General features: G+C 45.7%; 1 protein-coding gene and 1 long non-coding RNA gene across 4 annotated transcripts; one reads left to right on the top strand and one right to left on the bottom strand.

Moving 5' to 3' along the window:
• Positions 1–29,219: 29,219 nt before the first annotated feature.
• On the top strand, positions 29,220–33,907 carry LOC109766094 (uncharacterized). The gene is made up of 4 exons (XR_012188007.1): positions 29,220–29,562; positions 30,560–30,655; positions 32,439–33,328; positions 33,463–33,907. It is a non-coding gene; the product is annotated as an uncharacterized lncRNA (long non-coding RNA).
• On the bottom strand, positions 31,159–39,272 carry LOC109766093 (MADS-box transcription factor 57). Of its 3 annotated transcripts, none has more exons than XM_040392771.3 (9): positions 39,100–39,272; positions 38,797–39,012; positions 36,521–36,596; positions 32,461–32,522; positions 32,092–32,191; positions 31,966–32,007; positions 31,779–31,862; positions 31,530–31,693; positions 31,159–31,443 (listed from the first exon to the last, which is right to left on the bottom strand). In XM_040392771.3, exons 2-9 carry the CDS (start codon positions 38,976–38,978, stop codon positions 31,425–31,427), a joined length of 729 nt encoding a protein of 242 aa, XP_040248705.1. In that variant the 5' UTR covers positions 38,979–39,012; positions 39,100–39,272; the 3' UTR covers positions 31,159–31,424. The 3 variants fall into 3 exon arrangements, with proteins under 3 accessions (XP_040248705.1, XP_040248704.1, XP_020180450.1); XM_040392770.3 differs by having other exon boundaries at positions 38,797–39,004; XM_020324861.4 differs by having other exon boundaries at positions 31,159–31,440; positions 38,797–39,004.
• Between the last annotated feature and the right edge of the window lie 32,817 nt (positions 39,273–72,089).

The following is a 72,089-nucleotide window of genomic DNA, read 5'->3' as shown; positions in this document are numbered from 1 at the left end:
CCTGATTGGAATTTACCCTTTGAAATCATGTGCGATGCTAGTGATTATGCTGTAGGTGCTATTCTAGGGCAAAGAGTTGATAAGAAATTAAATGTCATTCAATATGCTAGTAAAACTCTAGGCAATGCCCAGAGAAATTATGCCACTACTGAAAAATAATTCTTAGCAGTTGTATTTGCTTGTGATAAGTTCAGACCTTATATTGTTGATTCTAAAGTAACTATTCACACGGATCATGCTGCTATTAAATATCTTACAGGAACAGATCCTACGCAAGTGTCACTCCGAGGCTTATGGAGGACACCACGCTGGGGATAGAACTGTACTGCAATCCGGTTTTTATTGGCCTACTCTCTTCAAGGATGCTCGTAAGTTTGTCTTATCTTGTGATGAATGTCAAAGAATTAGTAATATTAGTAGACGTTAGGAAATGCCTATGAATTATTCACTTGTTATTAAACCATTTGAAGTTTGGGGCTTTGATTATATGGGACCGTTTCCTTCCTCTAATGGTTATACACATATTTTAGTTGCTGTTGATTACGTTACTAAGTGGGTAGAAGCTATTCCAACTAGTAGTGCTGACCATAACACTTCTATTAAGATTCTTAAAGAAGTTATTTTTCTGAGGTTTGGAGTCCCTAGATATTTAATGACTGATGGTGGTTCACATTTATTCATGGTGCATTTCGTAAAATGCTTGCCAAGTATGATGTTAATCATAGAATTGCATCTCCTTATCACCCACAGTCTAGTGGTCAAGTAGAATTGAGTCATAGAGAGCTCAAATTAATTTTGCAAAAGACTGTTAATAGATCTAGAAAGAATTAGTCCAAGAAACTTGATGATGCATTATGGGCCTATAGAACTGCTTATAAAAATCCTATGGGTATGTCTCCATATAAAATGGTTTACGGAAAAGCATGTCATTTACCTCTCGAACTAGAACATAAGGCATATTGGGCTATTAAAGAGCTCAATTATGATTTCAAACTTGCCGGTGAGAAGAGGTTATTTGACATTAGCTCACTTGATGAATGGAGAACCCAAGCCTATGAGAATGCCAAGTTGTTTAAAGAAAAAGTTAAAAGATGGCATGACAAAAGGATACAGAAACGTGAGTTTAATGTAGGTGATTATGTGTTGCTATACAACTCTCATTTAAGATTTTTTGCAGGAAAACTTCTCTCTAAATGGGAAGGTCCTTACGTTATCGAGGAGGTCTATCGTTCCGGTGCCATAAAAATCAACAACTTCGAAGGCACAAATCCGAAGGTGGTGAACGGTCAAAGAATCAAACATTATATCTCAGGTAATCCTATAAATGTTGAAACTAATATTATTGAAACCGTAACCCCGGAGGAATACATAAGAGACACCTTCTAGAATGTTTCAGACTCCGAAAAGAAATAGGTATGTGGTACGGTAAGTAAACCGACTCCAAAACAGTTCTAATGGCAATTTTTCTCTGTTTTGGTATATTTAGAAAATAGGAAAATAAGAAGCAGTCCGGGAAGGACACGAGGCCTCCATGAGGGTGGAGGGCGCGCCCTACCCCCTGGGCGTGCCCCTGCCTCGTGGGCACCTCGTGCGCTTTCCGGACTCCGTTTTCTTGCACGATAAATATATTGGTCGGTAAAAATTCATTATATAATCTCCCGAAGGCTTTGACCACCGTATCACGCAATTATCCTCTGTCCTTGTTTTGAGCTGTTTTTCTGACAGATCTAGATCATCATGGCATCTCCAAGCGCCCCCAAAGACAAGTTCTTCGAGAAGGTCATCAACCCCTACCTCGCGGAGGTGCTGCAACACCCTCAAACCATTGAGATGCATGATGGGTTGCTGCACATCCGCGATGTCGAGGGACCAAGGAGGACCGGAAGCGTGGAGACGAGGCTCGAAGCAATGGAGCAACAAGTTTTCAAGTGCCAGGGGATGGTGGAACATGGACTCGACGCCAACCACATGATGATCATGGAGTTCACCAACAACCACAAGCTAGATGCCAAGAACATTGGGGAGACCATCTTCAAGCTTCACAAAAAAATCGAGCACCTCCAAGCCCAAATCTATGACCTGCAAAACCAAAACTGTGAGTATGAATATAGATTCAAGAGGACGAGTTTGGCTGCAGATTTGACCCGGAGACTCGATCATCATTCTATGATGGTGAGCCTATGCCTTGGAAGATGGACGACAAGCCCACATCATCAACAACTCCACCATCTTGTTCACCGGCAAAGGAGATATAATCACATGGGTATGGGCACTCCCCTTGGCAACTGCCAAACTTGGGGGAGGTGCCCCATTATCGTATCACCACCACACTCCTATCTTTACCGCTTTTGTTAGTTCGATCCTTTTGGTAATATTTTGATCTAGTAGAATAAAGTCTTAGTATGATTTAGTTTTGATTTTTGCTTTATGATTCCTCTATGTAATCGAGTCCGTGAGCTATATAATAAAGATTAGTGTTGAGTCAAGGGCTTGATTATTTTGCTATGATCTTGAGGGAATAAAAGAAAAACAAAGAATAGAAAGAAATAAAGAGATCATATTGATCTTATGGAGAGTAAAGACTTCACATATAAAGAGTATGATGATTAAAAGTTGTTGAGATTTGACAAACGTAGTTTTGGTCATCACTGCAATTAATAGGAAGTAATAAAGAAAGAGAGGTTTCACATATAAATATACTATCTTGGACATCTTTTATGATTGTGAGCACTCATTAAAATATGACATGCTAAAGAGTTGATGTTGGACAAGGAAGACAACGTAATGGGTTATGTTTTCTTACATCTGAAATAAAGTATATTGTCATGGATCATCCAACATGTTGAGCTTGCCTTTCTCCCTCATGCTAGCCAAATTCTTTGCACCAAGTAGAGATACTACTTGTGCTTCCAATATCCTTAAACCCAGTTTTGCCATGAGAATCCACCATATCTACCTATGGATTGAGTAAGATCCTTCAAGTAAGTTGTCATCGGCGCAAGCAATAAAAATTGCTCTCTAAATATGTATGATTGATTAGTGTGGAGGAAATAAGCTTTATACGATCTTGTGATGTGGAAGAAATAAAAGCGACGGACTGCATAATAAAGGTCCATATCACAAATGGCAATATAAAGTGACGTATTTTGCATTAAGATTTCGTGCATCCAACCATGAAAGCGCATGACAACCTCTGCTTCCCTCCGCGAAGGGCCTATCTTTTACTTTTATCTCTTACCCTTATGCAAGAGTCATGGTGATCTTCACCTTTCCTTTTTACATTTTATCCTTTGGCAAGCACATTGTGTTGGAAAGATCCTGATATATATATATATATATATATATATATATATAATTGGATATAAGTTAGCATGAGCTATTATTGTTGACATTACCCTTGAGGTAAAAGCTCGGGAGGCGAAACTATAAGCCCCTATCTTTCTCTGTGTCCGATTAAAACTCCATACCCATAAGTATTGCATGAGTGTTAGCAATTGTGAAAGACTAAACGATAGTTGAGTATGTGAACTTGCTGAAAAGATCTTACATAGACTCTTTCCGATGTTATGATAAATTGCAATTGCTTCAATGACTGAGATTATAGTTTGTTGGTTCTCAATGAAGTTTCTGATTCATACTTGACATTGTGAATAGATTATTACTTGAGCATAAGAAATCATATGACAATATCCATATATGTTGTTGTTATAAGAATGATCATGATGCCCTCATGTCCGTATTTTATTTTATCGACACCTCTATCTCTAAATATGTGGACATATTTATCGTTATCGGCTTCCGCTTGAGGATAAGCGAGGTCTAAGCTTGGGGGAGTTGATACGTCCATTTTGCATCATGCTTTTATATTGATATTTATTGCATTATGGGCTGTTTTTACACATTAAGTCACAATCCTTATGCCTATTATCTCTTATTTTACAAGGTTTACATAAAGAGGGAGAATGCCGGCACCTGGAATTCTGGGCTGGAAAAAGAGCAAATATTAGAGACCTATTCTGCACAACTCCAAAAGTCCTGAAACTCCACAGAAGTTATTTCTGGAAATAATAGAAAATACTGAGTGAAGAAAATACCAGAGGGGGCCCGCACCCTGGCCACGAGGGTGGGGGCGCCCCCTACCCCCTGGGCGTGCCCCCCTACCTCGTGGGCCCCTGGTGGCCCTCCGGTGCCCATCTTCTGCTATATGAAGTCTTTCGTTCGAGAAAAAATCATAAGCAAGCTTTCGGGACGAGACTCCGCCGCCACGAGGCGGAACCTTGGCGGAACCAATCTAGGGCTCTGGCGGAGCTGTTCTGCCGGGGACACTTCCCTTCAAGAGGGGGAAATCATCGCCATCGTCATCACCAATGCTCCTCTCATCGGGAGGGGGCCAATCTCCATCAACATCTGCACCAGCACCATCTCCTCTCAAACCCTAGGTCATCTCTTGTATCCAATTCTTGTCTCTAAGTCAGAGATTGGTACCTGTAGGTTGCTACTAGTGTTGATTACTCCTTGTAGTTGATGCTAGTTGGTTTATTTGGTGGAAGATCATATGTTCAGATCCTATATGCATATTAATACTCCTCTGATTATGAACATGAATATGCTTTGTGAGTAGTTACGTTTGTTCCTGAGGACATTGGAGAAGTCTTGCTATTAGTAGTCATGTGAATTTGGTATTCGTTCGATATTTTGATGAGATGTATGTTGTCTCTCCTCTACTGGTGTCATGTGAACGTCGACTACATGACACTTCACCATTATTTGGGCCTAGAGGAAGGCATTGGGAAGTAATAAGTAGATGATGGGTTGCTAGAGTGACAGAAGCTTAAACCCTAGTTTATGAGTTGCTTCGTAAGGGGCTGATTTGGATCCATATGTTTCATGATATGGTTAGGTTTACCTTAATACTTCTTTTGTAGTTGCAGATGCTTGTAATAGGAGTTAATCATAAGTGGGATGCTTGTCCAAGTAAGGACAGAACCCAAGCACCGGTCCACCCACATATCAAATTATCAAAGTACCGAACGCGAATCATATGAGCGTGATGAAAACTAGCTTGATGATAATTCCCATGTGTCCTCGGGAGTGCTTTTCTCTATATAAGAGTTTGTTCAGGCTTGTCCTTTGCTACAGAAAGGATTGGGCCACCTTGCTGCACTTTATTTACTTTTGTTACTTGTTGCTCGTTACAAATTACCTTATCACAAAACTATCTGTTACCTATAATTTCAGTGCTTGCAGAGAATACCTTGCTGAAAACCGCTTATTATTTCCTTCTGCTCCTCGTTGGGTTCGACACTCTTACTTATCGAAAGGACTACAATAGATCCCCTATACTTGTGGGTCATCATAGGGCCTCTGCCTCGGTGCTGGCGGGGTAGGGCCTCGGCGGAGCCGGCGGTGTCCTCTGCCTCGTTGATGGCGCCGCAGGGCCTTGGCGGAGCAGGGGCTCATTGACGCCAGCGGAGCGGGGACTCGTCGGAGCCGGCGGTGTCCTCTGCCTCGTTGTTGGCGCTGCGGGGCCTCGATGGAGCAGGGCCTCGTCGACGCCAGCGGAGCGGGGACTCGTCGGAGCCGGCATTGTCCTCTGCCTCGTCCTCGGTCTCGCCAAACAGCGCCTCGCCCGCTTCATCGCCATCTTTGTAGGTGGCCGCAGCCTCCGCCACCCGCATGTGGTACCGCCAGCGCTCGAGGCGGCCCTCACGGGCGGAGCGGTACGAGTCGAGCAGCTACTCCTGCTCCGCGTCGATCTGCTCCTCCGCCTGCAGGTGCTCCTGGAGGAGATGGTGGTTGTAGGCGGCGTCGGCCTGCGCCTCCCGGAACTGCTCCTCACACTTCTGCCTCACCGTGTCCATGTATTAGGCACGGGCCTCGCCGATGGTCATGGTGCAATGCACCGGCGAGGATGGCGCGGAGGAGGGGGTTGGCGCCGGACCGTCGACTACCATGTTCTTCATTGGGACGTCGTCGTCCTCCGGCTGCCTGCCGGCCAGCCAGCCAGTCGGCAGCAATGGCTGCCATCTCCTTGTGGTGCATTGTTCGCCCATCCCAAAGAGCGCTGGAGCGCGAGGAAGCCATGGTGGGAGTAGTGGTGTGGACAGGAGAAAGGGAACGGAGGCGGATGACTGCGGCTATGGCCGGCGCAGCAGTTTATATAGCAATGATGGGCGGCGAAGGGACGGACGTGTGGCGCCGGAGTAGCCGCCTCGGCAACCACGTATCATTAATGTGGGCGACAGATGGACGGACGGCACTTGTGTCGTTTGAAGGTGGCGCAATCGCCCGCACCAGGAAGCGGGGCTGGCGATGCTGACCGTTTCGGGCGGAAAGCGCGCGCGGGCGAGGGAGGCGGTCTGGGTGGGCCAGGGCAGTCAAACTCGTGCTTGGCAGCGGGTCGGTCCAGCAGCTGGACATGCTGGCTCGCCAGCGAGCTCGCCGAGCTGAGCGACGACAATCAGACGATGGACGTAGCTTCCGACCAGGAGACGGCGCCACTGTCCAAGCCGGTTCATGCCGTGTTCACCATAGAGTAGGTGCGGCCCACTTCGACGCCCTAATGGTGGAAGAGCTACTAGCACAGGAGGACCTGTGTTGCAACCTCCGTCTCCTCAACGAGCACTGGTGAACAAGCGAACGACAATGCCGTCGCAGACATGTGGCCCTATGATCTTGGCTTCCCGAATGAGCAGCGGGCGCTGTATCAGACCATCCGTAGGGCCCGCGAGGCCCTCTCTGTCATCCTTCGAGTTGTTGCGCTCGCCGTGGCGCCGCCGTCTTGCATTGTCAACATGGTCGACGGCATGAGGAATGAGGAGATGACCTTACTTGTAGGGATGACACTGGGGACCCACGAGGGCCATAGCCGCACGTACGCAAGTGCCTCCTTATTATATACAACTGTAATATTTTTTGCTTCCTCCTGGTTTCCTGACATCACGGTCCCACACCATTGTCAACCTATGTAGTCAATAAACGAGAGAATTGCACAAGGAGCGGCCGACAGCTGGGACCAATCAGCTCGAGCAGTATTTGTCTTTTTGAGGTGTGATTACTGCAGAGTTTTTCTTGAGCGATGTTTTCGTTGTTGTTCAGAGGAGAGCAGGGTATTAACTGGGCGGGCTGTGGCCCGTCTAGCCCAGGCCAGATATCCAGCCTAGATATTAATTTTTTTTCAAGCTGAAAATGGCTAGCCCAGCTATACTTTTATTGAGGAATACCCAGGCAAGGTCAACTTGTTATTCTCCGCCCCGCTGGGCTGCAAATCTTTCCTATGAGGGATGCATTAGGCTTAACAAGAAAATGGGCTTTAAGAAATAATAAATGGGATGTAATTATAAAAACTGGGCAGTAACTATAAAAAAATGCACCAAACACGTAATTTCTTTATAAAATATTATTTCTGGATTTTGAAATTTTTAATTTCATTAATTGTTGCACGCGCAATGTTTCGTTGGATTTTTACGTAATACAAATTTATATTGAAATTGTATTTAATCTGACTAGAAATTTCTGGATAAAAATATTTCGGATCCCATCAAAATGTGGGAAATTTTATTGAATTCTATTTTGAACGGTTGGTTGAAATTATTAATCGTTGTCCTAGCTAGAAAATGGGCTGTACTTTTAACAAACTATAAATGGGTTGTAGTAAATTCCATTAGAATTCAAAAATGTGTTGTACATTCTTACAAATCTCAAATGGGCTATAAGTTCTCTGCCGCACACTTGTGGGCCTACTAAGTTGACGCGTCCCCTCAAAAAAAAATAGTTGACGCATATGCAAGGTTTTGTCAACTTATAGTCAACACACGGTTCTAGCGGAAGTGGCCGTTGGATGTCCATCCAACGGATGTCGTGCTTCTTCTTCAATCTCGGATATTCTAGCTTCACCCGCCTGAAAAATGATTCCTCCCCCTGACATCTGGGGCGCACCATTTCGGAAGCTGACCTGTGGGCCTACTAAGTTGACGCGTACCATGGGATTTGTCAACTTAGTCAATATAAACGATTCTAGCTGCAGTTACCGTACGATGTCCATCCAACGACCGTCATGCTTCTTCAACCTCTGGTCTTCTTGCTCCAGCCGCCCAAAGCAGCGCCGGTCATGCCGCCTGCTCCTGCCTCCCATGGCCGGCTGTGCTACCGCGGAGGCCTCACCGCCACCTACTACTCCCACCGCTGGCCAGGCCATCTGCCTCTACTCACCCACACCCCCTGTTATTCTGCGGCGACGACAACCTCACATTGCAGCCGAACTAGTAAACCCTCGTACTCCTCTCTGCGTGGGCTTCCACTGCCGCATCTTCCCCGGCTCCGCGTCGTCCCCTTCCTAGGCCTCGCCGTCGTCCACCGCCGTGGTGCTTTCGGCGCGGCATGGTCAACATGGTCAAGGAATGACTTCCATCGGAAGAGTACTGTACGCGGAGAGGCTGACAGCTGGGTCCACGGCCGCAGCAAGGAAGTGCCTCCTTATTACGCGCAAAATAATTATTCCTCCACCTGACAGCAGGGACCCACCAGACGGGCCACCGTATTTTGCAAAAAAACATTTCCCCCTGACTGCTGGGACCCACCAGCTACATCTTCGCACGCAAGGAAGTGCCTGACAGTCAGGACCCACCCGGTCGAAGCGTACATAGCGTTGTCATTCTGGTCGCGAACGTGTATGTACATACTGGTCGATCGGTCTGTCTGCAGGCTGCAGTGATGAACCGTGGCCGTGTAAGGAAGGGCACGTGTGGTAGTAGAGGCGCGCACGTGTGGTAGTAGAGGCGTGCACGTAGCATGTACATGTACGTACAGCGGCCAGGGTGCAAGAAACAAAATATGGCCACGTACGTACATATGGGCGGGGTCTCGAACGCCTACTCGCGCATACGTATGGCCAGGGCTCGTGTACATGGCTGGGTCAGAACGGAGAAACTGCATCGTCGTCCTGTTCATGGGGAGGCAACGGAATGCGTCGTGTTCATCGGGAGGCAACGGAACGCGTGCTGTTCATCAGGAGCCAACCGGCTTGGATGGAACAGGTGATGGAAACAAGGCCTGGCGTACCGCAGAACGGAGGAAATGGCCTTGTGTTCGACCGGCCATGGTGGAAACGGAATCCTCTTCATAGGGAGGGGTGTGGCGTACCGTAAAACGGAGGAAATGGACCTCCTACGGTCGAAACGGGGTCCTGTTGATCGGGAGGGGTGTGGCGTATCGCAAAACGGAGGAAACGGACTTGTGTTGGAGCGCTACAGTCGAAATGGGGGTCCTGTTCATCGGGAGGGGTGTGGCGTAACGCAAAACGGGATTCCACGGGATACTGTTCATCTCCACCGTCGACCTCCTCCAGCCTCCACGGGCTACTATTCATCCACGGTCGACCTCCTCCAGCCTCCACCTGCGACTGTTCATCCACGGGCTCCTGTTCATCCAGCCTCCACCGCGCGCTCATCCACCGGCTACTGTTCAACCAGCCCTCTCCACGGGGGTCCTGTTCAACCACCCCTCCACGGGCTACTATTCATCCAGCCCTCCACCGGCTACTGTTCAACCAGCCCTCCACCGGCTACTGTTCAACCAGCCCTCCACGGGGTCCTGTTCATCCACCGGCTCGATCGATCGGGGTACTGTTCATCCAGCGGCAACGGCCTCTACTACCACGGGTTCCTGTTCATCCAACCCCCGCCGGGAACTGTTCATCCAAAACCCCCCAACAACGCTCATTGTTCATCCAGAGGCAGCATCGATCGCCTTCAGTTAGAAGCAGTAGCGAAGGAATCGCTCGATCAGGTTCAGTTAACAGCAAGGGACCGATTGATCGCTCGGGTTCAGTAACGCGTAGCCTGCAGTGCATTCGCTCGGGTTCAGTTAGAGCCCAACGCCTCGCTCGGGTTCAGTTAGAGCGCAACGCCTCGCACACACGCGCGTACATACGAGAGAAACGCGCATCGCTCAGCCCCCGACCAGCCACCGTAACCGGGAACTCCCCGATATTTTCCTCGCCCTCGCTTCTACCACGGTTTTTTCCGTCATGGACGGCCCAAAGAATGTCATGCAGCTGCGTCTCCGGCCCGCCCAGGACGAAAAGCCCATTTTCTATCATGATTTTTTGTCATAGAAGTAGGACCCCACCACATCTATGATGATACCGGGTTTTGTCACAATTATTGTCATAGAAGTGTCATAAGTATGACAAATTTTTTTTCGTTCGGCCCAAAATGTCACGGATGTGTCTTTTTTTGTAGTGCTCTAACTTGGCAGCGTGATATGTGGTTGCATGTTGCATATGGTGTCTAGACTGTAATTCTTCCAATCTGTTTAAATTGCATGTGCTATTCTGCTTAGTTTATACATTATACCTGTTAATGTGACATGCCTTTGTGTTTTTAGTACATAGTACGTCTGTCTATTAAGCATGACCTTACATAAAACTATTGTTTTTTTTTGTATCCCGCATGAATCAATATGACGAGACACCTTTAGTATATGCAGTGTGATATTAGTTGCATCTTTCATATGATTTATAGCATGCGCATCTTCTAATTTGTTGAAACACCATTTATGATGGGACGCTTTTAACTTGGCAGAGTCATATTGGTTGCATCTTTCATGTGGTGTCTAGCTTGCATTGCTTCTTATTTGTTGAAATGGCTTCTGCTTAGTTTACACAAACAGTTGTGAATATGCCATGCCATCCTGTTTTTCGTACATATTCCATCCTGGTATCATGTGTTTGCCTTACATCAAAGTAGTGATTGTCAGTACCATGCATGAATGAGTTCTGAAGAGTGAATTTTATTGCTTTTTCTTGTCGGTTTTACTTGACAATTCAAAATCAATAAAGTGGAAGGAAGGTACCAAGGCAGCGGATATAGATGCTCCTTCCACATGGAGGGCCTCTAGAGATTCTACTCCGCCACCCCCAAGAAGATTTGCAAGACAACACATGCATAGACACTCAACGTAGCTGTGTTGATGTGGTTGCATGTTATGTATGATGTCTAGCTTGTATTGCTTCTAATTTTGTTGAATTCCATCTGCTTACTTTACACATTATACCTGTGAATAAGACACGTGTTCCTGTTTCTAGAACATACAATATCTGTCTATCACACCATGTTCTTACATCAAAGTACTATTGTTGTGTAACCTGCAACAATCACTTATCATAAGACACGTTTGACTTGGGAGTGTGATATAGGTTACATCTCGCATTCTTTTCTAGCTTGTACTACTTCTACTTTGTTGAAATGGCACTTATGACGAGATAGTTTTAACTCGGTAGAGTGATATTTGTTGCATCTTTCATATGGTGTCTAGCACTTATGCCTACTCCTTAGTTTACACATCATAAGCTATGACTATGCAATGCTGTGAATATGCAATGGCACTAATGACGAGAGACCTTTAACTTGGTAGTGTGATGTTGTTTGCATCTTGCATATGATTTATTTCTTGTATTGCTTCACATTTGTTTAAACGCCAATTATGATGAGGCACTGTTAACTTGGCAGAGCGATATTTGTAGCATCTTTCATATGGTGTCTACCTTCCATTGCACTGCTTCTAGTTTAGTGAAATGTCTTCTGCTTAGTTTACACATCATAGTTCTGGTTATCTCATGCCGTCCTATTTTTCGTACATATTACATCCTCCTATCATGTGGTTTTCTAACATCAAAGTTCAATTCATCTGTATCATGCATCAATTTGTTCTGAAGAACTAAATTGTTATTCATTTTTCTTGTCGACTTGACTTAACATGGCACAGAGAAAGAGGAAGGAACACAGAATGACAGGGAAAGGGAAGCGGAAGAATCCTGTAGATTCTGCTGGTACTGATGGTGCAATAGAAGGTCAAAGTCCAGCGAAAAATTGTACAAACATGGTATCCCATGCTACACGAGCTGCAGAACAAGCCAAACAGAAACCAATAGCTGCCACCAAACAAGTAGAGACAACCCTAGTTGTTGCAACACCTTCCATAGTACCACCAGCTGCACGAGTTACTCGTTGGTCAACTCAGCTAGCAGCACGTTCCCAAGCTCCCTTGCCACCTGACACTACATCCGAAGCACTCTTGACACAAGATGAGTTGGCAAGATTAGATGAACTTTGTGAGCTTCAACATCAAGAAGGTAGTTGCTGGAGTCAAGTTACTGTTGCATGCTTCTTTATATGTAGTCTCACAGTTTGATGTACACTAACACTTCCTATGTTCGTTGTTGGACTAGCACCTAGGCGCAAGAGAAAACAAACATCAGGGATAATGCTTGATAGGTTAACTAAATCTAGAGGAGGAAGAACGGATATCCATTTTGAGGCAGGTTTAAAAAGGCCACGTGATGCTATAGAGTCAGCCAAGTTAGTATCAGAGGCAGCGGTTGCCGTTAGGTGTCATGTACGTATCCTCCCAACATGGATTCAGTACAGGAATGACAAAGACAAAACCCAGTTCAACACCTTCCTCGACCATTCAACGAACATAGGAAGTGTTAGCAGTATGGTTATGTATGGAAACTAGTAATCTCATCTTGCTTTGTCCCATACTTTCTAGGTTGCTGATAATGAGACTCCCATAATTTTCAACAGATGAGGTTCAAGTTGTATAGCCAAGATGATGCAACCAGACAAGCTTGCACCCATGTTTTCAAGTCTGCTTTGTGACAGTATTGGTATAACTTGGGGAAAACTCACTTTGAAGGCAAGGCTAACAGTGAACTTGCCCAATGATACGTCTCCAATGTATCTATAATTTTTGATCATTCCATGCTATTATATTATCTGTTTTGGATGTTTAATGGGCTTTAATATGCTATTTTATATTATTTTGGGACTAACCTATTAACCGGAGGCCCACTGCCAGTTGCTGTTTTTTTGCCTATTTCAGTGTTTCGCAGAAAAGGAATATCAAACGGAATCCAAACGGAATGAAACCTTCGCGAGGATCTTTCTTGGAACAAACGCAATCCAGGAGACTTGGAGTGGAAGTCAGAGACGCAACGAGGCGGCCACGAGGTAGGAGGGCGCGCCCAAGGGGGTAGGCGCGCCCCCCACCCTCGTGGGCCCCTCGTAGCTCCACCGACGTACTTCTTTCGCCTATATATACCCTTGTACCCTAAAAACATCCAGGGGAGCCACGAAACCACTATTCCACCGCCGCAACCTTCTGTACCCGTGAGATCCCATTTGGAGGGGGATTCGATCACGGAGGGCTTCTACATCAACACCATAGCATCTCCGATGATGTGTAAGTAGTTTACCACAGACCTTCGGGTCCATAGTTATTAGCTAGATGGCTTCTTCTCTCTCTTTGGTCTTCAATACAAAGTTCTCCTCGATGTTCTTGGAGATCCATTCGATGTAATATTCTTTTGCGGTGTGTTTGCTGAGATCCGATGAATTGTGGGTTTATGATCAAGATTATCTATGAACAATATTTGGTTCTTCTCTGAATTCTTATATGCATGATTTGTTATCGTTTCAAGTCTCTTCGAATTATTGGTTTAGTTTGGCCTACTAGATTGATCTTTATTGCAATGGGAGAAGTGCTTAGCTTTGGGTTCAATCTTGCAGTGTCCTTTCCCAGTGACAGTAGGGGTAGCAAGGCACGTATTGTATTGTTTCCATCGAGGATAAAAGGATGGGGTTTATATCATATTGCTTTAGTTTATCCCTCTACATCATGTCATCTTGCCTAATGTGTTACTCTGTTCTTATGAACTTAATACTCTAGATGCATGCTGGATAGCGGTCGATGTGTGGAGTAATAGTAGTAGATGCAGAATCGTTTCGGTCTACTTGACACGGACGTGATGCCTATATTCATGATCATGCCTAGATATTCTCATAACTATGCACTTCTCTATCAATTGCTCGGCAGTAATTTGTTCACCCACCGTAATATATGCTATCATGAGAGAAGCCACTAGTGAAACCTATGGCCCCCGGGTCTACTCTACATCATATAAGTTTCCTATCTATAATTCTAGTTTACTATTTATTTATTTTGCAATCTTTATTTTCCAATCTATACAACAAAAATACCAAAAATATTTATCTTACTATCTTTATTAGATCTCACTTTTGCAAGTGGCCGTGAAGGGATTGACAACCCCTTTATCGCGTTGGTTGCAAGGTTCTTGATTGTTTGTGCAGGTACTAGGTGACTTGCGTGTAGTCTCCTAATGGATTGGTACCTTGGTTCTCAAAAACTGAGGGAAATACTTACGCTACTTTGCTGCATCACCCTTTCCTCTTCAAGGGAAAACCAACGCATGCTCAAGAGGTAGCAAGAAGGATTTCTGGCGCCGTTGCCGGGGAGATCTACGCTCAAGTTAAGACATACCAAGTACCCATCACAAACTCTTATCCCTCGCATTACATTACTTGCCATTTGCCTCTCGTTTTCCTCTCCCCCACTTCACCTTTGCCGTTTTATTCGCCCTTTTTCGTTCACCTCTTTTCGCTTGCTTCTTGCGTGCTTGTGTGTTGGATTGATTGTTTGTCACAATGGCTCCAGATAATACTAAATTATGTGAATTTTCCAATACCAACAACAATGATTTTATTAGCACTCCAATTGCTCCCATTACCGATGCTGAATCTTGTGAAATTAATGCTGCTTTGCTGAATCTTGTCATGAAATTTCAATTTTCTGGCCTTCCTAGTGAAGGTGCCGCTACCCATCTAAACAACTTTCTTGATTTGTGCGATATGCAAAAGAAGAAAGATGTGGATAATGATATTGTTAAATTGAAGCTATTTCCATTTTCGCTTAGAGATCGTGCTAAAACTTGGTTCTCTTCTTTGCCTAAAAATAGTATTAATTCATGGAATAAGTGCAAAGATGCTTTTATCTCTAAGTATTTTCCTCCCACTAAGATTATCTCTCTTAGAAACGATATTATGAATTTTAAGCAACTTGATCATGAGCATGTTGCACAAGCTTGGGAGAGGATGAAATTAATGATACGTAATTGCCCTACACATGGTTTGAATCTATGGATGATTATACAAAAAATTTATGCCAGATTGAATTTTTCTTCTAGAAATCTTTTAGATTCGGCCGCGGGAGGCACTTTTATGGAAATCACTTTAGGAGAAGCTACTAAACTCCTAGATAATATTATGGTTAATTATTCTCAATGGCATACCGAAAGATCCACTAGTAAAAAGGTTCATGCGATAGAAGAGATTAATGTTTTGAGTGAAAAGATGGATGAACTTATGAAATTGTTTGCTAATAAGAGTGTTTCTTCTGATCCTAATGATATGCCTTTGTCTACTTTAATTGAGAATAATAATGAATCTATGGATGTGAATTTTGTTGGTAGGAACAACTTTGGTAATAACGCGTATAGAGGAAACTTTAATTCTAGGACATTCCCTAGTAATTCCTCTAATAATTATGGTAATTCCTACAACAACTCTTATGGAAATTTTAATAAGATGCCCTCTGATTTTGAGACTAGTGTTAAAGAATTTATGAATTCGCAAAAGAATTTCAACGCTTTGCTTGAATAAAAATTGCCTAAGATTGACGAGTTGGCTAGGAACGTGGATAGAATTTATCTTGATGTTGATTCTTTGAAACTTAGATCTATTCCACCTAAGCATGATATCAATGAGTCTCTCAAAGCCATGAGAATTTCCATTGATGAGTGCAAAGAAAGAACCGCTAGGATGCGTGCTAAAAAAAGATTGCTTTGTGAAAGCGTGTTCTTCTAGTTTTCATGATAATAATGATGAAGATCTAAAAGTGAATGATGTGTCTCCTATTAAATCTTTGTTCTCCAATATGAATCTTTATAAATATGGGACTGGAGATGAGTCAACTTTAGTTAAAAGGCGTCCCAATTCAGAGTTTTTGGATCTTGATGCAATACAAGTGGGATTGAAGAGGTCAAAACTTTACATAGCAATGAACCCACTATTTTGGATTTCAAGTAATTTAATTATGATAATTGATCTTTGATAGATTGTATTTCCTTGTTGCAATCCATGTTAAATTCTCCTCATGCTTATGATCAAAATAAGGCCTTTACTAAACATATCGTTGATGCTTTAATGCAATCTTATGAAGAAAAGCTTGAATTAGAAGTTTCTATCCCTAGAAAACTTTATGATGAGTGGGAACTTACTATTAAAATTAAGATTAAAGATCATGAATGCTATGCTTTATGTGATTTGGGTGCTAGTGTTTCCACGATTCCCAAAACTTTGTGTGATGTGTTAGGTTTCCGTGAATTTGATGATTGTTCTTTAAATTTGCACCTTGCGGATTCCACCATTAAGAAACCTATGGGGAGGATTAATGATGTTCTTAATTTTGCAAATAGCAATTATGTACCTGTAGATTTCATTGTTCTTGATATAAATTGCAATCCTACATGTCCTATTATTCTTGGTAGACCTTTCCTTAGAACGATTGGTGCAATAATTGATATGAAAGAAGGAAATATTAGATTCCAATTTCCGTTAAGGAAAGGCATGGAACACTTTCCTAGAAAGAAAATTAAATTACCTTATGAATCTATTATGAGAGCCACTTATGGATTGCACACCAAAGATGGCAATACCTAGATCTATTCTTGTTTTTATGCCTAGCTAGGGGCGTTAAACGATAGCGCTTGTTGGGAGGCAACCCAATTTTATTTTTGTTCCTTGCTTTTTGTTCCTGTTTAGTAAAATAATTCATTTAGCCTCTGTTTAGATGTGGTTCTATGTTTTAATTAGTGTTTGTGCCAAGTAGAACCTTTGGGAAGACATGGGTGAAGTCTTTGCAATCTTGCTGTAAAAAACCGAAACTTTTGCGCTCACGAGATTAGATGCCATTTTTTACTGGAGAGTGCGTTTAGGTTCATTCTTTTTGAAGATGATTAATAGACAAATGACTCACGTCCACCAATTTATTTTAGAATTTTTGGAGTTCCACAAGTATTTATTTGATACAGATTACTACAGACTGTTCTGTTTTAACAGATTCTGTTTCTCGTGTGTTGTTTGCTTGTTTTGATGAATCTATGGCTAGTATCGGGGGGTATGAACCATAGAGAAGTTGGAATACAGTAGGTTTAACACCAATATAAATAAAGAATGAGTTCATTACAGTACCTTAAAGTGGTGGTTTGTTTTCTTATACTAACGGAGCCCATGAGATTTTTTGTTTAAGTTTTGTGTTGTGAAGTTTTCAAGTTTTTGGGTAAAGATTTGATGGATTTTGGAATAAGGAGTGGCAAGAGACTAAGCTTGGGGATGCCCAAGGCACCCCAAGGTAAAATTCAAGGACAACCAAAAGCCTAAGCTTGGGGATTCCCCGGAAGGCACCCCCTCTTTCGTCTTCGTCTATCGGTAACTTTACTTGAGGCTATATTTTTATTCACCACATGATATGTGTTTTGCTTGGAGCGTCTTGTATGATTTGGGTATTTGTTTTTTAGTTTACCTAAATCATCCTTGCTGTACACACCTTTTGGTAGAGACACACATAAATCAGAATTTATTAGAATACTCTATGTGCTTCACTTATATCTTTTGAGCTAGATAATTTTGCTCTAGTGCTTCACTTATATCTTTTTAGAGCACGGTGGTGATTTTATTTTATAGAAATTATTGATCTCTCATGCTTCACTTATATTATTTTGAGAGTCTTTTAGAACAGCATGGTAATTTGCTTTGGCTATAAAATTAGTCCTAATATGATAGGCATCCAAGATGGGTATAATAAAAACTTTCATATATAGTGCATTAAATACTATGAGAAGTTTGATACTTGATAATTGTTTTGAGATATAAATATGGTGATATTAGAGTCGTGCTAGTTGAGTAATTGTGAAATTGAGAAATACTTGTGTTGAGGTTTGCAAGTCTCGTAGCATGCACGTATGGTAACCGTTGTGTGACAAATTTGAAGCATGAGGTGTTCTTTGATTGCCTTCCTTATGAGTGGCGGTCGGGGACGAGCGATGGTCTTTTCCTACCAATCTACCCCCCTAGGAGCATGCACGTAGTGCTTAGTTTTGATGACTTGTAGATTTTTGCAATAAGTATGTGAGTTCTTTATGACTAATGTTGAGTCCATGGATTATATGCACTCTCACCCTTCCATCATTGCTAGCCTCTTCGGTACCGTGCATTGTCCTTTCTCACCTCGAGAGTTGGTGCAAACTTCGCCGGTGCATCCAAACCCCGTGATATGATACACTCTATCACACATAAGCCTCCTTATATCTTCCTCAAAACAGCCACCATACCTACCTATTATGGCATTTCCATAGCCATTCTGAGATATATTGCCATGCAACTTTCCACTGCTCCGTTTATTATGACACGCTTCATCATTGTCATATTGCCTTGCATGATCATGTAGTTGACATCGTATTTGTGGCAAAGCCACCTTTCATATTTCTTTATATACATGTCACTCTTGATTCATTGCACATCCCGGTACACCGCCGGAGGCATCTACATAGAGTCATATTTTGTTCTAAGTATTGAGTTGTAATTCTTGAGTTGTAAGTAAATAAAAGTGTGATGATCTTCATTATTAGAGCATTATCCCATGTGAGGAAAGAATGATGGAGACCATGATTCTCCCACAAGTCGGGATGAGACTCCGGACGGAAAAAAAAGAGGCCATAAAAAAGAGAGAAGGCCCAAACAAAAAAAATGAGAGAAAAAGAGAGAAGGGGCAATGCTACTATCCTTTTTCCACACTTGTGCTTCAAAGTAGCACCATGATCTTCATGATAGAGAGTCTCTTATTTTGTCACTTTCATATACTAGTGGGAATTTTTTATTATAGAACTTGGCTTATATATTCCAATGATGGGCTTCCTGAAAATGCCCCAGGTCTTCATGAGCAAGCAAGTTGGATGCACACCCACTTAGTTTCTTTTGTTGAGCTTTCATACATTTATAGCTCTAGTGCATCCGTTGCATGGCAATCCCTATTCCTCGCATTGACATCAATTGATGGGCATCTCCATAGCCCGTTGATTACTCGCGTCAATGTGAGACTTTCTCCCTTTTTGTCTTCTCTACACAACCTCCATCATCATATTCTGTTCCACCTATAGTGTTGTGTCCATGGCTCGCGCTCATATATTGCATGAAAGTTGAAAGAGTTTGAGAATGCTAAAGTATGAAACAATTGCTGGTTTGTCATCGTGGTTGTGCATGATGAGAGCATTTTGTGTGACGAAAATGAAGCATGGCCAAACTATATGATTTTGTAGGGATGAGCTTTCTTTGGCTATGTTATTTTGAGAAGACATAATTGCTTGGTTAGTATGCTTGAAGTATTATTATTTTTATGTCAATATTAAACTTTTGTCTTGAATCTTTCGGATCTAAACATTCATGCCACAATAAAGAAAATTACATTGAAATTATGTTAGGTAGCATTCCACATCAAAAATTCTGTTTTTATCATTTACCTACTCGAGGACAAGCAGGAATTAAGCTTGGGGATGCTGATACGTCTCCAACGTATCTATAATTTTCGATCATTCCATGCTATTATATTATCTGTTTTGGATGTTTAATGGGCTTTAATATGCTCTTTTATATTATTTTTGGGACTAACCTATTAACCGGAGGCCCAGTGCCAGTTGCTGTTTTTTTTGCCTATTTCAGTGTTTCGTAGAAAAGGAATATCAAACAGAATCCAAACGGAACGAATCCTTCGCGAGGATCTTTCTTGGAACAAACGCAATCCAGGAGACTTGGAGTGGAAGTCAGAGACGCAACGAGGCGGTCACGAGGTAGGATAGCGGTCGATGTGTGGAGTAATAGTAGTAGATGCAAAATCGTTTCCGTCTACTTGACACGGACGTGATGCCTATATTCATGATCATGCCTAGATATTCTCATAACTATGCACTTTTCTATCAATTGCTCGGCAGTAATTTATTCACCCACCGTAATATATGCTATCATGAGAGAAGCCACTAGTGAAACCTATGGCCCCCGGGTCTACTCTACATCATATAAGTTTCCTATCTATAATTCTAGTTTACTATTTATTTATTTATTTTGCAATCTTTATTTTCCAATATATACAACAAAAATACCAAAAATATTTATCTTATTATCTTTATTAGATCTCACTTTTGCAAGTGGCCGTGAAGGGATTGACAACCCCTTTATCGCGTTGGTTGCAAGGTTCTTGATTGTTTGTGCAGGTACTAGGTGACTAGCGTGTAGTCTCCTACTGGATTGATACCTTGGTTCTCAAAAACTGAGGGAAATACTTACGCTACTTTGCTGCATCACCCTTTCCTCTTCAAGGGAAAACCAACGCATGCTCAAGAGGTAGCACCCAAACATCTCCAGTGGAAAATATATCGGATGAAGACTGGAGAGGCCTCGTTAAACACTGCTCTGATCCAAAGTATCAGGTACATTATATATATGTGATCAGATCACATGTTGAAGTCCTATTTACGCATGTGCCTCACAAATCTATCTTCTTGTAGGTGAACTGTTCAAAGAACAAGGCCAACCGTACGAAAGTGAAATTCCAACAGATGACAGGATCTCGTAGCTATACTGCACACTGCGAGGCTCTTGTAATTAGCTGCTATTTCACTCTTTTCGCTATACCATATTATCAGATCTATATTGACTTGTTCCAAATGCAGAGGAAGCCCGCAAGGACCAAAAAGTACCTGAAACAAATGATGTGGAAATCTTCAAGGACTGTCACACCAGCAAGACGAAGGGCATGACTACACCAGTCAAAGTCGCTGTTGTAAGTCCTTAATCCTCATGCCTTTTAACTACTACTTACTCTGACTTGTGCCTTGAACTGCATGGTTTGCAGCCAATGTCTATTACTCTTTTCAATTTTATATACAATTTTCTTAGCGTATCATTGCACCTTACAAGGTTTAAAAGAGAGGAGTGATGTTCCTTTGATCTTGATCTGTAATCTAGTTCCATGCTGGACTTGCCCACACAACGTTACAATTGCATGTTTGTCTGTTATCAGTTGTTTTGTGATATGAATGATGTCATACTATGCTTACTGTATTATAAACTTTGTCTCTTTATCCTTAGCCGTCAATACAATGTGAAGAAATAGACAATACATTAGCCATGGTACATGGTCATATGTTTGGAACCTGGTTTTATTATGTACTTTGCAGTAAAATACAACTAATAGTTTACATGGGTTCACCAGAATAAGTTCTGTATATAGACCAAAGCTATTTTGTTTGGTTTTTCTGCCTCCTTAATATCTTCTGTTCTGGTACTACTAATGTAAAAACTCAACTTTTCAACAAGCTATGAAAAAAATGGTGGAACCGCCACCTTCTGAAGGTGGCGAGGTAACTATAACCGCAATGTTAGCTCTTGCTGCAGTGGGTTAGTACCTGTCCACTAACAGTGCCAAAAGCACATTCCTGCGTAATACTGGGTTGGTTGTTAAGGCAATCTCGTCCAACCTGCCTCATGATCAAGATATGCAAGCTCAAAACAATGTTATATCTGCGCTCCAGACACAAGTCCATTCCCTAACAGAGACCCTTTGTGAAACAAGGACAGACATTGTTCGATGTCGTCAAGATATGCATGGTTTTGAAACCAAACTATCAGACATTTGCTATGTTGTTCAGGAGCCTAGGAGAAATGAAGGCAAAGGTTATGGTGCTCCATCGGACAATACAACATGAAAATGTAACCGTCAGGTCAAATGAACTAAGCTTCTGAACTTCTGGTGGTGCATTTATCTGCCAGACTGTTAACTTTTATGCCAACCTTCCTTTTGTTTTATAGTTGCGATTTGTTTTGTTGTGATACAAAATTTGTTCTTAACATGCAGACACCGGCTGAAGAAAACAGCAAGCCATTTTTTTATAGTGTAGGGTGTTCCCTATATTTGCACTGGTGGCGATCTTTGATGCCCAGTGGATGTAATCTGTGCAATCGCCTTAATAGCCTAGCGTTAGTTTCGGGCTTATTTATTTCCTAGTCTTCTTTTTCCCTAGTTTGCTAGTGGCCGCAACAACCATGGGCCATATACAGACCGTGGTAACCTTGACCCTGCTACAGGTCGTAGGATCCATGGGCCTCCTACGGGCCGTCGATAAATGGGCCTCCAACAGGGCCGTAGAATCGGTGGGCCTCGGGCCGTCGGATAAATGGGCCTACATGGGCCGTAAACGGGCGTAATTTGTATCGGCCCAGCAGGGTAACGGGCCGTTAACAGGCCGGAGGACAGCAAAGGCTTAATTCTGTCACAGGCATAACGGGTCGTTAATGGGCCAGAATATGGGATGGGCTGGAAATGGTGCAATGGGTTAACAGGCCACAAACGGGTCGACTCTTGCCACGGGCCGAATTTGACCCATTAGGGGAACAGGCCAGTAATGGGTCGGAAGTAATCGAGGGCCGAAAAGGAGCCCAAGAACGCATGGGCCGTCAGTAGGCCGAAAGCTAACATGGGCTGGAAACGGCCCATGTGAATCATGGGTCGTTAATGGGTACAAAGAAATTTACTGTTCATTATGGGCTAGAGTCACCGTGGGCCTCTAAAGGGCCTAAAGATACGAAAGGCCTCATATGGGCCGAAAGACGTCATGGGCCATACACGGGCCAAAAGTGAAACGGGGCTGGTGTTATATTCGACGGCCCACATGACGTTGTTGGGCCGATTTCGGGTATGCCCTAGCGGGCCGTGAGTTATCGGGCCGTTAAATGGGCTATTTGCGAAGAGACCGTTAACAGGCTTTTCATGGGCCAGCCCACTAACTTTTGACCAAGTTAAAACGGACGGCCTTTGTAAGCTAAATGGGCCAATGGTGGGCCGTCGCACGTGTCGACATATCATAGGCGCCTATCTGACCCACTGATGAGCTAAGACGTTTTTCCTCCGGCCAATCAGAATTTTACACGTGGAAAATTCCCATTGGTCCGGGCTGTTAACGGGTTATCATATCCAAAACCGGACCCGATAGCTTCACGGCGACCCGTTACGGTGGATGCCATGTGTCGGTCACCCTTGACGAAAGCACTTCTGTGACGGGCGATTTATCGTCATGGAAGTGGACACTTCCGTGATGATAATTTTGGTAATGTCATGGAACACTTCTACGACAGCACAGGTATGACTATCTTGATTCTGTCATAAAATCGTCATGGATGCACATGCATGACAAAAAATGTGACCTACTGTGACAAACACGTATCATCACAGAAGTGTTTTTCTTTGTAGTGCTCTCACAGATTTGGATATGGTGGAAAGATGATTTGAGTGGAAAGCAACTTGGGAAGGCTAGAGATCAAGATTCTTGTGGTTGGATTGAAATATCTTGGTCTCAACACATGAGTAGGTGGTTCTCTCTCAGAAAATGAATGCTCGAAGTGTAGGCACGTTCTGAGGGCTCTCTCCACAAATGGAGGATGGGTGGAGGGATATATATAGCATCCACACAAAATCTAACCGTTACACACAATTTACCAAACTCGGTGGGACCAAATATTGAAACTCGGTCAGACTGATTCAGTTCAAAATGTGAACGTTAGGCTTTTCGGTGGGACCGACATGTTAACTCGGTGGGACCAATTGTGTTAGGGTTAGGGTAAAACCTCAACTCGGTTTGACCAATTACACAAACTCGGTGAAACCGATTTTGGTAATAAGCAAAACAGAGAGTTGGTCAAGCAAACTCGATGGGACCGATTGCATACCTCGGTGAGACCGAAATAATTGCAACAGGCAACAGAGAGTTTGCAAGCCCATCTCGGTGAGACCGAGATCGCATTGGTGAGACCGAACTGATTAGGGTTTCTGGCAGTGGCTATGTCAAATGAACTCAGTGGCACCGGATAGATCAAATCGGTGGGCCAAGTTTGACTTTAGGTTTAGGACATATGTGGAAATGAGAAAATGGTTGAGGGCTTTGGAGCATATCACTAAGCACTTTGAGCAAGCAAGCCATTAAGCAACACCTCATCCCCTTTTAATAGTATTGGCTTTCCTATGGACTCAATGTGATCTTGGATCACTAAAATGAAAATGTAGAGTCTTGAGCTTTTGCCAATGTTTGTCCTTAGCATCTTGAAGGGGTTTCACATCCTCTTGTCCATGCCACTCTACTGTTGAACTCATCTGAAATATACTAGATGAAAATATTAGTCCAACAACAGATATGTTGACATTAATTACCAAAATCACCCAGGGAGCACTTGTGCTTTCACCTTTGCATTCGTGTTGTCATCACCGTTCATATCCAGTCTCGCCTTGTGGTCCAATCATATTTTGCCTTCGCCACATAGGCTGTCTTGCCATGCATTTCGTCATAGGCTCATGGCTAGAGTCAAAAATGGGAGAGAAAAATATGATGTCCTACAAGAGAAAATATTGCTAAATTGGAAATCAATCAACAATAAATCAATAATTTCTTTAATCAATTAAGGGCTAAAACATGCACTCAGTTACATGTACAATATAATCTAAGCATCCTTGTTCCAAATTATGAGAACACCATGAATAGAGCGACGAATTGTTTCCTCCTCTCTTCCTACACATCCAAAAGTGAGGCGGAGTGGTTCCCTACTTCAACACCGGCTCTTTACTCCGTTCATCGCTACGATGGTGGCGACAGGCTTGGGGATCCTCGTCTCTTCAGGTCTTTTATTATCTAGATTCAAGAATAATTATTTGAAGTTCGGTTAGTGTCGACGTCGCCCCTGCAAATAATGATTTTCGGTCCACCGCCTCTACAATGTTCTATAATGTCGTCAATGATATGCATATCTGTGTCCCTGCAAGGTCATCAAGGCGCCGATGGAGATCTTGATGTTGGTCATGTTTCTCTGGCTCCGCCCACGTCACGCAGGAGGTTCCTCTAGCGTCGTCAGGAAGCGGAAGTCCTTGTGTTGGAGGTGTAGCCATCGACGCCAATATCATTCAAGACCGTGGAAATGGGTTGCCAGCTCCATGGACATGAAGGTCGCAAATACAAGAGAGGTGTAGAGTTTCACTGACCGATGACCTATAGCGACAAGCTTGCTGTCCTTCGCGGTGTCGCGTGTTTAGAGGCTTAAAAATTCAAAATGCAACTTTGCTACTATGGCTCTCTCTTGGATCTTAGTATGATGGAGCCTTTTTTCTCCCCCTACGCCCGACGCTATGGGATGACAGTGGCTGAAGTTTTCGCCGATCCATTGGTGGTTGCAGGGACAAAGATTTGCAGCAATTTTCCTTTGTTAGGTGTGTTTCCGGTAGATGTTGCATGCATATGGGAGCCGGTGTACGACAGTTCTTCACCGCGGAGATCAGTTGCACGGTCGTGTTCGGTGATTGTGTATGTCCTGCCCGACGACGCGCATATGGCGTCTAGCATGCGACAGCCCGTATTTGCCACGCCCTGAAGTGGGCCTGCTCCTAGCAGCTCAATTGATAGACATGGCATCAGACTCTCAGCGTATGGATTGTCATGGCGGGTGTGGTGGTGCACGAGCAGTCTATTCTGGCTTGTTTGATACCGTTGCGGCCGCGCATGATATGGCGGCACAGATCAAGACTGATCTGATGCCTAATGGCAGATCTTTGAAGTTTCAGCGGTTGTCGATGCGGTGGTGGTTGGTAGAGTGCAGCTCTCATCCGCTCCAAGCCTTTGGAAGGCATGCCACAATTGGTGGGCGTTTGGGCGGCTACGGATATGACTTGCCGCATAGGGTGTGGTTGTGCAGCGGCGTGGTGCGAGTTCTAGCCGAGCCCATGTAGTTGATGGGATCATGGAAATTGGTGGCAGTAACACATGATTAACCTCGATTTGGTGGTGCTTCTTGAGTATCTTGTCTCGAACTTCGGGATGAAAACTCTAGGTCTAACCCAAGTTGGTTATCCCTCGCAGTGATGGAGTTTTTGTATCGTTACCTTGTTGAAGACATTGGTCGCACCTATCTTGTTGAAGACATTGCTTGGACCCATCTTCAGGTTGAAAACCTAAAATCTGACCATTGGTGATTGGATCCGGTGACAGCGACGCTTGATCATTGTTCCCTTAATGAAAGGGTTGTCATTGAAGAACTTTTTCGTTGTCCTTGTGGTCTCAAGAGATGATTGGTGTTGATATGGTTGTTGCTTTAGTTTGTCAATCCTTGTTTTGATTGTAGTTTTTTTTCCTGGCTTGGGTGTAGGTTTGGTCTTATATGACCTTTTGCCAGCGTGTTATTTGTGTGTGTCCATTGATATTGAATGTGTGCATCCTCGCTATACAGATCGGATGTATGCTCATTGTGTTTGTATCTCCTTGATGCTTCATTTTTTTTGAAACAAGGCAAAAGATTTGCCGATCCAAAGTCCAAATCCTATTTTGAAGGACAAGCCAGGCAAAGAACTTGCACCTTGGGGGTGCCCAAACCTTCCAAACTGAGTGAACAAGATCTGACTTAGTGAGTCCCTCAAACTGAGCCCTGTAAGCTGAGGAAGTAGAGTACACCCCATCCTTGGTGAACTTTCAAATGATGGAATCTTCTGTGTCATCAGTTAAAGAGGCCATGGAAACCTTCTCCCAAAGGTTAGCAAATTGCTGGACGTGTGCGAGCGACATGCCATTGGAGGTGTCAATGAGAGAGATCCAGTTGTTGTTGGTGAGGGTTTGCTGGATGGACGAATTCTTGTTGCGTGAAATGGCAAAGATGCCCGGTGCTAAGTCACGGGGACACAAGTCGTTTAACCATGGTGAGTTCCAGAATCTGGCTGTGCGCCCGTTGCCCCCATTAACCATTGTAGCAGCAGCAAAAAAGATACAATAGTCTCCGGTGCATGGAGATCCCATGCCTATCCAAGGCTTGCTTTTGTCCACCCACTCAAACCATAGCCATCGAAGACGGAGGGCCTTAGCAATTTGTCCAGATTGAGCATGCCTAGTCCGCCAAACTGTTTAGGCTTGCAGACGAGATCCCAATTAATCTTGCATTTCCCTCCCGAAACTTTGTCGGTTCCAGCCCAAAGGTATGCACGCCGAAGGCTGTCAATTGCGTTTAGCACCTCCACGGGGATGTCGAGAGGCGTGAGGTGATAAATCGTGGCCGTGAGGACCGCTTTAACGAGAACCACACGCCCAACACTGGCAACACGTCTTCCCTGCCAAGGAGGGAGCTTGTTGGCGACCTTGTCAATGAGAGGTTGAAAGTGAATATTTTTTAGGGACTTGACTGACAGCGGAAGACCAAGGTATCTCATCGGAAAAGCGGAGCGCACCGCCGGGAAGGCTTGCAGAATGTCATCCAGATTTATGTTTTCACACCGAATGGGAGCCACCATACTTTTAGCATAGTTAGTAACCAGACCGGTCACTTCTCCGAAAGCGGTTAAGGAGGAAGCAAGAAATTGGACGTCCTCTCTCGTGGGTCTGACAAAGATGGCAGCATCGTCTGCGTATAAAGACGTCCTGATGGTCGGTGCTCTTCCAACTATAGGGTGGAGATGCCCTTGTGAGGTGGCCTTGTTGAGAAGGTGGTGCAGGGGGTCGATAGCCAGAACGAAGAGGAGCGGGGATAGCGAGTCTCCCTGCTGGAGTCCACAACCGTGCTTCATTGGGTCGCCCACCACCCCATTGATCAAAACCCTCGAGGTGGCCGTGAAGAGGAGTGCAGAAATCCAATCTTGAAATCTGGTCGAGAACCCGAGGTGTCTCAATAGGTCCATAAGGAAGTCCCATCGCACTGAGTCGAAAGCCTTCTTGATGTCAAGTTTGAACAGCAGGGTTGGTGTACGGGATGCTTCATTTTTAGTCAATAAAACCCATCCTTGAGTAGGTTGTCTCTCTGGATTTTGAGTGAGAAGCCACGTTCGCCGTATTTTGCTGATTTTACGAATATAAACGTGCCTGTTCTCTCAAAAACTCAAAAAGGTAGACATATCAAACGTCACGAGTAACAGCATATAAACAGTCGCCGGTGATCCCTGCACCTGAAGCACAATACTCGCCGCACCCATTCGAAGCTTGCACCACCACCTCCGTACTCGAATCTGATTCAACGTATACGCTGCGCATTACCAAAAGGGAAAACATATGGGCTGCGCGGGGCCACTCCTCGAAAAATCTGGAGTCACTGCACGCTGATGCAACGTAGGGCCTACAAGGCCAGACTTCTTCATGTTCATCTTGCTTCACATCGTTTTCAGTGGCCAACAAGAAGCCGTGAGATTGTAAGCATGATCTTGACAGACGCCCTAGATGAGATCTTTTGATTGCAACGCGTTCGGCAAGGAGAAGTATCTGCCAAAGGATATCAGGCGCCGCCGGTTACCATCATTTGTTGCAGTAAGACGTGTTGTCGTTATCACGGGCCACCAGCTACAGAAAAGAACTTTATCAAAAAAAAAAGCTACAGAAAAGAAGAAAGTAGACATTTTCCTCCTTCAGTTTTGTTCCTACCATCTCGACTCTGTCAAACAAACAGAAAAACTCTGTCTTGACAAGAGCTAAAGCGAAGGCGAGCGTGATAATTCTGTCGGCAGGTCTGCATTTTGGCTGATGCAGTGGCGATGAGCACTGTGTACAATGCGGCGGCCGGAAGCGGTATTGCTGATTTCAAAGGCCGCCGACGCAGCGAGCGACTGCACGTAGTTTGCCGGCTTGCAGGGTTGGTGGTTTTGGCTTACTGCCGACTAAAACCGCTTGTTTTACGGCCGACTAAAACCGCTTGTTTGCCTCATTTCATGGTCGAAGTGGTATTCTGGAGTTTGCGGCAACCGGGGATTATCCCATTTGATTAACTTCATGGCTTATGTAAGATGAAGCTGGTCACACCAAATCCGTGGTCATGCATGCAAAAAGACAAGCGGTTTTTGTGTGCCTTTTACCCCGGTCATTATATCTAATCGAGGATCTTAATCCACGATTTCGATTCGTAATCCACTTACATGTTTCTCGAAGCTTCCAAGTTCCCGGGGCCGGCCATAAAGCTTCCGGGTCACCTCGGCCAGTTCGTTCGATCATCCACCTCCCATTATCGTGGTCCTGCGTAATCTAATCCTAGTTTACTCCTCCTAAAGACACCCTAATGGATGATTCTAGATCGTAATCGTAGTACAAGTTTCTCGAAGTTTCGAAGCTCCGGGGCCCACCCTGGCGCGTCCCCAATATTCAAACCGAGCCAGCAGAGCATATAGAAAGGCGGAGCCCCATTGGGCGAGGCGAGGGCGCGGCTTTCCCGTTGGCCAACCCGCGCTCCGGCCCCCGACACCTGTTCCATTTAAAATGCGCGCGCCGACGTGGCCTCGTGCGCGGCCACTGACCCCCGTCGCCTCGCCGAGGCCCGCAATTAACTAATCCCCAAATCCAAATCTCTCTTCTCCCGGCTCCCCTCTCGCCGTCGCCGAAAGGCCAATTCTCTCTCCACCGCGTCGTCATTCCCCTCCCCGCCTTTTTTCTATCCCCCACTTGGGCTTCTGGATCGGCCCCGATCCTTCCAGACACTTCCGCTCCCCCGCTATAAAAGGCCGTCGAGCGCCACCAGACCCACCATCGGCGCTCGCACGCACGCACCCAACAACCCCCGTTCTGGCCGGATGGTGGCTGGGGCTCGCGGAGGACTCGAGGTACAGCTTCTGCTTTTGTTCTCTTACTACGTTTTGTGTTTGAGCTGCTTGTGCTGCGGTGGCGTGGGGATGCTAGATCTGGCGGTTCGAGTAGGTTTCATTCATCGGTAGGGTTTGAGCTTGGAGCTTGGAATCCACGAATTTGGCTGCAGGCTGTTTAATTTAAATGGCATTTGTAGCTTAGATTTAGATTCATGTATTGCAGGGGATTAGATGAAAGCCTGCAATGCGGATTGTTTTTTCACTGGAATTTGAGCGGTATGGTTCAATTTTTGTACTCTCGGAAAGCTAAATTTCCGGTGCGCTAGCACTTTCAGGTGTACTAGTGCACTAGACCACCCAACTTTCTGAAAAAAACATAATAAATAAATAGCAGCATTCACACAACGTGCATGAATTTCTTTTGTTTTTATTCATTTATAAAAAAATGCAGCATTAGAAAAACATGTATGCGCCGTGCTACATATTTTCATATGTCTGAGTTCGAAACAGAATTCCAAAAGGAGAAGGACAAACGCATCTCTGAATACTAACAGCAGGATAATATTCAATCCTTATAAATTTGTGAAAAGAATTTGGATCTGAACTTTCAATCCTCATTGTTTGTTTGTGAAGTTGTGAAAAAGAATTTGGACCTGAATTTTTGTGACACAGTAAATGCCTATTATCTCCATGCCATAAGTTAATTTCAGATATATTTTTGTTCATATTTTTTAGCCGTGTTTTTCATGAGTAGTACACATCAGGGCGCTATCTATATCCTTTGCTGCCATTTAACAATAAGTAGCTAATATCCCCAACTCTGACGATGCACTAGTTTTAGCACTATGCTGGCTTCATTTACACTTTGTATGAAGTAGCAATCTCCCCGTTTCCGTTGTCAGTTGTTTAAAGTCGCAGTGCACGTTTAATTCACTTTGCTGCTGTATATCAAATTATCAATTAGTTGACATCGGCTACGAAATATTCTAATGCTTATGGTCTGTCGCTTGACCAGATACGCATGTGGCGGCACCGAGCATGAGGCAGCAACTGCATTACTTGCGGGGAAGGTGCAAGTAGGACACCTGCATTACTTGCAAACAAGGCGCAAGTAAGACACTGAAATGTAGTATAATTCTTCATCTCAATATGTATAACCTTAATGGGTCTGATCGTGACACCAAGCTATTGTTCCACGACTGACCATTTTCGGCATGTATTACTGAGTGTTAACGAGAATCTCGTTGGACTAATTTTTGTTTGGGGGTGTATGTGGTGCTAGAGTTCACCTTGGTGGAGCCTCTCCTTCACCCTTGCATGTAACCAATGGTTTTTATACGTTTCCATCATAGATCCATGCTTTCTGAATTTTGGACATTGTTGTACTTGTGAAGCACTCCCTCTTTAGTGATCTAAACGGTCTTATATTAGTTTACAGAGGGAGTACTTCCACAAGTAATGAAGATTGAAGAACGTTGTAATTTTCCGTGACCGCACTATAGGATCCAGGTGGAATGTGGGAACTGAAATCTGCTAGCATCGACTTGAAGTATCAACCAGCCTAATTATTACTTCATAGAAGAACTAGAAAAATTAATGCTGATTGTACACAGCTATCGATACACAATTACTTTAATGTCATGTGGGCATAAGCATAAAAATTATGATGTTACAACTAGTATCATTACAACAACCATTATGTCACAACTTCAATATAATATAGCCCCTGGCAGCATAATCTGTCCTGTCTGTAGTCTGTGCACTTTTCTTTATGGGCTAGTATAGCGCACAACCTGCTACATTATCCAACTCCAAGTGCTCTGAATCATGATTTGATATTTTTGATTACCACGACGTTGCCCAGATTGTATTAGATCGTCTTAGGACAGTTGAAGTCTGCTACATTCAAAAGCATATGTCCTTGATTAGGTGTATGTATACTTCTTGGGATAATCCAATTTTGGATGCTAGAAGAGAATATTTACCCCAGTGCTGGAGCGCCTGTTTCGGAGTGCTCCTGTTCGTTTTGTTGTGCCTGGCTCAGTTCAAGATTAGCAGGGATATTTGCGTCTTGTACAATACGAAAGCTGAAGGGAGTGCTAGAGCTTTTATTTGCATCAGTGGCACCTCCCGATTCACAGCTCTGAAGCTGAAATTAAGTCATTAGTTTAGCTTATTTCTGATAACGTGCCATCATTTGACTAAAGTTTTTGACAAAGGATTGTGCACCAAACCTTTCTGCTCAGTTCCATTTTTTGTTGTGACATGATGTTTAATCTACGACACAGTTCCGTGTTTTCCTGGTGGATTAGACTTCCCTGTTGCAGAGTTTGTTTAGAAGTTAAAATGTTAGTAGAAACCTTCTATGCATGCAGAGTTCTTTGAAATAATATAAATAGGACATTAATTGTAAGGCCAAACCTTCCTGTGTAACTCTTCAATTTCACTTCTCAGAAGGTTGTCCTGTTTAATAGATTTTTGCTGCATTATTAGATTGAAGCAAACAGTAACACAAAATTACAGATGATGGATAACACATGTAATAACCTTCCTTGTTTTGATACTGCGTAAACTCATTTCGAGCCGATTCTCTAAACCCTGGAGATCTCTTACACCTAGGCTGGAAAGCTCCTCTCCCATCAGTTGCCTATAATCATGCAAAATAGTTTCTCATGGCATTTCATTAATACAGTTGAAATACTTCTAAGTATTGCTAGTAAAACCCTGTTGTGTGTAAATGGGAGTCACTTTCAATTTCCGTTTCATCATAGTGGTTACTGTAAATGTGTTCCCCCCCCCCCCCCCCCCCCCCCACCCCAATCTTGCCGTTTGATAATTACAGTATGTAGCAGTTACTTCCGCTTATATTAATTGGTGATTTATTTTCTTTGCAGAATTAATAGAAGATCACCATACTTGTGGCTTTCTTGCAAGTCGTGCAGTTGCTGCCTCAAGCTTGCTGCCTCCCTTTGCCAAAGCTATCAGAAAAAACATAAAGTTCTGTTAGTTTCCCTAAACTTTGAAAACATAAAGTTCTGTTAGTTTCCCTAAACTTTAAAACATGTTCTACAAAATTGATCTAGAAATGATTGGCTTACTGTGCTAATTTAAAGCAATATAATTACTCGACAACTGCATATGCACATGTTAGAAGCAAGGCAGTAGAATACTTATGTTTTCATCTACTGGCAGGTAGCAACACGTATAGATATATCACTCTGAATTGAGTTATGGACCAAACATTAAGAACTGCTCACTTTGTTGGCACATCCCATCTGTGAAATTACATATAAATTTATGTACAGCCAGTGCTCTCAGGGTATGGATTCAAATATTTTGGTGAAAGCAGAATTGCTGCTGTAACAGTTTTAGAAATATTATGCACATGGAGGATTTTTAATGTGATGGTGCGGCTGCACACCTATAAGCCTCCACCTTGCCCTTACCCTCTCTTCTAACCATTTAATTTAAGTAATCCCAACTAGTTCAAGCCTTACTGTACATCAACATGGCCTCATCCTGTATTTGCATGATTCCTCTGGAAGAAAGACAACATAATTTTCATTTTAAGTCATATCCTCTCAGTCTTAGGCAGCTACTATTTATGAACTTGGAAGCCGGCGCAGCAGGTATGGGAGGTAAGATACTTTGACAGATTCTGAGGTTCAGTATGTGTTGTTCGCTAATTTTGGTTGTCCACCTGTGCTACAGGATCTTCACAGAGTAGCAGGGTGTAGCAGAATCAGTGGAGCTCTTAAACGGGAGCAGCTGCGTCAAATGCTGTGTATGTCCCAGGCTTGCAGATCTACTTAACAGTCAACATATCTCATGTTTGGGCTCTGCTTCAGTGCTCAACTTTTGCAGATCTACTCTTTTACTCGTGTAAATCAGCTATTGTGTTGTGATATCACTTCCCAGGGTCCCAACTTTGACTTTATTTTCGAACAAGAGGTGGGGTGGTGGCTGTTCTTTGATGCCGAGCCGCTGAAGTGTGCTTCAGGAGGAAGGGCGCAACGGCGCAACGGAGTGTCAGTCTTCTAGTTATTGCAGTTACATGCACATGCCCAAGTACCAACTACCGACAGACATGTCTTGAGTAACAAGCATGTTATTCTGAAGCTGCCTGGCACTTTTGTACTAATATAAATTTGTATATATTTCTGTCCATGACTTCATCAGCAAGGTGCAATTTAGAAGGAAAAAATTGAGAGCTTGCCAAACTTAGGTATGTCCGATAGTCTTATCTCAGCCGTCTGTAAGAATTTCTAGTTAGGAAAGAAGAAAAGAGAGCAATAGTCTTTCTGTAGTTGTATGTACACTCTCTACGATTTTATAGACAAATTGCTGATGGTGTTTTTGCCCTTGTCTTGATGTTGTCTGTAACTTCTACCTGCAAACGGTATGTCCAAAACTAGAACCATTGTAGCACAAGTTATCTACTCCTTCTGTCCCATAATGTAAGACGCTTTTTGACACTAGTGTAGTGTCAAAAAAATGTCTTACATTATGGGACGAAGGGAGTATTTCATTGTCTGTAAATGATCAGAAGTATGTGATAGTGTTGTATTATGTCTTTAAAGACTACAAACCAAAATCTCCCTAACGAAAACCAAACTAACTAAGCAGAAAACAGAGAAAATGAAAGGTAAAAAAAAGGCAAAAGAAGGTTCTAAAGGGAGAAAGAGGCAAAAGAAGGTTCTAAAGGGAAAAAAGAGAGGCAAAAGAAGGTTCTAATAGTTCTAATGGTTCTAAACTAGATTTTGTTGCGTGATTCCCAATTTATCTGCACTTCATGATTTATGATAGGTCTAAGGAGTTCTCAGAACTCATCTGTCGGTATTGACCCCACTAAATTTAGGATCCTCAACCCAACACATAAACGTGGACACAAAGCTAGAGTCGAGTAGTCTATTTTGACTTGTGAGGGTCTTTGCAGCCTTCTCATTCCTTTAATCAAGATAACATTTTGAATGATCATGCCTGCACGCCTGAAAGACGTCGCAGTATCGGCAATAGGTAGCCAAACAACATCTTAGTTTTTTTCCGATAAAGGGCACTTTTATTAACTCAAAATGTAGCATCAAGATGATACAAAGTATAATGAGCATACACCTAGCTTCTACAGGACTATCTTAGTTAGAAATTAAGCAACCTTGACCCTAGAAGTTGCCCTCAGTTAAACCAACGTCACACGCATATCTGTCAGGAATCCTCTGATCATAGCCGAAATATTTGATAATTTGCCCCACTACCATGCAAGCGTACCTTAATTTCTGAAGTTCCTAGACAATGAATTACTACAAGACAAAGGTAATATTAGGAGGTAATGTAGTTTTTTTTTAAGATCACGCAAATTTGAGAAGAAAGAAAAGAAAAAGATTAACTCAGCCAACTGACTGCCACATAGAAAAATAAAAATACAAGACCATGGATGGTGGTTTTGCTGTTGTAGGGATTTGTTTGTATTATTATACCCACAAAGGGCAATCGCTAAAACTGAGTATACCCAGACAAATAATTGTACATTCTATCTACATTTTTGTCTATAAGTGATCTGGTATAACTATTGTCTGTACTATTGTATATGCCCTTACAAGGTGAACCAAAACATCTCTAACAAAAACTGAAGGAACTAAACTAACTAAGGAAAAAAGAAAATGAAAAAAGAAAAGAATTGGAACAAGATGGTTAGCAAGATAGGACTTCTTCTAAAGGATACGTAGATTTTGTCATGTGATTCCTAACTGATCTGCACTTTATGGTAGGTATTTAGGTTCTCAAAATCTTATCTGCCAAGACTCGGAGATCGAACCAGTAAATTTCAGCTCAAACCAAACACACAAACATGAGCAAAGCTAGCATCAGAGTAGTCAGTTCTAATTTGTGAGGGGTCTTTCCGGCCTCCTCACTGCTTCAAACAAGACACATGGTGAATGGTGATGCATGCACGCCTGAAAGACACCACAGTCAGTGGCAGAGGTAGGAATCAAAGATAACCAGGGCCAAATGACTTAAATTTTTGGTAAGAGAGGCCAAACATGTATTTTCTTGAAATCTAAGCGACTAAAGACACAAAACAAGCATATATATGCACAAACTTAGAATAATGGGGAGAGCCCTGGCTCTTGCCAAACCCCCTGTCTCCGCCACTGACCACGGTACCGGCGAGACAACACCATCTTAGTTAGAGAAGAAATTAAACCAGTTTGTGGGATGCTGAAAACGTAGAAGTAGGAAGTAACACAGGAATATGATAGAAATGAATGTGCAAAACAGAGGACTGGAATAATATAAAATTTATGTAAAGTTGCACGCTTGGTTCATAAGAATAAGAAAAACACATGAGTCCACACAGGCAAATCACATGAAAAGTTTAATTATAATGTTATTACGCCACTTCTCATACTTTATGCGTAAAAATTCTAAGAGGAGGTCCAAGCGGATTGTAAAGTTCACGCACTTTTCCTTTGAAAGTGCGATGAAAGGACATTTTCCTCTACCTTTCCTTTTGTTTCATATCTTTTGAACCGAACGGATGAATAGTGCTGCTAAAGGAGAACTTTCTATTTCTATATCATTTATACTTTAATTTTCTATGAACCCGAGAAGCCCTAGAAGGTGCCCTCAGCCAAGCCAATGGCACATGCACATGTGTTAGCAACTCTCTGATCGTAGTCATCTTCTTTTAACTACTCCCTCCGTTCCTAAATATAAGTCTTCGTAGAGATTCCACTATGGACCACATAGGCACATATGCAGCAAAATAAGTGAATCTACACTCTAAATGCATCTATATACATCCTTATGTGGTCCATAGTGGAATCTCCACACAGACTTATACTCCCTCCGTTCGGAATTACTTGTCTCGCAATAGATGTATCTAGAACTAAAATACGTCTAGATACATCCATTTTCGCGACAAGTAATTCCGAACGGAGGAAGTATTTAGAACGGAGAGAGTACTATGCATGGATACCTTAATCTCTGAAGTTGCATTCACGCCAGGCTGCTCCTCTTTTGCCTTGGTATACCGGTCTATCACAGCTTTCATGCTGACATAGTAACATGCAAACAGGCAAAATAAAATACATCCGTCAGTCTTTCATTTTCTGTACTTGCAGCTTCGAGGGGACAATAATAAGACATTTAAACTGTTAGATAAAACTTTATTTTCTAAATATGCACTATCTCTACAATGTTACAAACTATCGCCCACATGTTTACAAATGCACGGTATACTAAGATTTATTCCCTCCCTCCAAAATGAGAGTTGTGCTTTTAGTTCAAACAGAGGGAGTACTTCCTAAGTTGAAGAATGGTAACTTGGGGCTTGGTCTCTGTGTATGCGTAGAACAAGCAAGAATCATATGTCAGTTAACATGTTGACTGTTCACAATTTTAACCATTGAACTTTTCTTACATTGAACTGCCGTACTGGAGTTATTCATGATTTTCTCTTTCACTTCATGAGATGGGAGTATTGATCTCCCATAGATTAGTCTATATACCAACATAAAAGGGACGAGCTGTGTCGTATGATCCAATTAACCCATGCCATCTATAAATAATATATGGAACATTGCAGAATATAATTACTCATGCCCAAATTGATCATATAATTCTCTTTTACGTCTTGGCATTTCAATTCCATCACATTCTTTAAGTTCCCCTTAGACTGTACTATTGCACGTGGTGCTCCGCTAGGCCCTTTCTGTTGGTTACACATGTCAGTACATATTTAGTAAGATATATAATTCTCCTCTCATTTGTATATGTAAAAATATGGAATATTTTTTTCATAAAATGTGCATTGCACGTACATGCATGACTGCTACTCCCTCCGTTCCTAAATATAAGTCTTTTTAGAGATTTCAATATGGATTACATACGGATGTAATCCATATTGAAATCTCTAAAAAGACTTAAATATTTAGGAACGAAGTGATAGTTCATAATCATTAATGTTCCTTTATACCAAGAGTATATCATGACCAATATGTCTCTAATTTCCAAGGATCATGAACAAGTCCAGGTTTAGAAGAAATATCAATTTTTTACATATATTAAGATAGTTGTAAATCAACAATGATAAGTCCGATGGTGAACTAAAAAAACTTGTGCACCCTCAGAAAATCTTGCGAATAAGTTCTTGTTACCTACCATTGGATCTCTTTTTCGTAAAAGGAATGCAGTAGGGGAAGCCCCTAGAGTGATTTTTGTTTTCGAAAGAATAAGAATCCAAATTCACATCCACTCCACTAACCAAAAATGAGTTAGTTCCCTAAAAAAACAAAGTGAGTTAGACTCACTTCTTATATTGGTCATTCAATGACCTTTGTACCCCTTACTCTCTCTCTCTCTCTCTCTCTCTCCCTCTCTCCCTAGAGATGTGCGCGTGAGTTAGTAGTTAGTTTCTACCCTAAAAACCCACGCTCCGATCTTGGTAGCGTCGCGACCATCCCACATGTCCACTACTTGTCACCTTCAGATCCACCGCCGCATTCCTTCTCGTTGACCCACAATCCTATATCGGCCCACTAGTCATACCCCCTTGTTGCGCCATCTCACAAGTCCCAAACAAATCCCATGGTACCAAATCCCTTCACTTTAAGCCTAGGGTGCATGAGTGCATCTCCGGCGTCGGTGACCCCATCATGAATCCCTAACCCACGATCTCTCTAGCAAGGTCGTGGATCTCGACTTCGTTGACCATGACCTCTCTCGCCAGGCCGTGGATCTCGGCTTTGCCTCTGTCTTAGCTCACGTCGCTGGGGGATCCACCTCGTAGATCTGAAGGATCTCCGGCGACCGTGCCCCCTATCAAACCTGATGAAGAAGGGGATCAAGAAGCAATAGTTTTTTCTTTCAAAAAGGGGATAACCCCGGCCTCTGCATCATACGATGCACACATCCATAGAAGCAATAGCTGGAACACACCGACTAGATTTTAAGAAAATTCTTTGCAACTGCAACTCAAGCAAATCCGTTGAAAAAAATAACTGTAGTGGTAAAGAGAGAGATATCCCTCAACTGATCTATATACACATCTTAGTAATATGACATAATAACTAGCTAATGAGAAGAGCAAGGGATTTCTTCTGTTATTTTTCGAAAAAAAGAAAGAGAGACAAGAATATGGGAAGCAGGCGGTGCTAGTACAGAAAACGGTCAGAAGATAACCTAATTAACCAAAAGCGATCAGAGGATCCGCATAGCACATGAGACATATATTATGTGAAACGAATTAATTACTTGGTGCTGGAGAACTCATGGAGCCTGCCGGTGCTGGAGAAGACGACGAGGCCGACCTCCGCATCGCAGAGGATGGAGAGCTCCTTGGCCTTCTTCAGCAGCCCGCCCCGCCGCTTCGAGAAGGTCACCTGCCTGTTCGTCGAGTTGTCGATCCTCCTGATCACTATCTTCCCCCTCCCCATCCCTCTCAGATCTAAGAGCTAGCAGGCTGAAAACCTAGATCAAGTTAGAGAACACCATGAAGAAGGCAAGTAGATATATAAACACCGACCAGAACCAGTGATAGATACACAAGGGAAGTACCGGACTGAGAAGAAGAAGAAGAAGAAGAAGAAGAAGTGTATGGGGGCTGATCTGATGTGGGGAAGGTAGAGCTTCTAATATTCGTCTAACTAGTTGTACCTAGTACCTAAGAGAAGGAGAAAGCAAAGCGCTGCTTAGGTTTTATATATGCAGGAATGGAGGCAAGAGTGGCTGAAATAGCACTCATTCTCTACACCAAGCTACTCACTGGGGCCGGCCGGTTACCTTAAGTAGGTTGTGCGTAAGGGCACCTGGCTACAGCTAGCGTGTTAGGGCATCTACAGCCGGACTGGGCAAATTTGGCCCCTCAAACATCTATGAACACGCTCGATCAATGTTTAAACATTTTTCGTTTTGAGTCCTTATTTATCCGTACGCGCAACCATGTTCTTATTTTTTTCTCCTATACTTTTGATTACGTGCGTGTGATTGCTGCGATGGAGAGAGAGAAAGAAAAGAAAGAAAAAAGATGGTCCATGATGGGCCAAACCCCATGTGGTAGACGCAGGATCACTGACCGGACACCCGGGCACTCCCCATATTGCTCTTGTATCCTAGATACATCCTCTCTTTTTTTTTGTGTGCAAAACTCTTTCTCATTTCTAATGTATAAGTTGTATACAAGTCAAATGTTTTAGGTCTATCTGACCATCAGTAGACATTGCCAGCATAGATGCATCAAATTAATTTATTAAATATACATTGATATCCTGAAATTAATGTGTATATATATATATATATATATGTATCCCATATTTATAGAAATTTTTTCTTTCTAAGAGTGCTTTTATTGACTCATAACTTCAGATCAATTATGCGAGTTTATACCCCAGCTCTGCATAACTGAGATGCATATAACCGAAATGACAGACAACTGTAAAATGACAAAAAATGAACTAATTGCCTAAGGAGAGGTGGAGGGCTGATCCGCAGATTAATGCCATCCATGTTTGAAGAAAACTCTATTAATCACCTTGAGCATAACCCGGTCGATGTAGAATAGACCACGAATGAACCCAATGTGTATGCTAATAAATAAACCTACAATTTTTTTATTTTTTGCGGAAAACTATCGATCTATTCATCTTCAATCATGGCAGTACAACGAACACCAGAAATAATAAAAATTACATCCAGATTCATAGACCACCTAGCGACAACTACAAGCACTAAAGCGAGCCGAAGGCGCGCCGCCGTCATCGCCCCTCCCTCGCCGGAGCCAGACACAACTTGTTATAGTGGACAGTCGGGAAGTCGTCGTGCTAAGGTCCCATAGGACCAAAGCCCCAGAACAACAACCGCCGCCGATGAAGATAATTTTAGATCGAAAGGATCCAACCTGAAGACACACGAACAAAGACGAACAAAGACCGGATCCGAGCAGATCCACCAAAGACAACCATCGACCAAATCTCGCGAGATCCGCCGGAGGCACACCTCCACACGCCCTCCGACGATGCTAGACACACCATTGGAACGAGGGCTAGGCGGGGAGAACCTTATTCTATCTTCAAGAAGCCGTCGTCGTCTCGTCTTCTTGAGCAGGTCACAAACCCTAACAAAACTTGAAGAAGCACATGAAAACGGAGCCCTCCCGCCGGCAAGGGTCGGGATCCACCGTGCACCCATGGCCCTAAGGCCACAGGAGACGTGGGAGATCCACAGCGCCGCCGACGGGAGGCAGAAACCCTAGCCGCCTTTTCTTGGAGGAGGGACAAAGGGAGGAGACGCAATTGTCTGAATTGATTCTGAACTCCAATATGTTAAATAAACCTACAATTGAGGGAAGTAATTCTTCTTATTAAACACCATATCATTTTTTTTGCAGAAAACACTATCATTTTTACATAGCTAGAGCAACCAAATCAAAACTAAAAGCCCCGCCTGAATAAGGACTCGAAGATTATGACCAAGGCCATGTAGTCAAATACCAAACGAATGTGAAACACTACTCGTGGGTACAAATTAGAGGCCACTTCTTTTCTATCAAAAGTGCCCCTTGGACACTTGGAAGGTTTTATTCTAATTAACATGGGAGATGTCGACATTCCAACCAGCTTACCTCGTATTGTAATCTTGGCATGCGCTTACCTTTCCCTTCAAAGGCCGTGCGTACCAGATCGTGTGCCCGATGCAACTTAACTATAATATCAGTACGCTAATTTCTATACACATCAACGGCGCCATTCAGTGTTTCTTTCCATTTTAGTAGCACCTGTCAGCTGGACATAATTTCATAAGGGTAAAAGCTATGACGAGGTTTTTTTATTTCTTAATAGGTTGGGAGTATGTGCTAATGCAACCATCTTATATTAGTGTGAGACGTCACTGTTCAAATCCAGGATGATCAAAGTACAAAATTGCACAAAGATCCTCGAGTCCTCCCTCCCCTCTCTCCCTCTGGAAATCTTAAGATTCTAAAATCATGGAATTACAATGTCATGCCCATTCCATCCCACATGACTCAATGGGAAAAAAAGAGAGAAGATTCTTTCAAAAAGAATAGAGTGGATGCAAGTATTTCAGTGAAACATAATACAAAGGAACCCTCAACAAAAAAAATTATATGTTCGACCCTAAAAATCACACAACCCACATATGAAAAGTTCCTAGGAATTTCAATTGTCCAAAAATCCTATAAAAACATTTGAATTAAAGTGATCAAACGTAAGAAAAAGAATCAGTAGCAATTCCTTGAAGTGATGTTTTGAAGACTGACTCGGTCTTATGGATGTAACTTTCATCACCGGTTGATCAGCATGTGCATAATATCCAAGAAAATAAATTATATTGGAAATACATATCAGAACAAATCTATACATATGATTTCATGTTTTTTTGGTCCACATAATTTAAAATGACATTAGCAAATAGTCCTTATTTCTAAAGTTTTAAAAGTTTGACTGAAAGTTACTGAACTTCGCACCAAAAACATTTACGAGTGTCGACACAGAAAATCGAATAGATTATGTAGCAGCGTCATTGCATAGCATAATCACTAACTTCCCCGCCGATTCTAACTTTGACCCAAAATATAATTATTAATATATGTACTATATGTAACAAAAATATATGATTGTAAACTTCGTCGCCCCCGCATGGGCGGCCAAGGGGCCCTAACCTTAGCCGTCGGCCACTCCCCCTTCCATCCCTCCCCTCCGCCGCCACTGGACGAAGCCACCAGGCTAAGCCCGGGCGGCTGGCAGCGGTGGCGGAGGAGCCTCTCCTTCTCGCGCGGGAAGGTGGCACGGGGCACCCGGGCGAGCGGAAGCGCGTCCCCGGATCCGAGCATCCGCGGCGTTGCGGCACCTCGGATCGGCGGCGACGTGGAGGGCTTTGGTGGATTGGTCGGCTGCGGGCGTGGTTGGCCCTCTGGTCAGATCTGATCTAGCCAGAGTGGCTTGCTCGGTCCGCAGCAGCGGAGATCGGTGGTTTTTCGTGCGCATGATGCGAGATGGAGGTTTGTCGAGCGGATCCGGGTAAAAACCTCGTTCTCGGCTTGTTGCCAAGACCGGCGATGGCAGCACTCTTTTGTGTCGTTACCTTTTTGAAGGCATCGCCGTGGAGAAGCTCCAGACCTTTGTCCGCTACCTCCAGGGAAAACCCTATATCAATAGATCTGATGACGGCGGCGCTCTGGTGTCATTTTCCCCTTGGGGGCGTCATTCTTGGAGGCGTACACGGGCTCAAGGGACCAGTGGACGGCTTCTTTGATGGAGCGGTGCTTCATCTTACTCATTGATGGCGACGGATCTCAGCGGCGTGGCGCAGTGAAGACTCGGTGTCCGATGCACGAAGATGGACTCGCGCAGGAGGAGGACACTGTGTGGCGTCGATGGCAGAGAGGCCTCGCAAGGTCGGTGTGTTAGTTTCTGCTCTGAAGATGGATTGGTGGAAGACGGCGGCGACGACACATGCGAGTGCGTCGGACCGGTTTGTACCCCCAAACCAGTATGTGGCTCGGCTGGGGCCTCCGGCTTTAGATGTTAGGCTTTGATGCGATGTCTGTTTGGTATTAGGCTCGGACTATCGGCGCCCATCATCAAGTGGATAGGAGTAGCGATAGTTGTTGCTAAGATGGTGGCTTCAGACTACCTAATGCATTATTTTGTAAGGTCTTTGTGAATAATTAATAAAATGGCTGCATGCATCGCCCAGATGCATAGGCCGGGGATAATCCTCCTTAAAAAAAACAAATTCAATGATTATTCGACATATAACTCGTATTTTGTTAGTCGAAATGCTAGCCTAACTTAGGCTAAAAGTTTGATAGAGAAAAACCAGAACGGAAGTGAACGCCTCAGTTATATTTCTTACAATCCTATATATACTTATTCCCGACACTGAGGTACATGCATTTGCATTGCCATCGCCGCCATCATGCATGCACGTTGCACACACGGTGCCCATGATCACCACGCCGCGCAGGAGGGTGGAGGCACATCATATCCTCGTCCTTGTGCTCCGGAGCTGCCTGACATTGGTCAGCGAGCCCACATGATACCAAGGTAAGATGCACCAATGGCAGCTATGGATTGCTGGCATCGATGCTCAGAAGACTTTGTGGGTTCCCAGGTTTTGCTTTGAGGAAAGGGAAGGATGCTCGTGGTCTCTTTGAGGTTGGGGAAAGTGGCCTCCAAAAAATTTCTGCACGGAGGTGTCCGGACAAGTGTCAATCATTGCCGTATAATGAGCAACACCTGTCGAGAAAGGCTTGGGGATGCACGCGTGGGAGCCGCAGCGAACGTGCCGCCCACTCACCTGCCTCCACCGAGGACTGCGAGCCCACGTGGACCAACTGGGCGAGTGTCCGAAGAGAGATTCTCCGTTTGCCATCGCGAATGCTGAACGGAGATTTGTTGACTAAAAAGCTTGTAGAATCGATGGTTACTGTGGTAGCAACATATGTGTGGTAACATGCAACACTACATTTATTAAGCTATAGACTCATTTTATTTTGATATGTGTGATGTTACTCATACTACTAGTAACTAGCTATGTTAGGCTGGTCATAATGGGGAGTAACATATACTAGTATCATGCATATGATACTAGTGTATGCTACTACATTCATAGTGCATAGTATCATAAGATAGTATCATAGGTGGTCTCATTTATTGCCATGCATGACACATAGTAGCATAACATTTATTATGTTATTGTATCTACCTATGTTACTATGACTCTCTCACACTTCTTTAATTTTCTGCCACGTAAGCATGTTTGCGAGTCCCAAGTATATGATACTAGTTATGTTAGGCTGGTCACAATGGGCACGAACTTAGGAGTAACATCACACACTCCAATGCAACTTTGCTTATGTGGCACATATTAATGAAGAGAGAGCTGCTTGTGGTAACTAGCTAAGTTATCGGAACATCACACACTCCAAGAAACAATGAGTCTATGACGTAATAAATACATCGTTGCATGACACTACATACATGTTCCTACCCATTATGGAGGTAGTAACATAGTCTAGGGAAGTGTGTAGGTTACTAGCTTATGTTCCAGCCCATTGTGACCAGCCTTACCACTTTCCTCTATTTCTTTATTTATTGCTTGTCACATCATCTATTTTATCTAGATATGTGTGATGTTACTACATACGTTACTTCTACTGTGGGTAGTCTTAGAAGATGTCAAGCGGAGCTGCTGGGATGCGTCCTGTAGCAGTTCGACACATGTAGATTGATTGAGTGAAGACCCGAAAGGGAACGGAACAGTACGTCACATGTATGGGATTCATAAACTGAAGCAGAAGCAAAGCTCTCTTGGTCTTTTGATTGAATGATGGCCGGTGTGAGGGTGTTTATAGCCGGATATAGCTAATCCGAACTCACAAACGTCTACATACACATCTAGACATATCTATAGACAGTGTCTGATTACCCCTCAAATGTCCGCCTTCATAAATGGGTACCTCATTAACAGGGTGTGGCTCATAGGTGTGCAGACTGTGTAGTCCGCATAAGGCCCATAAATTTTGAGCCCCCCAAATTTTTAGATAGGCTATGTATATTTCTTCCTGGGCGCTAGTCCACGCATGGCTCTGGGCCGCTGGCGCGTCTGCGACTCCGAGCCTCCAGGCAGCTTGCTCGATGCAATGTCTCGATAGGAAATCAAACAAGATCGATCGCATCGAAAGGAAATTGGCAGGCGAGACAACGCATCGAGACCAGATCAAAATAGATCGCATCCAGAGCCAGCAAAAGGAGACATGGCGACAGGCGGGGCAACGAGCCTACTGCTTCCGAGTTCCGATTAACTTCGTCTTATCAACATGTTCCTCTTGCCAAAATAGGCAGATCAACATGTTCCTCTTGCCAAAACTTGCAGGGATCTAGTTTAACTACTCATGCCGGTTGCCGCTTGCTTGTCCTCCTGGTTAACTTCGGCTCCTACAGTCCTACTCCTTATTCCTAAATCCTAATTAATTTTTGGCAGGGATCGTTACTTGGTTAAAGAATGGTTGTTGCCTCCTTGGTTAAAGATCACATTATAGCAGTTCAACCAGACATGACACGAGACTAGGTGAGTTAGACGGTTCGTCTAATTGCCAAACATTGACGCATAATCTCCAATTGATATCTCATGTGTATCACTTCAATTTTATTTTATTCATCTTTGTATCTTAATACAGATTTGACTCGTCATGGAGAAACATCAGTCCGGTGCCCAGAAGCGTAAGAGAAAACAAAAAGAACAAAATTCAATTATTAAATCTTATAAAGGTGGTATGGACAAGTTTATTAGAAAAGAAGCATCACAAGCGTCATCCGGAAATCAGTCTCAGTCTGTTGATCCTTCTACCCTTGCACTTGGAATTGTTCCTTACAATGATTCTAGAGATGGTCAGACAGAGACAGATAATATTGAGGTAGAGGACGATCATATTGATGTTAACTTGAATAGTTCACCTCGTGCGTATGTTGATAATTCTTTTTAGTCTGATATATTTGATCCAAGAATACGGGATTCTCTTGATTCTAAACATATTGATATCTTAGCACAAAGGGTCCAAGAAGAGACTCATTAGTTACGAAAGGTCCTAAAGATAGATATTGTAAAAGGTTTATTGTAGTATTCTATACTAGATTTCTATCAAATGGGGAGAATTGTGATAGAGATTGACTTGTCTATTCTAAGGAACTCGATAGAGTCTTTTGCTTTGGATGTAAATTATTTAAAAAAGGTCATCGGAAAGGTCAGCTGGAAAATGAGGGTTGTAATGATTGGTCACATATGAGTATGGCCAATAGACTAAAAGATCACGAGACAAGTGTGGATCATGTTTTGAGTATGGCTAATTGGTATGAGTTGCGTAGTAGATTGAAAAACATCGAACTATTGATAAGGCTTCTCAACGACAACTTAAGAAAGAGAAGGCCCATTGGAGAAAGGTATATTCTGAATTGTTTGCATTGTAACATTTCTAGCCAAGCATAATCTGGCTTTCCCTGGTATTAATGGCAAGTTATATGAAGATAGCAATGGTAATTTCTTGGGTTTGGTAGAAATGTTGGCTGAATTTGACCTTGTTATTCAGGAGCATGTTCGACGTATTACAAATGACGAAAATCATGCTCAATATGTTAATCGTAAGATTCAGAATGAATTTCCACAGTTGCTTGCTTCTTCTATTAAGTCTGACATTATCAAGAAAATAAGGAGTTCAAAGTATTTCTGTCATACTTGATTGTACCCCTGATGCAAGTCGCCAAGAGCAAATGTCTTTAATTCAAAGATATCTGGATTCATCTTCAAATCAGGTTTGCATATAAGAATCCTTTCTATGATATCTAGATGTAAATGATACAACTAGACAAAGACTTTCTGATGTCCTAGAGAATGAGCTAAACTTCTTGATCTTGATATAGATATGTGAGAGGACAAGGTTATGATAATGGGTAAAATATGAAATGAAGGCATCAAGGGGTACAAAAGAAACTTTTGGGTGTAAATCCTAGAGCCTTTTATTCTGATTGTGGTTTTCATAGCCTTAATTTGACACTTTGTGATGTGGACAAGACTTGTGGTAGAGCAAAAGACCTTTTTGGAATCATCAAACACATCTATATTTTTGTGAATTCTACGAAGAAATGACATGTTTTGAAAGAAAACATATCAGGATTGACTCTCAAGTCTGTGTCAACTATGCGTTGGGAGAGTCGTGTTGAAAGTGTTAAAGCTATTAGATTTCAGTGTTCAGACATTCGGGAGGCTCTACTTTAGGTAACCAATATGTTCATACTGATAATGATGTAATTCCTTTAGGCTTTGACTACATCCAACTATAACATTTGTCAACTTTCTTTTAATTTCAAGTATCTAAAACTAATAGTGATCCAGGGACAAGAAGTGAGGCTCTAGTGTCGGTGTTCTGGGAACGGGGGTCCCCAGACTTGCGTGCCTGCGGCCCACGGCGTGGCTCTACGAGCGGGCCCGTACGACCCATCTTCACCAACAAGCTTTCAAGACCCTCGCGAGGGGCCAAGCCTCGCGAGGCGGACGACACAAGGCCTCCTCGGGAGCAGCCTTACTAGGCTGGCTCGCGAGGGGCGGAGAATTCAAGGCAAGGCAAACCTCGCGAGGTTCTCGTGACGTAAGCCATGACGATCGAGACCAGGAAGGCGTCAGGCGGGCGCCAGCACGTGCAGTGTCCTTGTTTCCTCTTTGGTGCTAAGGAGGCAAGCGCAGGCGAGGAGTACCGAGGCGTCAAGCAAAGGTTTCCCTATCGGTGCAACGAGACCAAGACCAGCAGGACGGCAGGACGGAGGTCACCGTGGAGCCCAAGGCGGCGTCACCACCAGAGCCTTTGGCAGGCGAAGACTACTTTTGTCAGGATAAGTTGTACTAGTTGTCCCCTTTCAAATTGGCCGTTGTGGGATCCCTTCCCGCTCAATATTTGGGAAGAGGACCGGGGCCTCTATAAATAGGACTAGCCACCACAGTAGGAGGGGGACGAAAGAGAGCAATCCCCTCACACCCTCAAGTTCACCAAGCACAAGAGCACCTCTTCTCAGGAGGTTGTTCTTCCCATTGTACTGTTCATCCTCAGCCCAAGAGGCAATCCCCCACCACCACACTGGAGTAGTGTATTACACCACAATGGTGGCCTGAACCAGTATAAATCTTGTGTCCCTTGTAGCGTGTGAGGCCGTAACTTGTGAGGGAGAGATCTTCGCGCGCACCCCAGAATTCGAACCTTAAGGGTTTTGCCGGAACCCGAGATCCGACATTTGGTGCGCTAGGTAGGGGTGCGCTGGAGTTTTCCTTCAGTGATCCGCGTCCCACCGCTTCGTCGCATCGATGGCGGACGCCCGCCGAGCCGGCGCTGAGCGCAGGGCCGCCCTCGCCACCCGCGTCGCCCAGACGGCTCCCGTCGGTGTGCCACCTCGTTGTTCTCCGTCGCCTGCTGTCAACGCCGCCACCGGCACGGCGGGGAACGAGCAGCAAGCCTCCTCGCTGCACCCCTCGGTGCGGCGGGACGGCCGCACCGCCACTCCATCGCTGACCCCAGCCGGCTCGTCGTCTCATGCCCGTCGCGCTCCCGTGGACGCGCAGGCCGTGCTGTGCATGGCGCTTGAACTCCTGCGCTACCGCCCCATCGACGACCTCTATGAGGACTGGCTGGACCACATCGCCGAGCTTGTCAACGCCGCATGGGGCTCCCCCGCACCGTCCCTCTCGCTGCCTCGTCCGCCGCCAGCTACGGGCGACGTAGCTCACGGAGCACCTCCACCACCTCTGCACCAAGACGACGCCCTGGCGCCAAGGCGGGTGGCTCCGCGGTGCGACCCACCGCGTCCGGCGCCCGTGCGCGAACCAGGAAGCTGCCAAGAAGTCCCTCGCCCGCGAGAGAACGCTCCACCGCTCCCCGCACCGCCACGTCAGGATCGCTTGCTGCGACAGGGCCCTGCGCGGCTTGCCGTGGCGGCGCGCGGGCGCCAAGACCAAGCTCCACCTCCAGGACGGGCCCCGGTGACCACAGCCGGTTGCCGCGCCTTCACCCCCGAGCTGTGTAGCGTCGCCTGGCCGAGCAAGTTCAAGCCAGACCTGCCTCCGCGCTACGACGGCACCCCCTACCCCGCGGAGTTCCTGCAGCTCTATGAGCTGAGCATCGAGGCGGCCAACGACGATGAGAAAGTCATGGCGAACTGGTTCCCCATGGCGCTCAAAGACGACGCTCGTTCGTGGCTCCTGAACCCGCCTCCAGGCTCGATCTCCTCCTGGGACGAGATGCGCGACCGCTTCGTCGCCAACTTCCAGGGCACTCGCGACCGCGGGTGATCAGCGTCGCGTCAAGCAACAACCAGGAGAGACCCTCCAAAAGTACATCCAGCGCTTCAACAACGTTCGTCTCAAGATCCCCAAGGTGACGGACGAGGCCATCATCTCGGCGTTCTCCGACAGCGTCCGCAACGTCAAGATGAAGGATGAGCTCGCCATCCACGAGGAGCTATGCACATCCGTGGAGCTGTTCAACCTGGCGACCAAGTGCGCAAGGGCTGAGGAAGGGTGCCTTTCCCTTCTTGAGCTCCCAGCTGCCGACCTGGAGGAGAAGAAAGCCAAGGCCAAGGACGTGAAGCGCAAGGGAGCAGCCGTGCTCGCGGCAGAGCCGGACTCGAAGCGCGGCAGGGACCAGCACGAGTCATCCAAGAGCAGCCTACCGTTCTACGCCTTCCACAACGTGCACACCCACAACACCAACGATTGTCAGGAGCTTAGGGCCATTCGCGATGGACGCTTCGGTCGACGCCCCGAGCGCAACGACCAGGGCTACGGTCGAGGAGGAGGACGTGGCGGAGGACGCTGGGACGACCGTGGCCCACGCCAGGAGTGGCGCGACCGGCCTTGTGAGGACCACTGGCAGGATCAGCCTTGCGAGAGCACCTGGAGGGATCAGCCTCGCGAGGACCGTCCTCAGGGCAATGCTGGGCTTCCTCCGCTGCCGCCACCACCGAGAAGGAACGACGACCACCATCAAGACGAGGGGGCTGGGGGCTTCCAGGAGCCGCGTGCTATCGCCTGCATCTTGGGCGGGGCTCAAGCCCCAGCCTCACAGCGAATCTTCAAGCAGTTTGCCCGCGAGGTGAACGCAGTCCTCCCCAAGCTCGAGGCCACACGCCCGCTCAGGTGGTCCAAGTGTGCCATCACTTTTAGTTTGGCAGATCAGCTTAAGTGTGCAGCCACTGCTGGCGTTCTCCTGATGCTTTGTTCGCCCGTCATCAGCAACGTACAAGTCACCAAGACCCTCATTGACGGCGACGCAGGACTCAACGTCTTGTCCGTTGACACGTTCGACAACCTGCAAGTGCCCTACGACCATCTTCAGCCTACCAAGCCTTTCTCAGGAGTGACCGACGGTTCCACCACACCGATAGGGCAGGTACGCCTCCCCGTCACCTTCGGAGAATGCAACAGCTAACGGACCGAGTTCATTGACTTCGACGTCGTGCACATCCGTCTGCCATACAATGCCATCCTCGGGTATCCAGCCCTGGCAAAGTTCATGGCGGTGACGCACCACGGCTACAACGTCCTCAAGATGCCAGGGAGCGGCGGGATCATCACAGTCCCCTGCGAAGAAAGAGATGCGGTGTGCTCCCTCGAGCGCGCCTTCCAAGCAGCGTCAATCGAAGACCCCGACAACAGCGCAGCTCGATACCCTCCTGAGGCTGTCCCCAAGAAGAAGCAACTACTCCGTGCGGGACCTCAGGAGGATGGCGTCGCAAAAGGTACCTCGTCAGGATCAGCACCCGCGCCTGGGGCGCCTCCCTCCCTTGCATAGGAAGGCGCGCCCGGTGCCCTCCTTGGGCAGGGCTCGGGGGCTCTCTTCTGGAGGGCCTCAGACCTTGCCAACGTCACGAGGGAGGCGCTCGGGCACCACTTGGAGGCGTGCTTCACGGCACGTCTCCCTCAGGAGGACACCATGCGAGGAGCATCCACCGCTCAGGAGTTCATCGTCAAGACCACTCAGGAACTGCAGGACGCAAGAGCCATACGCGGCGACTGCCGCTCACCGGGCGCTACTCCCCATCCAGGCGAGGATGCCGGGCTGCGCGTCTGCATCGACGTCCCAGGGCTCAACCGGGCCGCGTCTCAGGAGCTCTTCTGGCCTTCGCGCGTGGGACGCTGCGAGGGCCCACTGCACAGCTACGTTCGCATGCCTTTCGGCCTGCCGAGCGTGGCATCCGCCTATCAGCGCAACATGCGGCGTGTCCTGGCGTCTCAGGAGGCCAGGCACCATGCCGTCCTGACGGAGATGGAGACGGTCCTCAAGGAACCGCCTGGACCCCCAGAGCCTCCCGAGGCTCAGGGCCCCGGCGGCTCGTGAGGAGCAACCCCTTCTCCGCGTACCTTCAGCTGCCTCAACATCCCTTCATCAACAGAACCAGGTGACATTTTCCAAGCTTATTTAGCTGGGAGCGCCCCTCGGGCTGCATCATTCCCAGGCCACGTGGGTCCGTCCCTGTGGCATGTATCCCTTTTTACGTCTTTAGCTTACCTTGTTGGGGGCGCCCCTCGGGCTGCATCATCCCCAAGCCGCTCGGGCCTGGCCCAGTGGCATGTATCTTCCCTGCATTTACTTGAGCCAGTTTGTTTCCATGCTTAATCTATCTATGGCTATCACCTGCTTGATTGTCACCCACCACGGGAGCTGCTCACGCTGGCACGACGCTTGTGCTCGGGTCCGTCCCTGCAACGTCGACAAACCTGAGGGGTCGAGCTCTAGCTCGAGGCGCGCCCTGCGCACGTCACCTCACCAGGCCCTCAGTGCCTTCGTCTCCTCGCGGAGCAACCGGTAGCAGACCGGCAACCATAATGGCGAGCTGTGTTTCTCCTTGTGCTGGCTTGCAGGAATTTCCTGAGGATGACGGCAGGCGGCACCGCGAGCTCCCTCTTCTCCCATGCAATCCGCTTGCGCGTTAAAAGGGGGGCTCCTAAGCATCGCGACTCAGGAGCTCTTACTGGCTCTCCAGCCCTCACCCCTGGCCTTGACCACGGCATCGCAACCTGGCATACCAGCGGCGGTTGAGCTCGCTCGAGGGCCGGGACCTGAGGACGTAGAGCACAGAGGAGAACATGGAGAAGAGGAGGCTCGTATGGGCCCAGGCTAGCTGTGCTACGGACACCTACGCACGAATCTGGCGCATCGCGAGGAATCGACCCCAGATCGTCAAGATAAGTCTCGCGCCCGGGTTGGCTAAAACTGCTAAGGCCTAGGAACCACACTAGCCGCAGCCCTCCCGCGGCAACGTCACCCCCCTTTCTTACCTCCCGACGGCTGCTTGAGCGCTAAAGGGGACCTCCTGAGCATCGCGCCTCAGGAACTCTTACTGGACCTCGGGCCGCTCACCTTCTGGCCTTGACCACGGCACGCGACCTGGCATACCAGCGACGGCTGCAGCCTGCCTGGGGACCGGGACCTGTCAGCGTAGAGCACCAAGTCATCGCGAGGATAGAAAGGGGAGACCAAGCCGAAGCAGGACTCGCGCCCGCGCAAGTTCATAATAAGGTTGGTATCGACAAAAGACATTACAGACCCTTTACATGCCCCCACGGGGTACCTCTCGGTTCTTCGCAGGAAACAAAAGGGAAAAGCTTCAAGGAGTCCTATCTACATGCGCCCCTGCAGCTGACGCCATCATCAACAGTGGGCCACCAGAGGCCGGCGCCAACCTGATCCAAATCAGCGGCGGCGGCCGGCTGCTGCAGCCCTGCTCCGGGCTCGGCGAGAGCTTGGAGGCACGTAGCTGTCGTCGCTCGTCTCCGGAGTCTCGTAGAGCTCGGGAGAATCGCTGGACTCCCAAGTGTCGCTGCGGCCTCTGGAGGAGCCGCGGGAGACGCGGACAGCAGGCCCTGCCCCTGCTGCGGCGTCAACCTGCCGACCCCTCCCGGAGCAGCACTCCAGACGGTGGCCTTCTGCGTCGAAGACCTTGAAGAGCAGCGTGGAAGCGCCATCATACTCGAAGTGGATCGCGAGGGCGCCCTTCGCACGGCACACTCGGGCGACCTCGCCCCAGCCTCGGGTCATGAAGATCTTGCCCGAGGAGACGGCTTCAACCTCCGCTCCAGTCGCCGGTGCGTCGCAGTCGGTGTGTAGCAGCCAAAGCGCGAGGGGCCCCCTCGGCGGCATCCCGGCAGAGAAGAAGGAAGGGAAGCGGATCCAGGTGCTCGGGGGCATCGCTGCCCACAGCACCAGCTCGCGCGAAGAGTCCGCGACATGGACTCCCGGGGCAGCAACCGTGCCACCGCGGTACGACGACCATGGCCGCGGGGCGCGCACCGCCGCTCGCCGCTTCTTCCTCCTGAGCCTTCGGCTTGGGCGTACAAGGGAAACGGATACCCAGGAGAAGGCCGCTCGCACCAAGGCCTCGTCAACACCTGCATCGCCGCTGCGTCGCTACGGCGGACTTGCCTCTTCTTTGGCGGGAGCGGCCCCGGCCCGTCGAGGGGGGCCTTTCCTTTCTCCACAGCAGAAAACCTTAGGATGGGCGCCATTGGTGTTGCTGCTGGCAATGGAGCAAAGGGAGAGAAGCGAGCGGAATGTGAAGAGATGGGCGATGGGGGCTCTGCCCCCTCCCCATTTATAGCAGGAGAAGGCCAACCAGCACCCCACGATCACAGGTAATGATGGTTTTTCCTTGCATGTTGCAGGGACTTGTCAAGTCGGGCAGTTGCCGAGGCAGCGTGGGGAAGCAGAGACGCCCACGTCCAATCAACCGCCACGCGTCGACCAAGGCCGCTGGCTATTGGGGCCCGCGACGCTCCGCACTTGCCTATTGGCTTCGCCTCGAAGCCAAGCCCGAGTGTGCCTTGGGCCCGGGGGCTACTGTCGGCGTTCTGGGAACGGGGGTCCCCAGACTTGCCTGCCTGCGGCCCACGGCGTGGCTCTGCGAGCGGGCCCGTACGGCCCATCTTCACCAACAAGCTTTCAAGACCCACGCGAGGGGCCAAGCCTCGCGAGGCGGACGACACAAGACCTCCTCGGGAGCAGCCTCACAAGGCTGGCTCATGAGGGGCGGAGAGATCAAGGCAAGGCAAATCTCGCGAGGTTCTCGTGACGTAAGCCATGACGATCGAGACCAGGCGGGCGCCAGCACGCACAGTGTCCTTGTTTCTTCTTTGGTGCTAAGGAGGCAAGCGCAGGCGAGGAGTACCGAGGCGTCAAGCAAAGGTTTCCCTATCGGTGCAACGAGACCAAGACCAGCAGGACGGCAGGACGGAGGTCACCGTGGAGCCCAAGGCAGCGTCACCACCAGAGCCTTTGGCAGGCGAAGACAACTTTTGTCAGGATAAGTTGTACTAGCCGTCCCCTTTCAAATTGGCCATTGTGGGATCCCTTCCCGCTCAATATTTGGGAAGAGGACCGAGGCCTCTATAAATAGGACTAGCCACCACAGTAGGAGGGGGAGAAAGAGAGCAATCCCCTCACACCCTCAAGTTCACCAAGCACAAGCGCACCTCTCCTCAGGAGGCTGTTCTTCCCATTGTACTATTCATCCTCAGCCCAAGAGGCAACCCCCCACCACCACACTGGAGTAGGGTATTACACCACAACGGTGGCCCGAACCAGTATAAATCTTGTGTCCCTTGTGTTGCAAGTTCGTCGAGCTAGCCTAGAGATCGCGAAGCGTGTGAAGGCGTAACTTGTGAGGGAGAGATCTTCGCGCGCACCCCAGAGTTTGAACCTTGAGGGTTTTGCCGGAACCTGAGATCCGACATCTAGGTTTGGCAAAAAAATGATTTTGGAGAGTACGAATTTTTCGTGGCAATAATCAGTTGGTATGAGGTATTGTTTGTTGTTAATTTAGTAAGCAAAAACTTGCAAGCAAATGATATGCTTAGTAATGTTGCTATTGAGAAAGTGAAAGGGCTTATTTCTTTCTTCCAGGGTAGAGTGAAGCTGGTTTCTTAGAAGCATTGGAGATATCCAAAGAAATTGCACTTGAGATGGATAACTGTGCAAAATTTCATGAAAGCAGAGAAATTAACAAGGAAGAAAGATTTTGATGTGAAACCAAACGACACAAATATTGCCACACAGTTTGTAGAGGAATAATTTAGAATCAACTATTTTATACCTCTTGTTAATCAAGCAATTTCCTCACTCACAAGGACATTCGAGCAATATCAGGGTTACCAAAAAATTGGTTTCTTATTAACCTCTGAAACATTGTGCTCATTGGATAAGGATAGTTTGAAATCTTCTTCTGTTAATCTTGAGGCTGCCCTTATGAAGGATAAAAAATCTGATATTGATGCCAATGATCTATTTGTTGAGTTGAAGTTTCTTCGAAATTTCATGCCAAAAGAAAATATTAAACCTATTGAAATTCTGTTTTTTAAGTGCCATGATTTTTTTCCCAATGCAAGTATTGCATATAGAGGTCTATTGACCATTCCTGTGATGGTTGCATCGGCAGAACGAAGTTTTTCTAAACTGAAGCTATTGAAGTCCTATATGCGTACTACTATGACACAACAAACACTCAATGATCTGGCCACAATAAAACTTGGGAGCGAAGTGTTTGATAAGATTGATATGAGGATAACATTGAAGAATTCATTTCAAAGAATACTAAAAGAATGATGTTGTTCAAATAAATATTATGCAACCGGAAGTTGAATAGTGACTAGGCCAAGATCCGGGGGTGGCTGACAAAGCCGGATCAATTGAGGGAGTGGGCCAGAGCTCAGAGGGGTCCAACAAGGACGGAACTGACCTTGTGCCAACTTGCTCCCCAAGATGAGAAGGGAGGCGACCTAGATCACATGTCCCCTTGTAAAAACCTAACCTACCTGACCTATATAAGGAAAGTTTGGGGAGCCCCTAGGGTATCGAATCTAATCTCATCTAGAGAAGAACAAATCTCGGTAGCAATATTCATCCTCATTGTAGTCCCTCGCACGAGGAACCTATCACCATGAGGAATAAGAAAACGTAGGATGATATTACTCTCCGGAGCCCGAACCTGGGTAAATTGTGCGTGCGGGCTCCGTCCCGATTCTTCTGACCCTTGTAGGAATCCTACCTAGGGATGTGACGGGAATTCGTACCATCAGTTGGTGCTCCGGGTAGGGGCGGCGATGGTCAGAGAGCTAACATGGGGCGCAGATCCAGAAGGCACCGTCAAATTCATGGGGGTAGACCTTCGCGTTCGGCTCTTTCGAGTTGGCCGTTGACGGTTCAGGACAACTTTTCGACGTTTCTCCCCTACCCTATGTGGACTACATGCGGATCAAAATGATCGAGTTCATTTTGAGCGAGCAGGGGAAGACAGAAGTAATCTGCCCCCGCTCGTTCTGCATCGCGAGGAGATACGCACGGATCATCGCAAAGAGGAAGAGGCTGGAACATCCTCCATGGGGCTAGAACATCATCCATCGGCCTCCATGGGGAACCGTCGCCTCATATGGAGAGGCGACTCCGGCCTCATGGTATAGCAAGTCATGAAGACATTCGACACAAAAGATCACAAAATGGCAGCCTACTATGCAGCTGTCCGAGAGCTCGAAGAAAAGTTCGATGGAGTCTGGGAGGACCATGATGTCGCCTAGAGGGGGGTGGGGTGAATAGGTGTTTTAAAAACTTCTATGGATTTGGCTTAATCCTATTGCAAAGTAAAGTAATTACACTAGTCTCGACTAAGTGCAAACAACAACTTAATCTAAACAAGATGAGCACAACAAGGATACTAACTAGCACAAGTAAGTTACGCATACTTACTTTTGCAATATCACAAGATATGGAAGTTTATGACACCAGTTAGCAATTGATACATCTCCATCGTATCTACTTTTCCAAACACTTTTGCTCTTGTTTTGGTTATATACTCGCATTGCTGCGTTTATCCCAGTGATCCACAAACAACGGAAATCCCTCTTTTGCCTACCTCTATCTCGATGAGAGGAAACAAAAGCTCGTTTTACCTGTTGGGTAATCATTTGATTAAGTCTTAAATGAGCTAATTTGCATGATTTGAATGAAACTAACCTGGACTAACGTTGTTTTCAGCAGAACTACCATGGTGTTTTTTTGAGTAGAAATAAAAGTTCTTGGAATTGGATGCAACTTTTTGGAGATTTTCTATGGAATATACGAAAAATACAGGAGTGAAGATCCACCGAAAGGGGGCACCTGTTGCCCACAAGGCAACAGGACGCGCCCACCCCCTAGGGCGCTCCATGTTACCTTGTGGGGCCACGAGGCTCCGCTAACCCTAATCTCAACTCCATAAATACCGTCTTCCTGAGAAAAAAATAGAGAAGAACTTCAATCGTGTTTTAGGATACGGAGCCGCCGCCGCCTGTTCTTCATCGGGAGGGCTGATCTGGAGTCTGTTCGGGGCTACGGAGAGGGGGATTCGTCGCCATCATCATCACCTACCCTTCTTCATCAATAACTTCATGATGCTCACCACCAGGAGTGAGTAATTCCTTCGTAAGATTCAGTGGCGGAGCCAAGGGGGCCGAGCAGGGGCCTGGCCCCCCTATCGATCGACCATACACTAAGTACGGCGTGTTGATTGGCAATATGATTCACATAAACAAGTACTTGGCCCCCCTATCTTGACGTGACTGCTGAAAAAAGGAAACTTGCCCATGTAAAAGCCCATTAGTGAGTCGTTTTAATGTCCTTGGGAAAGCTAGATTAGTGTGCGCGTGTGGATTGGCGCTACACCGCCGCCGTCCTGTACTCCCGTGCCCTTGCTGCCTGCTCGCCTCTGCTCTCCCTAATCCCTATCGATCTGATTCACATGGCAACACATGCAGCTTATTCACTGGACAATTCTTCATGTTCAGCCAACGAACTAGCCAAGGTTAATACTCACACCATCTGCTAATCTCTCCCAATTCTCATCTTCCATCGTTATACATCATATATTGTTGCATCACAATCATTATAAATCATGTGCATGCCAACAACGACCAGCCGATCTCAACTTCGAGTATTTGACCTAACAACAGAGGGAACGAAGGGCTGAATTTTATTCTCTAGGTATTTTCCCTAATACACAAACAAAATTTCATAATACAACCAATGATGATTTTTCATTCAAACCTATATAAAAGCAAGCTAAAAGCCAATCGTTTTGTTATACAATGATAGTTCTTGTTTTTATATTTTAAATTTCCTTATGACATTTTTTTATAGCCCGGTATTTCAAGTCAGATTTCGGAGTAGTTTGACTATCAACTTCATTATTGACCTATTTAGCTATAGCTAGACATTGCCTCTGGCATATACAAACTGTGTGTCTAGGGAAAGTGAAATATGAATGATATTTGTATACAAAACTATTGGGTAGTTATGTGATGCAATTTTTTTTGGCTTCACCATCGTTGTTTGGCCCCCCTATGTCTAAATCCTGGCTCCGCCCCTCGTAAGCTTGCCGGATGGTGATGGATTCAGATGAGATTTGTCATGTAATCGAGTCAGTTTGTTAGGGCTTGATCCCTAGTATCCACTATGTTCTGAGATTAATGTTACTATGCCTTTGCTATGCTTAATGCTTGTCATTAGGGCCCGAGCGCCATGATTTCAGATCTGAACCCTCTATGTTTTCATGAATATATTTGAGTTATTGATCTTATCTGCTAGTTATATATATATATATGCACTTGTTATTGTTCTGACCCGTAGACCCCAAAGTGACAATAGTTGGGATACTCTTCGGGGATGACTGTAATTCGAGGAGTTCATGTATTCACCATGTGTTAATGCTTTTTCCGATTCTCTATTAAAAGAGGCTTAATATCCCTTAGTTTCCCTTTGGACCCCGCTGCCACGGGAGGGTAGGACAAAAGGTGTCATGCAAGTTCTTATTATAAGCACGTATGACTATATACGAAATACATGCCTACATTATATTCATGAATTGGAGCTATTGTGTATCACTCTAGGTTGTGATTGTTATATGATGAAATATCATCCAACACAAATATCCATCGTTGATCCAATGCCTACGCTTTTCTCATATTGATCTTTCCTAAGTTACTTTCGTTGTTGCTGCTGTTACAATCACTACAAAACTGCTACTGCGACTGTTACCGTTACTATTGCTATCAAACTATCATACTACTGTGCTACTAAACACTTCCCTGTAGATATTTTGTTCTCTGGGTGTGGTTGAATTGACAATCAACTGCTAATACTCATAAATATTCTTTGGCTCCCCTTGTGTCGAATCAATAAATTTGGGTGAAATACTACCCTCGAAGACTGTCGCGATCTCCTATACTTGTGGGTTATCAAGACCTTTTCTGTTACCGTTGTCGGGGAGCATAGATCTATTTGTTGAGTCACTTGGGAATTATATATGTTGATCACTATGAAGAATTTGAAAGACGCTAAGACCAAGATCGTACCCTCTAAGATGAGGGGAGGTAACGAACTGCCATCACACTCTGCACTTGATTTACCGACTGTTTTAAGTAGGCTTGCAACACCACCACCTGTTATTCAGTCTGATATGTCGCAAGTAATTGATGATGCTACTTCTGATATAAATGAAATTTGTGATGATGCTAGTATTCTGCTTGATAAAGCGGTGCCACTAGGTGAATTTCTTGATGAACAGCTTGCTAAAGCTAAAGACCTGAGAATGTTGAAACTGATGAAAACTATGATTCACCTATTATGCCTAGCTCTCCTACTAGAGTTGAAATGCCTAAGATACCTGATGGTTATGTTATGGATGGGGAGATAGCACTACTACAGGATGCTGCTAACGCGACACTACGATCAGAGACCCTTCGAGAAACTGTGTGCGATGCAATAATCGCAAACGGTGTTGTATGAAAACCGTCAGAAATGTATAAAACGTTTGCGATGACGGATGCATCAAACACGGTTCAGGTTTTAGTTGCGTGTGCGATGAAGGGCATACAGTTCAGTTCAATTAACTATTTGCGATGAGGAGGAACAAAAGAAACGGGCAGCCAGATGAAGGTGTGTGCGATACACAGCATACAGTTCACTCGGACGAACTGTTTGTGATTAGGCAACACAAAAGAAACGGTCAGCCAGATGAAGGTGTGTGCGATATATGGCATGCGGTTCACTCGGATGAACTGTTTGCGTTGAGACATGAGAACAGAAATGGTTCAACTTAACAAGATGTGTGTGATACGTGGCAAACAGGTCTGTAATCAGAAATGTGTGTGAAGACCGATAATAACACAGACGGTTGCTGCTAATAAGACGTGTGTGTTGTGCGATGGGATTGCATACAGAACAACAACATATATATATATATACACACACACTTATAAGGACATGCTTGCATAACCAAATTAAACATCCACTTACATAGGTGGCTACTACAACCATGGCATTTGCACACACACCAAAGTAAACTATTACATGCATAATTACATAGGTGGCTACTACACACATGACATTTCCACACAGCAATAAAGTAAACTATATATTACATGCATGATTAACTAGCATAAACAATCATTTGATCATCATCTACTTCTTGTGACGCTTGCTCTGCTTGTGGCTCGATCCGAGCTCGTCGATTTGGGTAATGAGGCACTTCATCATATCAACGATCTGCCTGTGCATCTCGTAGCATGTGTACATGCTCTTGGCCGCAAACCCGAGGTGAGGTTCATCCAGTTGCCAGCATACGGGACTTGTTCTCTGGGCATCCTGCTTCATCTTTTCGTAGTAGGGGTCGATGATGGCCGAGGCGAGTTCGACCGGGGAGTCCTTCTTCGTGCTGCCCCAGACCGTGTAGTGGTCACAGATTTCGACAAGGTTCTTGCAGGCCAAGCCCGTAACACTGAGCGCTTTTACATCGTTGGTGGTATCCACCGTCGCGAACTTGTAGTCAGTGCTGTTGACAAACCCGTTGAAACGGTCGCAAGGCTCTGTGGCCATGCAGTAGTGGTAGATGAGGACATGATGGCGCATGCACAACTGGGCGATGGCAACCTTCTGATCTATGCCGGGACAACTGGCGGTGTACTGGAGGTCGATGCCGACCACCTTGTACTTGTCTCCAGCAAGCAACTGCTCAACGTTGTTGATTTAGTCGTCCACCACGGCCGGGTCGATGGTGTACACCACCGAGAGATCCGTCTCCCTCGCGTGGGTCTCCACTCTATGCTCGCCGAACTCCATTGGAGCGCCGCCGGACATCCCCTCTCTATGTGTCATCGTGGGTGTGCTTGTTGTGTTGTGGGGCGCGATCGAAAGGTTGAAGAGACTAAGGTTATAATGGCTGCGGGAATTAAAGGGGAAGCCGGACGGCCAGGAATATCAGCAGGCCCTGGTGGCAGTTCTAATTTGCAGCGCGTAACTCTATCGTGCCGCACGTAACTGCATCACGTGGCAACGCGCGCGGCGCAACCGCATGCATATGGGCCCCCCGACGTGATCGTGTGCATGCCCAACCGCTGGCAGAGCGCGCGCGGAGGGACCCGAGAAGAGCGCTCCGCGGTCGCCTCAAGGAAAGCTGTCCATAAGCTGAGCGCGCCGACGGACACAAGCAGAGCACGCCAACGGACGCGATAGAGCACGCCGCGGCGCCTAACGGCGCGCACAGCACGCTGCGGCGCCTAACAGCGAGCAGAGCTTGCCGAGGGACGCGAGGAGAGGACGACACCGTGATACGTGGCAAATAAGACGAACTGTGCGAGCGATGTCGGAGACATCAAGCACAAATCAGATTAGAGTTACGTGTGCGATACGTGGCAGACAGTTGATCCATCAGAGCTGTTTGTGATGAAATAAGCCATGTGTGTTGCGGGCAAACGCTTGCTGGTGTATAAACTTAAATTTAACCAAAAAAGTGATAATGCATGTTACAAAAATTGTATAGCTGGAAACTATGTTCAAATACAACTCCAACGATATAATCTATGGCGACATGCATTCGTATTTTATTAGTTAGATCCTACTTATAAACCAGGATGGGGATATAGTAGGTAATTAAATCGCAAACGTATTTTTATTATTTGTATGTGTACGTGTCCTCTCGTCCTCCTCTCGCACGTCTTGTCACCCCGCTGCCGTAGACGGCTTACAGCGCAAGCTAGCGCAGCGTGCGGGGGCGTTCTTTTGGGCAAACGGTGGCACCAATGAATCGTTGGTGATCCCGTTCCCACGCAACCTCGCAGGTTCCCGCGCAAGCTTCCGACCCGACTCGGTGAAATCCCTCAAAATCCCAATGCTTACCGGCCTGCTATAAAAACCCTCACGGCCGGCGAGTCCTGCGTCGCATTTTCCCCTCCCTCCCTGGAGCTTATCTCGTCTGCTTCTCCCACAATCGCCAATGGCACCGGTCCGCCGTCGTCGCTCAGCCACTCCACCGTCATCAGAGGACAACTCCAGCTAGGAGGCTACACCGCGGCGGTGGCGCAGTCCCCGGTGTACTGTACTGCGCGTGGCGTCCCTGTTGGGTGTGCGCGGGACACCCACCACACGCTCCGCCGCCGCTGCCCGTCGGCAGCTGTTGCCGGCCGCCGTTGCCGCCACACCGCCATCAAAAGCCAGGGCCATCTCCCGCTCCGCCGCCGTGGCCCGAAGGCAGGAGGTGGCGGTCGTGGCTGCCACCCCACTGTCGGCCACCATGGCCATTACCCGCTCCGCCACCGCTGCCCGAAGGCGGGAGGTGGTGGTCGTGGCCGCCATGGCCGCCAGCCCACCGTCAACCGCCGGGATCATCACCTGCTCCGCCACCACCGCCCGAAGGAGGGAGGCGGAGGTGGAGGCCCGCACGTGCGTCAGCGACCTTGCACGCTACATCGAGTTCCTGCAGGAGGAGGAGGAGCGCCTCGTCGAGCATGCAAAGAGCCTTACCGCAGCCGTGGCCGCAGCACACGCCGACACAGAGGCGAGGAATCAGGAGATCTACGAGCAGTCCTACCGCTTTGAGAGGGATCGTCTGGAGCGGCAGTGGGCGTTCGAGCTGGCGAGCGTCGCTGAACGTGCAGCAGCGGTAGGCACCGTATTGCATTTGTCCAGCTCGTCGGTAGGCTCCTCCTCCTCCTGTGCCTCTTACTGAGAGCGCTCAGTAGAGGGGAGGCTGCCGGAAGTAGCACAAAGCCCCTCCATGGTAGTAGTAGTATTTAGGGGCTATTTTCTTCAGTTCATCTGACTATAGATGTGTAGTCGAACTGTACAACGTACTTAAAATTAGCTAGTATATATAGTTGAACTAGCTATTTCAGTACGTGGTTGGCAACAATTGGAAGTTTGGTCGGTTCAGCTATCGAGTTTAACTGTTTGTATAAATTAAGAATGACTGCTTAATCTATGAATAAAATCTATGCTTAATTACTGAATTTTAGTTGCAAAAAATACATAGTGCTAATGATTTCTAGCTGCATATTTTGACAAATCGCAGTGTTACAAGGATTGACAAATGGCAACGTTACTCGATCAACAAATGTAAATCTTTCCAGTTTGACAAATGGCAACATACCCAATATGACAGATGCAAATCTTACCAAATTGTTTGTACGTGGTTGCACACGGGTCATCCAAAACAACCGTTTGCGTTGAAGGGATGCACAAATCTTGTGCTGCTCTCACTTTGCATACGGGTGTTCTATCTAAATTGTTTGCGATCAAGAGCTGCAGAAATCCTGCTCGGCACATTTTCTCTTGGCTTCCTGGGGAAGCTGTTGGTTTGCATACGGATGTTCTAACTAAAACATTTGCGATGAGTGTTTTATATTTGAAAAGCAAATTAAACTGTGGCTTGGGCGCCATTAATGGAGAGGATGCAAGCAAGGCGGGCGGCCATGGAAGTCAAAGGGCTCGCTTCCCAGTGAGCCCGCGCAGCGTACAACATGCACGCTTCCCGATGGGCCTGCGCCCTCGAAGATAGCTTGCATGCCTCTCGGTCAGCCTGCGCACCGGACGGCGCTCGCACGCCTCCCGTTCAGTCAAGGTCAAGCAACTGTCAGCACGACACCTCCTATAGCCATTAAAACCAAGACACGTGGCGTCACGTGAATGATTAACAGAATTTTGAATTTACTAGAATTTAAAACCAGTCATCTCAATGTTTTGCCAGCAATCAACGGTGCCCCGGTGTTTGAAATTCATTCCCATTTCTTGCATGGGACCTACGCATGCACCCAAGGACACAGATTTGATTTTTCAACCAATTTATATGCACTGGAGCATGTGCATGTAGTTCAAATTTGAATTATGCACATAAATGCATTGAAAACTCAGTTATTGCATAAAAAAGTCCAAACGAACCCCGAAAAATCACAAAAATTCACACAACACTCCTGTTGTTCTATGTTGACATGAGAAAAAAAATTGAAATCAATAAGAGGCAATGGGTATCGTTTCGTCCCCAAAGGTGGGACGTTCCCTACCGAAAACCATCATGCTTGTTGTGAGAAGCTCCGGTTTGTGAGAAGCATATACCCAAACCTGCCCCAAATGGGACAAAATTTGTACCACGGCATGTTGATGCCGCTCCATGATAGCATGCCAAGTTTCATGAATTTCAGACAAGTTTTGGATTTACTATAATTTCTAAACTAGGCATCTCAATGTTTTGCCGGCAATCAACGGTGCCCTGGTGTTTGAAATTCATTCCCATTTCTTGCATGGGACCTAATCATGCACCCAAGGACACATATTTGATTTTTCAACCAATTTATATGCACTGGAGCATGTGCATGTAGTTCAAATTTGAATTATGCACATAAATGCATTGAAAACTCAGTTAATGCATAAAAATGTCCAAACGAACCCCGAATAATCACAAAAATTCACACAACACTCTTGTTGTTATGTGTTGACACGAGAAAAAAAATTGAAAGCAATAAGAGGCAATGGATATCGTTTCGCCCCCAAAGGTGGGACGTTCCCTACCGAAAACCATCATGCTTGTTGTGAGAAGCTCCGGTTTGTGAGAAGCATATACCCAAACCTGCCCCAAATGGGACAAAATTTGTACCACGGCATGTTGATGCCTGATAGCATGTCAAGTTTCATGAATTTCAGATGAGTTTTGGATTTACTTGAATTTAAAAACCAGGCATCTCAATGTTTTTCGGGCAATCAACGATGCCCTGGTGTTTGAAATTCATTCCCATTTCTTGCATGGGACCTAAGCATGCACCCAAGGACACAGATTTTATTTTCAACCAATTTATATGCACTAGAGCATGTGCATGTAGTTCAAATTTGAATTATGCACATAAATGCATTGAAAACTCAGTTAATGCATAAAAATGTCCAAACGAACCCCGAATAATCACAAAAATTCACACAACATTCCTGTTGTTCTATGTTGACACTAGAAAAATTTTTGAAAGCAATAAGAGGCAATGGATATTGTTTCGTCCCCAAAGGTGGGACGTTCCCTACCGAAAACCATCATGCTTGTTGTGAGAAGCTCCGGTTTGTGAGAAGCATATACCCAAACCTACCCTAAATGGGACAAAATTTGTACCACGGCATGTTGTGCCGCTCCATGATAGCATGCCAAGTTTCATGAATTTCAGACGAGTTTTGGATTTACTAGAATTTTAAAACCAGGCATCTCAATGTTTTGCCGGCAATCAACGGCGCCCTGGTGTTTGAAATTCATTCCCATTTCTTGCATGGGACCTAAGCATGCACCCAAGGACACATATTTGATTTTTCAACCAATTTATATGCACTGGAGCATGTGCATGTAGTTCAAATTTGAATTATGCACATAAATGCATTGAAAACTCAGTTAATGCATAAAAATGTCCAAACGAACCCCGAATAATCACAAACATTCACACAACACTCCTGTTGTTAGATGTTGACACGAGAAAAAAATTTGAAAGCAATAAGAGGCAATGGATATCGTTTCATCCCCAAAGGTGGGACGTTCCCTACCGAAAACTATCATGCTTGTTGTGAGAAGCTCTGGTTTGTGAGAAGCACATACCAAACCTGCCCCAAATGGGACAAAATTGGTACCACGGCATGTTGATTCCGCTACATGATAGCATGCCAAGTTTCATGAAGTTCAGACGAGTTTTGGATTAACTAGAATTTAAAAACCAGGCATCTCAATGTTTTGCCGGCAATCAACGGTGCCCTAGAGTTTGAAATTCATTCCCATTTCTTGCATGGGACCTAAGCATGCACCTGAAGGAAATATGCCCTAGAGGCAATAAGAAAGTTTTTATTTATATTTCCTTATATCATGATAAATGTTTATTATTCATGCTAGAATTGTATTAACCGGAAACTTAGTACATGTGTGAATACATAGACAAACAGAGTGTCCCTAGTATGCCTCTACTTGACTAGCTCGTTGAATCAAAGATGGTTAAGTTTCCTAGCCATAAACATGAGTTGTCATTTGATTAACGGGATCACATCATTAGAGAATGATGTGATTGACTTGACCCATTACGTTAGCTTAGCACTTGATCATTTAGTATGTTGCTATTGCTTTCTTAATGACTTATACATGTTCCTATGACTATGAGATTATGCAACTCCCGAATACCGGAGGAACACTTTGTGTGCTACCAAACGTCACAACGTAACTGGGTGATTATAAAGGTGCTCTACAGGTGTCTCCGATGGTACTTGTTCAGTTGGCATAGGTCGAGATTAGGATTTGTCACTCCGATTGTCGAAGAGGTATCTCTGGGCCCTCTCGGTAATCCACATCACTATAAGCCTTGCAAGCAATGTAACTAATGAGTTAGTTACGGGATGATGTATTACGGAATGAGTAAAGAGACTTGCCGGTAACGAGATTGAACTAGGTATTGAGATACCGACCATCGAATCTCGGGCAAGTAACATACCGATGACAAAGGGAACAACGTATATTGTTATGCGGTTTGACCGATAAAGATCTTCGTAGAATATGTAGGAGCCAATATGAACATCCAGGTTCCACTATTGGTTATTGACCGGAGACGTGTCCCGGTCATGTCTACATAGTTCTCGAACCCGTAGGGTCTGCACGCTTAACGTTCGGTGACGATCGGTATTATGAGTTTATGCGTTTTGATGTACCGAAGATAGTTCGGAGTCCCGGATGTGATGACGGACATGACGAGGAGTCTCGAAATGGTCGAGACATAAAGATGATATATTGGACAACTATATTCGGACACCGGAAGTGTTCCGGGGGTCACCGGATAATTATCGGAGTGCCGGGGGGTTATCAGAACCCCCGGGGAACTAATGGGCCATCATGGGCCTTGTGGGAGAGAGAGGAGAGGTCCTAGGGCTGGCCGTGCCCCCCCTTTTGGGAGTCCGAATTAGACAAGGAGGGGAGGGGGCAACACCCCCTCTTTCCTCCCTCTCTCCCTCTCCTTCCTTTCCCCTTCCTCCTTCCTAGTTGGACTAGGAAAGGGGAGTCCTACTCCTACTAGGAGGAGGACCCCCCCTCTCCTTGGCGCGCCCCAAGGCCGGCCGGCCTCCCCCTTGCTCCTTTATATACGGGGGTAGGGGGGCACCCTAGAACTCACAAGTTGATTGTTTCCAGCCGTGTGCGGTGCCCCCCTCCACCATAATCCACCTCGGTCATATCGTCGTAGTGCTTAGGCGAAGCCCTGTGCCGGTAGCTTCATCATCACCGTCATCACGCCGTCGTGCTGACGAAGCTCTCCCTCGACACTCTGCTGGATCGTGAGTTCGTGGGACGTCACCGAGCCGAACGTGTGCTGATCGCGGAGGTGCCGTACATTCGGTACTAGGATCGGTCGATCGTGAAGACGTACGACTAAATCAACCGCGTTGTCATAACGCTTCCGCTTGCGGCCTACGAGGGTATGTGGACAACACTCTCCCCTCTCGTTGATATGCATCACCATGATCTTGCGTGTGCGTAGGATTTTTTTTGAAATTACTACGTTCCCCAACAGTGGCATCCGAGCCAGGTTTATGCGTAGATGTTATATGCACGAGTAGAACACAAGTGAGTTGTGGGCGATACTAGTCATACTGCTTACCAGCATGTCATGATTCGGCGGTATTGTTGGATGAAGCGGCCCGGACCGACATTACGCGTACGCTTACGCGAGACTGGTTCTACGGACGTGCTTCGCACATAGGTGGCTGGCGGGTGTCAGTTTCTCCAACTTTAGTTGAATCGAGTGTGGCTACGCCTAGTCCTCGTTGAAGGTTAAAACAACACATACTTGACGAAATATCGTTGTGGTTTTGATGCGTAGGTAAGAACGGTTCTTGCTCAGCCCGTAGCAGCCACGTAAAACTTGCAACAACAAAGTAGAGGACGTCTAACTTGTTTTTGCACGGCATGTTGTGACGTGATATGGTCAAGACATGATGCTAAATTTTATTGTATGAGATGATCATGTTTTGTAACAGAGTTATCGGCAACTGGGAGGAGCCATATGGTTGTCGCTTTATTGTATGAAATGCAATCGCCATGTAATTGCTTTACTTTATCACTAAGCAGTAGCAATAGTCGTAGAAGCAATAGTTGGCGAGACGACAATGATGCTACGATGGAGATCATGGTGTCGCGCTGGTGACGATGGTGATCATGACGGTGCTTTGGAGATGGAGATCAAAGGCACAAGATGATGATGGCCATATCATATCACTTATATTGATTGCATGTGATGTTTATCCTTTATGCATCTTATTTTGCTTAGTTTGACGGTAGCATTATAAGATGATCTCTTACTAAATTTCAAGGTACAAGTGTTCTCCCTGAGTATGCACCGTTGCAAAAGTTCGTCGTGCCGAGACACCACGTGATGATCGGGTGTGATAAGCTCTACGTTCACATACAACGGGTGCAAGCCAGTTTTGCACACGCAGAATACTCGGGTTAAACTTGACGAGCCTAGCATATGCAGATATGGCCTCGGAACACTGAGACCGAAAGGTCGAGCGTGAATCATATAGTAGATATGATCAACATAGTGATGTTCACCATTGAAAACTACTCCATCTCACGTGATGATCGGACATAGTTTAGTTGATATGGATCATGTGATCACTTAGATGATTAGAGGGATGTCTATCTAAGTGAGAGCTCTTAAGTAATTTGATTAATTGAACTTTAATTTATCATGAACTTAGTACCTGATAGTATTTTTCATGTCTATGTTGTTGTAGATAGAAGGCCCGTGCTGTTGTTCCGTTGAATTTTAATGCGTTCCTAGAGAAAGCTAAGTTGAGAGATGATGGTAGCAACTACACAGACTGGGTCCGTAACTTGAGGATTATCCTCATTGCTGCACAGAAGAATTACGTCCTGGAAGCACCGCTAGGTGCCAAACCCGTTGCAGGAGCAACGCCAGATGTTATGAACGTCTGGCAGAGCAAAGCTGATGACTACTCGATAGTTCAGTGTGCCATGCTTTACGGCTTAGAACCGGGACTTCAGCGACATTTTGAACGTCATGGAGCATATGAGATGTTTGATACGTCCATTTTGCATCATGCTTTTATATCGATATTTATTGCATTATGGGATGTTATTACACGTTATGTCACAATACTTATGCCTATTCTCTCTTATTTTGCAAGGTTTACATGAAGAGGGAGAATGCCGCAGCTGGAATTGTGGGCTGGAAAAGGAGCAAATATTAGAGACCTATTCTGCACAACTCCAAAAGTCCTGAAACTTCATGGTGACGATCGCTATTATGAGTTTATGTGTTTTGATGTACCGAAGATAGTTCGGAGTCCCGGATGTGATCACGGACATGACGAGGAGTCTTGAAATGGTCGAGACATAAAGATTGATATATTGGACGACTATATTCGGACACCGGAAGTGTTCTGGGGGTCACCGGATAATTATCGGAGTGCCGGGGGTTATCGGAACCCCCCGGGGAACTAATGGGCCATCATGGGCCTTGTGGGAGAGAAAGGAGAGGGCCTAGGGCTGGCCGCGCGCCCCCCTTTTGGGAGTCCGAATTGGACAAGGAGGGGGGGCGCCCCCTCTTTCCTCCCTCTCTCCCTCTCCTTACTTTCCCGTTCCTCCTTCCTAGTTGGACTAGGAAAGGGGAGTCCTACTCCTACTAGGAGGAGGAATCCCCCCTCTCCTTGGCGCGCCCCAAGGCCAGCCGGCCTCCCCCCTTGCTCCTTTATATACGGGGGAAGGGGGCACCCTAGAACACACAAGTTGATTGTTTCCAGCCGTGTGTGGTGCCCCCCTCCACCATAATCCACCTCGGTCATATCGTCGTAGTGCTTAGGCGAAGCCCTGCGCCGGTAGCTTCATCATCACTGTCATCACGCCGTCGTGCTGACGAAGCTCTCCCTCGACACTCTGTTGGATCGTGAGTTTGTGGGACGTCACCGAGCCAAACGTGTGCAGATCGCGGAGGTGCCGTACGTCCGGTACTAGGATCGGTCGATCGTGAAGACGTACGACTATTTCAACCGCGTTGTCATAATGCTTCTGCTTATGGTCTACGAGGGTACGTGGACAACACTCTTCCCTCTCGTTGCTATGCATCACCATGAACTTGCGTGTGCGTAGATTTTTTTTGAAATTACTACGTTCCCCAACAGCACCCAAGGACACAGATTTGATTTTTCAACCAATTTATATGCACTGGAGAATGTGCATGTAGTTCAAATTTGAATTATGCACATAAAATGCCTGGAAAACCCAGTTAATGTATAAAAATGTCCAAACGAACCCTGAAAAATGCCAAAATTGAACACAACACTCTTGTTGTTCTATGTTGACACTTGAAATTTTTTGAAAGCAATAAGAGGCAACGGATATCGTTTCGTTCCCAAAGGTGTCACGTTCCCAACCGAAACCATCACGCTTGTTGTGAGAAGCTCTGGTTTGTGCGAAGCTTATACCCAAACCTGCCCCAAATGGGACAAAAAATTTACCACAACATGTTGATGCCGCTACATGATAGCATGCCAAGTTTCATGAATTTCAAACGAGTTTTGGATTGACTAGAATTTAAAAACCAGGTATCTCAATGTTTGCGGCAGAGTGATGGTTGCAGGGTGTTTGAAATTCATTCCCATTTCTTGCATGGGACCTAAGCATGCAACCAAGGACACATATTTGATTTTTCAATAAGTTTATATGCACTGGTGAGGGAGTCCTGGATTAAGGGGTCCTCGGGCGTTCGGGCTATGTGACGTGGGCCGGACTGATGGGCCGTGAAGATACAAGACAGAAGACTTCCTCCCGTGTCCGGATGGGGCTCTCCTTTGCGTGGAAGGCAAGCTTGGCATTCAGATATGAAGATTCCCTCCTCTGTAAACCGACTTTGTACAACCCTAGGCCCCTCCGGTGTCTATATAAACCGGAGGGTTTAGTCTGTAGGGGCGATCATAATCATACAGGCTAGATATCTAGGGTTTAGCCATTACGATCTCGAGGTAGATAAACTCTTGTAAACCCCTTATTCATCCAAGATAATCAAGTAGGAAGTAGGGTATTACCTCCATCAAGAGGGCCCGAACCTGGGTAAAACATCGTGTCCCTATCTCCTGTTACCTTCGATCCTCAGACGCACAGTTCGGGACCCCCTACCCGAGATCTGCCGGTTTTGACACTGACATTGGTGCTTTCATTGAGAGTTCCGCTGTGTCGTTGTCAGAAGGTTCGATGGCTCCGCCAGTCATCTACAACAATGCTGCCCTGAGGGAGGTCTTTCTCCCCGGCCAGATCTCTGTGTTCGGTGGCTTCGCACTGCGGGCCAACTCGATTGGCCATCTAGAGCAGATCGACATGTACGCCCCAGGTCACCAGATTAGTTTTGGAAATCTGGATTATGTCGCTGATATCCGAGGAGACTTGAGCTTCCAAGGGTTTGTGACCCCAACCTCCGCTCTGGCCTTAGATCCGGAGCGCATCACCAGGTCCGAAGACGGGATTTCCGAGCCCGCCGGACTCTCTGCGGCTATTGAGCCTAGTATGGGAGAGCCGGAGGAAGTAGTGTCACTAGCAATCTTCATGAAGCCGGACTCTTCCCTGAACACTGGCTCCGAACCCTCAGATTCAGCATCGTGTGAGCTCGACCAAGGAGTTTCC

This window comes from Aegilops tauschii, chromosome 6 (genome assembly GCF_002575655.3).
Source record: "Aegilops tauschii subsp. strangulata cultivar AL8/78 chromosome 6, Aet v6.0, whole genome shotgun sequence".
Lineage (NCBI taxonomy): Eukaryota > Viridiplantae > Streptophyta > Magnoliopsida > Poales > Poaceae > Aegilops > Aegilops tauschii.
This window is presented reverse-complemented; position numbering and strand designations above follow the sequence as displayed.

Bases quoted from the DNA above. Each gene is read 5' to 3' on its own strand.
- LOC109766093 (XM_040392771.3), bottom strand. From the start codon at position 38,978: ATGGGGAGGGGGAAGATAGTGATCAGGAGGATCGACAACTCGACGAAC. The intron at 32,192-32,460 runs GTATGGTGATCT...GCATGATTATAG, and splicing joins GACTTGCAAGAAAGCCACAA to GCAACTGATGGGAGAGGAGC. The intron at 32,008-32,091 runs GTTATTACATGT...TCTATTAAACAG, and splicing joins GCAGTATCAAAACAAGGAAG to GACAACCTTCTGAGAAGTGA.